Below are 71,691 nucleotides of genomic sequence, written 5' to 3' on the forward strand. Positions count from 1 at the left end.
CAAAATGCCGTCAATAAATGCACCTGTGTTCTTCGTCCAATCACAGATGCCTGCCCATACCATAACCCCCCACCACCCACGGGCCACTCCATCCACAACATGGACATCAGCAAAGCGCTGTCTGAGCGGCTGGTCTCAGACCATCCTGGAGGTGAACCTGCTGGATGTGGAGGTCCTGGGCTGGTGTGGTTACAGGAGGTCTGTGGTTGTGAGGGCCGGGTGGATGGACCTGCCATATTCTCTGAAACGCCTTTGGAGACGGCTTATGGTGGAGAAATGAACATTCAATGCACGAGCAACGGATCTGGGGCCTCACCTATAAAGCTCGCGGCGCACAAAACGAGCCCCAAACTTTGCGCAGCGGCTCCTCTGCGCCAAAGCAGGTACCTATACACATTTTGCGAAGGGAAAAAATGCGCGTGACTTTGCGGTCCTCACCGCCAACAAAATAGCTGCCGTACAGGACCGCACAATTCAGAAAAACTACGTGGAGACGACCAAAGCAGAAGGAAACGGAATTGAAAGTCTGTTATTTGTCCCGCATGGGGAAAATGCAGGTTGCAGCAGCAAGACATGTAGAAAGAAACGTAGAAAATACAAAGCCCAACCATACAAGGAAAAGTTAAATTAATTTGTATGTAAAATTATTGTAATTGCATAACAGGAATATACTGACCGACACAACTAATTATTCAAGTTAAATTAAATACAGTGGAAATCCAAATCGAAGACACATATAATTAAATAATAGATAGAAGCCGACAGATATAAATCAAACATAATTTACACCAAGATTCAAGACAGATATAATGAAATAAATAACAGACATAAGTTCGATATAATTTAAATATAAATTTAAGACAGACAGTGAGTGGTGATGAGCACATGAGGGGAGACACTTGAGGAAGTCATGTTCAGAGGCTTTGGAGTGTTTCCATCCTGAACCCTCACCTTTCTACGTCTTCTACAATAAACCAAATAAATAGTTCAAAGGGAGCAATCAGACACATCACGGAATAAAAACATGTACAATGTCTTTGTCTCTGCACTACAAATACCGACTGTCACTTGTAATGACATAATTTTTTTCATGATACACACTTCAAATTGTTCTCAATTAAATGGCAAATTGACACAAAAAAATGTTTGCTGAGTCACCATGGCCACATCTGACGTCCGAACCCCGAATCCTCCGGGTTTCTCAGCCTCTATGTGCTGCAGCGGGTTAAAACCTGTTGACTCAGAGGAAACAATTTTGATGATGCATGGACGCACAACCATATTGTGCAACCAATTTCCACTACATTTTTATAACTTTTTTCTTTTTTTGTTTTTGTTTGGTTTGTTTTTTAAGATGTTTCTGCCATGTTGAGACTCTATGAATTCTGACAGCTCTCCTTTAAGTCGGACACTTTCCTTCCCTCCAGCAGTAGAGTCCCGACGGCTCTGGTCCTGCTCCACTCAGTGTCTCCGTCTGTCCCTCCACTGCTGTGTCCTCCAGAGAGGACAGCAGAACCGCTCTCCTCCTCACCATGAGGGCCACGCATCACCTCAGACCTCCACAGCAGCTAGGAGGTGACAGACATAAAAAAGGACAGCACTTCCATGTATGTTTGATAATTAGGCAGTCCTGTGTAGCGCCTTACTTATCAGTGTCATTTTCAGAAAAAATAAAGGACAAGCGGAGACAGGAAAAAAAAAACACGGGAGGTATGCAGCCAGACTCTCTTGGGGGCTAGGCAGCTAAAGGCTAGCTCCCCAACATGGCGCCCGCTGTAACCGTGACGTCATGTGCAAGAGACCCATAGAACTGAATGTGGAGGAGAGTAAAAGAGTTGTTAAAACCAACACAGAAAGGATTAGAGCATAATGCAAATGAAAATATCCTCAAGAAGAGCTTTGTTGGGCCAGCTCACTGAGAGAGAGACAGCAAGACCCGATTTGTGGCACTGGCAACTAGCAGTGACACTTCCGGTGGCAACGCGGGAATGCCACGGCAATTGCCACGATTTATGCCACTATTTGGGGCCATGCCACAGTTTATGTCGCTGTTGGAAACATGCCACGACTAATGCCACGGTTTATGCCACTGTTTAAGAAAGATGTCACGGTTTTGTGCAGCTGTTTCTGAAAGATGCCACAGCTATTGCCACGGTTTAAGAAAGATTGCCACAGCTATTGCCAATACATATACCGCTGTTTGGGTGAGATGCCACGGTTTATGCCAAGGGCATCAGTTTGTAGCTGTGTGTATGTGTGTGTGTCTGTGTGTGTGTGTGTGTGTGTGTGTGTGTGCGCGCGCGCAAAATATACTTTCACTCACCATAGCTGAAGATTCACTTTCAAAGAAAGGCGCACAGAGGTTCTTATTTCGGTCAGACTTTTCATTGACTTTCATTCATCTTGATTTCCGATTGTTAGCTTGAGCTTTAGCGGTGTTGAACGGTCACGTCTCCCTCAACTTGTCAGTCAATAATCAGGACCCGCCTACATCAGCGGCAGCCAATCAGCTCTCAGCGGCAATCTGCGCCCACTTGGCAAAATAAATAGCCTACATAGATAGATTGCGCTCGGTCTTATTGAAGCAGCACAGATATTTCAGATAATCTTGAAGAATTTATGAGAGTGAGAGTTCTGAAGAATTCTCATCAGAACCTCGCTTTTGAAAAATACCAGAACAACCCTATCCACAGAAATAGAGTTCTGCAATTACAAACAGATGACAGATACAATTTCAAGTAAATATTAGTAACTATTAAATTTTAAATAAATTACAGAATGCCAAAAAGTAACATTTTGAATACAGTAATAAAAAACAAACTATATGTCAAAAGGTAAGGCATCACAATGTTCTTGAAAAACTCTCAACTATTTCAATACACAATAAATCAAACACAGAATACCAAAAAGTTACAAAGAAAATACAGTAATAAAATACTAAATACAAGTGTTATAACCTTATTTTTCTTGTAAAACTCACAACCATTTCAATGCTGTATAAATTAAATACAGAATACCAAAAAGTTACAAAGAAAATACAGTAGTAAAATACTAAATGCAAGTGTTTTAACCTTGTTTTTCTTGGAAAACTCACAACCATTTTAATACACTGTAAAATATATATAGCGTGAGTGTGTGTGTGTTTGTGTGGGTGGGGGGACGGGGGTGGTGGTGGGGGTGGTGCTGTTGGATTACTTTATTTACTCAGGTCCATAGCCTCCTCAAACCTGGCAAAAATTTTCTTTTTTTTTGTGTCCACAATTTCCTCCATGAACTTCTCATAGTCATTCTGTTTTTCAAAAACAAATGTCATCATTTCCACTGGAGAGAACTCATCAGGTTCATCCTGCCAGCTCAGCAGTTCATTGAGGAGGTCCATCTGCTCATTTTCGTCCATTGAAAGGACAGCTGGCAGCTTCAAGGCTCCCTCAAATTTTGACTTTTTGCCCGAGTCTGCTGCAGCTTCAGCATGTTTCAAAAACACTGTTCCCTGCAGTAAAGAGAAAAACCGCATCAAGGTATTTTGCATATACATCGTTCACAGTTCTTAAAGTTACAGAGTACCGTATTGGCGCAAATCAAAGACGATATTTTTTTATTCCAGAAATTGTATTCTCAAAGGTGTGGTTGTACTATAATCTTGGACTAGATTGTCGTTACACATCCGCGCCGCTAGATGGAGCCAAAGTACAGGTGACCAGAAACACAATGACGCGTCACAGTCAAATGGTCTGTGGTCACAGTGATTTGATGAAAAATTGAGGAATGTAAACATCTGGAACAAGGAGCTGGAACGCTAGACCAGTGAGCAAACAGAGGCGAAGTTTTGATGCCAATTTTAAACTGATGGTTTAACGCCGCAGAGTCAAACAACTGCCAAGCGGCCAAGATATATTAGACTGAATAATTAATGCTCATGAAGTTGAATAGTACTTGAATTTGATGGTTATGAAGTTATTTACATCATTAATGCAGTAAATGAACCTTTGAGGCTACTTAATTGTTGCTTATTCACTGAGTCATCGCCTCACTGCAGCAATATCTTCTTCAATCACATGAAATGTTATCTCTGTTGTGAGTTTCCCTGGAATAACTGTACAATAAAAGTTTTTCTTTTATGAGTAACCTTGTCGTCTTCAACATATATTTTTTTTTCACAAAATGATATTTGAGAAATCAGGGTCGTCTTATAATCAGAGTCGTCTTATATTTGGGCCAATACGGTATTCACTGTACACTCTTAAACAGATCACACCTATTACAACTGTCTAAGGGCCTCCACACACTACAGGATAATCGGGCCGAATTTTGCCCCGATCTTCTCCTCCCGATCGAGGCCGACAGGGTCCGATTGTCGGGAGTATGCAAATGAGTTCGGGTCCGATCTTCGTGTAGTGTGCGGTGTGTTCCGAGAGATTTTTTCCGGTCGGAGCCTCTCGGGAGGCGTCGGAAGGGGAGATCGGAGATAATGAACATGTTCAATATTTCCGATTGCAAATCCTGTAGTGTGTGGTGCGCTCCGAGAGGCGCCGATCAGCTCTGAGTAGAGCTGTCCACACCCTCGAAATAAAGCTCTCTGATTGGATGAACAGCTCCGTCTCACCAAGGTGCCGCTGATTAAAAACATCCACTCACAGCTGTCAGAGCTGGATGATGAATATATATCTGTGAAATATATTCACTATATGACAGTGAAACAGAAAAGCCAGAGCTCCTAAACTCAGCTGTGCAGAAAGTGATGGTTAATCCTGTCGCTCCTGGATGAACTGGATCCTCCATTCAGACCCAAACTCCGATCTAATATCTGCATCTCCGCCAGTCCTGCAATAATCCCAATGTTTTAATTAATCTCCGTTATTACCATCACGGAAGAATGGGGAAGAAAAAAATAATAATAAAAGAAAAAAAAAAACTTTCCACTGATTCCGTGCCCTCAGAGACAGAGCGGACTATAATGAAACTTTCCTAATCAACGTATTTTTACTCTGATTTAAACTATCAAATCTGTGGACATAAAGAATGATTTAAGATATTTGATGATTTAAAAAAGATTTAAAAAAAAGTAGCTTTTATTTGACACGGTCTGCTAATAACTTTATTCTACTGCTGCACTCGAGACTCAAAAGTAAAAAAGAAAAACAAAAAAAACATACAAACAGATTAGCTAATAAGCTGAATTATTATTAAATGTAAATTATAATAAAATGATCTGAAACTATGTTTCCCTCTTCTGTACTGGAACATTTAAATTTTCTAACAAGGTGCTGACAGTCCGTGCTCCGTGCGCACGGCGGGTGGGGGTCTGCACTGAAGGAGCGATACCAATGTGAATGAATGAACTGAGGGAACGAATGAGTTCTCCACTTATTATTGAAAGTGGAGATGAATGTAAAAACAGCAATGAAGGGAAACAGCACGAAGTCACGTCGGACGACGTGAGATTTGGAGGAGTGAGGAGCCGATTCTCGGCTGAAGAATCTGCTAGTGTGTGTTCTGCTCCGGAGTGACACCACACACTAGAAGATCAGGAGAGGAAGATCGGGTGCGATCTGTCCTCTGCTGTCTTGTAGTGTGTGGTGTCTGAATCGGGGAAGATTGAAAAAATCCTGTAGTGTGTGGCCGGCTTAAGCTATTTGTCACACACTTAATGCATACTGGCAGCATATGAAATCTGCGTCATGTCACGTATCAAAGTATTGTTATTAGGGACTGAGCCCTCCTGCCCGGAGGGCAAGTTCTCTATTGTTATTCGTCCGTTTATTAGGCCCGAGCCCCTGGCCTGCCAAGGGCGAAGGGCCTATTGTTTCTGTAATTAGGGACCGAACCCGGAGGGCAAGGTCTCTATTGTTTTTCGTCCGTTTCTTTTTTAGGGACCGAGCCCGGAGGGCATGGTGCCCGTAGGGCAAGGTCTCTATTGTTATTTGTCCGTTTGTTTCTTCTTATATATTATGATATATTATGATATTATTTTACGTCCCTCCGATTTGACCCCAAATGTGACCCCCTAAACATGCACGAAAACTCACCAAATTTGGCACGCACATCATGACCGGCGAAAAATTTTAAAAATGGAAAAATTAACCCCATCTGCTCTCTAGCGCCACCTAGAAACAGTAAAATTGCCGCGACGGTCCGTAGGAATGTCGTAGAGAGATCAAACCAACACTCACGTGTTTGTCTCATCAAGATCTACATTTCACGTGCTGACATCCTTGACCTAAATCCAACAGGAAGTCCGCAATTTCCCTTTCAAAGTAAAATTTTGCTCAAAATCACTCCTCACGAAAAAATGATCTCCTCCGAGACAGTTTGTCGTACAGACATCAGACTAACGTCACATGGTAGAAGACAAATTTCTCTACAAAAGTTGTTCAAATCTTTGTCAAAAGTCTAACAGTGTGGATTTTATTAACGTTCAAAGTTGGAAGTCTGAAATCCTGCCTTGCTCCTGCCCTCATCCGTTATAATGGGAAAAAAGAAAAAAAGTCGCCTTTTTTCAGCACCTCGAACAAACGGCGACTGTGGCTAAACCGTGACTCCTACTAACAAACCGAGCGCACGTAAACCCTCACCAGGTTCTCCCGAACAAGATGATGTAACATCAGTGGGGATAATTTCATGTTATATGTACGTTTTCACAGGTATGAAAAGGTGTGCGCTCTGCATTTTTTTTGCTCTCAGTTATAATGGAGCCGGATGGGGAAAAATCTCGCACTTCTCACAAACTGAGGCCTCTATGGTCGAAACTAAAAGTCTGACTGCTCTGAAAGCTAAACGGGACATCTGATGAGGAGAGCTGCAATGCTGGTTTGTTAACGGGATAGCATTCACACTTCGAGACATTAATTCTATACCCTGAGAGCAAACCAAATCTATGTAAGGTTGAAATCATATTGGGGACCACCGTTTTAGGATCTGTAACATATAACAACAAATCATCCGCATAAAACGAAAGCTTAAATTCTGTGTGCTTCCGGACAATGCCTGTGAGCCAAGGAGAAGACCTCAGAAGAATAGATAAGGGTTCTATTGCAAGGGCAAAAAAAAGAGGTGATAAGGGAAACTGTTCTGGAATTGATGAAGACTAAGAATCAGATTGTCCTGGTGACACAGCATCGTTATTTTATTACAATAAAAAGACGATCAGTGGAAGCAAATGAGTATTGATGTTTACATGAAGACATAGAGGATCTCAGTAAATCAGACAAATCGTCTGGATTACAATCACTTGATTCAGACTCCAAAATCAATCTGTTAAAAAAAGAAAAGCACCTGGCATGACTGTCTGAACGCTGTGCTGGAGTTGGATCTGTGACAGGAAGTGATGGAAGGCTCTGATAGGACAGACAACAGCTTAAACTGCAGCTGTGCTTTCATTTTCATTTACCTCACTGTGAAGACGCGTATTCAACAGGACACTTCATCAACAGACACCTCCAGCTCCAGGTAGACTCGACTCTGTGTGTGTGTGTGTGTGTGTGTGTGTGTGTGTGTGTGTGTGTGTGTGTGTGTTCAATTGCATGTCTTGAATTTACTTCTAATATAGCAATAAATAAATATATAATCTGGCCTTGAAATAATGAAATGGCAAAAAAAAAAAAAAAAAAAAACCTCAAACTGTGTAATTTTGCTTTTAGTGTAGTTTTCTAAGTGAAAATGTCTTAAACTTTCAGAAGAATAACTTATAAGCATTAAAAGTAAAAAACACAAAACATTGAACTGCACATGAGCTTCTTTTTTTAGACTTTTGCTTCTGTCTGAATTTAGTTTGATCTCGTTAAAAACAGTTTTAAAGTAACTGGAACAGATGATAAAGTCATAAAGTCCTTAGGTTAGAGAAAACTAAATCACACTGACTGGTAGTCACTGTGACTTAGCAGATTGCAGAAATGGCTGCCTTTCGACATGTGGAGCCTGTGGAATGTCAGTGTGACTGTCTGCCGGTAAGTCTTCATATTTGACGTGACATGTTGTTTTTCCAGACAACACCTGATACCACACGTGATGTGACATTCCAAAAACACACTTTGCCCGGAATTTTTTTTTATTTTTATTTATTTATTTCAGTCTTCTTTTGGCATGAAAACACAAGTAGCATAATTCTTACAACTTAAACAATACATTTGACTGAAAGGGTATAGGCAGAAGTTTATCACTTGTATCGCCTACCCCTAGCAACATAAACATTACCAAGACAGCAACAAAAAATATATCTCAAAAAGAAAAGAACTAAACCGACCTAGTTCATACAGGTATTACTTCTTCTACTCCTTTTTTTTTTAAATTTATTTATTTATTTTTTTAATCCACCTTTCGGCATCTCTTACCCTCATACATCTCGCACCCACACACTATGCTATTATTCATGACATACACCCAAAATTATACACTCACACACAAACACACACGCTCAGCCATAATTTTACTACAATCATTTCTATACTTTGCAAGTTTTCCAGAGTGACTTAATCAGTAACTTTATATTTATTTATAATACTGACCTTATACATTTTTTAAAAAGTGTGAACATTTTTGGAGCCATTTAATGTATCATCCAGATCATTCCATAAGTTGACGCCTCTAAACGAAACGCATAGACTTTTCAAGTTGGTCCTCACTGGTGCCGTTTTAAAAATCATGCCTCCTCTGAAATTATACTGTCTCTCTCTGGGTTTGAACAAGACTTGGATATTACGAGGGAGTATAGTATTATGAGCCTTATATATGACTAAAGCGGTGTTCAGATTGACAATATCCTGAAATTTAAGACACTTTAATTGTATGAAAAGATCATTGGTTGGAGCGTAGTAATCTGCCTGGGTTACAATTCTTATTGCCTTGATTCAAATGATTGAACTGGAAAAACCTGATATGTGTGATCAACCAACATATTTTGAAATTCTATTTGATCCTTCCTGACGGCCAGACAGCAGTGCTGAAAGCACTGAAAGTTCCCTTCATGCATGCGCAGTTCGAGTATGTATACCAACAATGTCAGTTTTGACCCCTGGGTGACCCTAGAAGAAGAAGAAGATTTTCACCAGCGCTGCAGATGGGCCTGCCGTCATTACACCCCCGAAGAGGTAGTTTGGACCGATTCTGCTTGGATGCCAAGTGGCACCGTCACCGGAAGCTCAGGGTGTCGCAGCAGCACCTCCTGGCCCTGGTCTGGAGGGACTGGACTTCCTGTTGAGGGCGTCCCACTGGGTGCGGCCCCAGACCACCAGGAGACTGTCATCACAGATGCCAGTCTCTCAAGGTGGGGTGCCCTCTGGCAGCACAGACCAGTTCAGGGACTGTGGTCTGTGGAGGGCAGCAGAGACCCTATCAGTGCGCTAGAGCTGTGGGCAGTACACCTGGTCCTTAAACATCTCTTGGCCATACCTGAAGGGAAGACACGTACTCGCATGAGAGTCAACACCTTGGCCGTCTTCCACATCGACCACCAGGTTGACCCCATCGTTGCAGGCCTCCCAGCGACTTCTCAGTTGGGCTGCAACCTGTCTGGCCAGCCTGCGGGGTTCTGTATCTACCAGGGGCCTGAATCTACGATCAGACTCCCTCTGCTGTCGGAGTCATCCACCAGGAGAGTGGTCCCTCCACCTGGGGGTGGTGCAGTACCAACCCACTGTCCACTTGGTTTTCTCTGAGGGGAACCACCAGCCTCTGGGTCAAGACATGCTGTGGATGCCACGTAAGACTACACTTTTGCTGGGGAAAGGCATGGGTGAGGTACCCACTTTGTCTATCAGCCCATTATGCCTGAAGTGGCCTCTGGATGTTCGGGATGCCACTCAAAGTTCGAACGTTGCCCTTTTCCCAAAGCTGCCGTCGAGTCTACAGCCTATTCAGAGGCTCTATGAGGCTCATACGTTATGGCTCTCCATTGGACATTCCTCAAGACAGGGCAGAGCTCTTGTACCCAGTAGGAGGATGCAGTATTGATGCTACTACGGCATACGTCTTTCCGAACAGCTTTGGTTTGTTATGGAGGCCCTGGCGGAGGCTCTGCTCTCTCCAAGCAGAGCTTCTCCCACTGGATTATGGATACCTTTCACCATTCTTAGCAGGTGGCGAACTGCTCTTTGCCGTCGGGTGTGTGCTGCCACTCCACCAGAGCAGTGTCTAGCGACATGCAGTCAGAGGAGGTGGGGGGGGGGGGGGGTCTCCCCTGGTCATGGAAAGAAAAAAGAAAAAAAGAAAGTAAATGGTTGTATTTTCCAGTGATTTTAGAAACTAATTATGAATTTAACTTCGCCGTTTTTATATTATCTTTTAATTTTCACGTTTACCATTAAAACACTGAGAAGAGATGAGGCAACAGACACAGTGCTGCCCCACCTCCATCTGGAGGCCAGGTCTGACCGGGCCTCAGGTGAGGGCGGTGCTCTGTTATTATGTCGATATTAAATGTTCATATGCGAATACTATATGAACTAAATTTCCATAGTTTAGCTGATTTATATAATGAGCCGTGTTTTTGTCAGCAACTTTATTTCTGTAATGTGTTTCTTGTGCCAGACGATCAGTGGCGTAGAAACATAAGGCAGGCCGACAGCTCTCCGGCTTCATGTTAGGGGGCGCTAATGATGCCAGGCAGTGGCAGTGGAATGAGACATTTACAGGTAGCTGTCAAGTGCTGAGTCAATTGTTTTCTTCTCACCTTGTCATACATTGGGAATGGAGGATTACAATCAGAAGATAAAACAATTCTCAACTTTGGATTTCCGCTGGAAGGAGGAAATAACAGCTAAAGGCAGACCAGAGCCAGAGCTGAGAGATTAGCTTCAGAGCACAGATTGGAAAACCTGCTCCTTTGAAACAGACTGGTACTCCCGAAAAGCCTGGCTGCGTGGACGTCCACTGAGAAAGACCAGTTTCTGCTTCTCCTGCCTGCTTTTCTCACCCAGTTCATTTCTAAGTAAAGGTAAGACCGTAATGACATTCTTTAAAGTTAAATGTGCTTTTTTGTGTGCTGGAACTAAAGCACTGAATAACTGTTTGGTAGGCAAGAGCCAAAGCATGAAGAACAGTTTTTTTGTGAAACTTTTTTGTTTGTTTTTTATTAAACATCTTTTTTGTGTGCTTCTTGTGAGCACGCTGCTCTGGAGGCTCATGTGACGATCTGACTGAAGACGTCAGTGCCTCCCCAGCCATGAAGCTCCCTGCACGTCACTGGCAGTGTCAATATCTTGGACCGTCCTGAGGGGGTACCCTGGACGACGATGCCGCTGCTTCCTGGGCGGCGCCGGCATGTTTTTCTAGGTGGTGCAGCATGAACGCCACCACTACCCGTCCACTGGGCGCGGTCCTTGGCACTGCAGAGGCTTCTCAGTGAGTTTGATATCTGGGATTCCCTTGACTAAGTTGGTTAAACATCATTCCAGAGCTTTCGGCACCGCCTTCTGGCAGTCAGGAGGGACAAAACAGAACAAAAGTTATAAATGCAACGATGTAGCCTGAGTTTATGGGTAATTTTCTCCATTGCCAGTATCTCTTCAACAGTGCTCGTCCACTGGTCCTCAGTCGGTGCGTCTAATTTGTACCACAATCTGGTGATGGATTTTTTACTTGCTGATAGCAGCACTTCCTCTTTTGGTGTTACATGAGATATTGCCCAAGAAGATTATTTTGTCTTTGGAGAATCAGAATATTATCCACAAATAATCCTATCTTACGTTCTTTCCTCCTACTTTACCCCCTTTCACTTCATCTTCCCACCTAATCATTCGGGCTAACGGTTCAGTAAATAATGCACATAGACTTGGAGAGAAGCTGCACCCCTGTCTGGTTCTGCTTTCCAACTTGAATCTTTTGATCAAACTGCCACTGATTTTAATCCTTGCCATAGATTACTGATATAACGACTTAAAGCTATTCACCAAGTCCTTATTGAATCCAATTTCTACCTGTACTTTGTACAGAAATACCCATTTAACACTGTCAAATGTTTTTTTTTTGGCATCTATGCTAACCAGGACTGCACTTTCCCTATTGTTCTGTATATTTTCTATAATATGGAGGCTCCTTCTTGTATTTTCTTGTTTGCCTCTCTTAATAAAAACAGTCTGATCTTCAATGTGAAATTTCTGGTGAATCAGAGCCAAAGATGACGAGTCAAGATGTTGGCGCTGCTCAAGGAGTTTTTGTTGAGGATTGCTGAGAATACACACAAATCAGCTGATCAAGAGCAAGGCTGCTGCTCCGAGGAGAACTCAACCCAACTCTGGCATGACTTCCGGCAACACCAAGTCAAACAGACAGAATAGCAGGTGTTGTTTCTCGGATGAACGCTCATGAGCATTCTGTTCATAACACATATGGATATTTCACTAAGAGTACCTGGTGGACTGGGTGTTCTGTGTTTGTTGCACAAGGTTTTGATAAACAGGGCAGCAGTGAGAATCAAAACTTTTACATCATGATATGAATAATATTTACAGCACAACACACAGGTTTTTCATCTTTTACATCAGAGGAATTTATGATGTCCTAATCATTCATCTCTCTTTTTTTTCCAGCTGACATGGACTTCCCAAATTCCACCAACCTTGACAAAATACTGGGCTTGTGCAAAATGGTCATCAATTTGGTATCTAAAGCGAAGGAAAGCAACAAACGATGCCGGCGCCTTTCAGAACAAGTCCAAGTGTTGCAGAAAATTGTTGAGGGCATCATGCAGATGGAGCCATCGCTGATCACTTCAAAAGTGACCACAGCTCTGAGCATGCTGAAGCGTACTCTGAACACGGCTCACAGGCTGGTCTCCAAATGCAGCAAATTCAACTTTATCAACGTGTGGCAGCACAAAAGTGACTTTGACGATGTGAACGAAAGCCTTCGAGACGACTTTCAGAATCTGACCGGAGCGCTGCGGGAGGTGCAGGGACAGATGACGCAGGGGATGCACCAGAGCTACAACCCCTTCCATGCTGGTCCATCAAGCCCCTGGTCCGCCGGTCCACCGGGCCCCTGGTCCACCGGTCCAACTCCCAACTTGTCCAGCCATCCACCAGTCCCCTTGTCCGCCGATCCACCTGTCCCCTGGTCTGCAAGTCCACGGGTCCCGGCTCCAACTGGGTCTATGGCTGGGATGTCTTACCAAGCCAGCACGCCTCAAGGTGCTGCTGCTTTTCAGGAATGGTTTGCTTTGGAGAACGATGCTGTTTTCATGAAATGGGAAAGATTTTTTTCCACGTATTAATGAGCTCAAGTTGTGATCAGATTGTTATTCACATCCTGCTGATTTACCTCAGTCCAAACTGAGGAAATGTTAATAGATTGTTCTGATGTTAAGTCTGTGACGATCGAACAATGCAGAGTCTGTTCTCCATACAGTTTAGTCATTTTCATATCAATACCTAAAGGTTGATTCTTCCAATAACATGTTTTTTGTTCGTTTAAGATTGATTCTCTTTTTAAAGTTATCTAAAGGGGCTGTATCATGCAAAATTCAGTTTTTGTATGTTTTAACCTTGTTATATAGTTATGTTCTCACCAAAAACACCCCCAAAGCGTTTTTTTTTTCCTTTGTGTCTGTGTGTTTGAGCTTTCCTGGTGTTTGTGCTGCTCAGAGAGGCAGCCCCTCCCGCACCCGTGAAAACGCTCCATTTCCCACGTTCACGTCACACAGTGAAGATGGCTCCCCTGAGTGTGTGTGTGTGTGTGTGTGTGTGTGTCGGGGGGTCTTTGTGCCCCCGCTGGCCAACGGTTATAAAGGCATCAAAATGGTAATATAATTTTTTGCTTGCCTTCAGGTACAGAATTTTACTGCACAGTTTGGTTACTGTGGAAGAATGTTAATGTTTCAGATCTATGGTAGGGGGCGCTATAGAGTTGAGTTGTATTAAACTTTATAATCCATTACATGAGGACCAGTTATGGCACATAACTGACTGTAATCTGAGTGTTCTAGGGACAATGCCTAAGCTCGCGAGGGGCTGTCCAAATAACAGGAAATGAAGGCGTTTTTCGACGGCGTGCTGTGACGGAGACCGAGCGACGTATCAAAACAAGCTGGCTGATTATTGAAAGTCAATGTGTCCAGATGCAGTGTGCTGAGTTTGGGCTCATTTGGAAGAAAGGAAGTAAGAGTTCAGTTCATTTGAAAAATGAAAAGTGAAATGGCAGCAAATTTTGTATCCAAGATGGCCGCCTTCCTGTTGGTCCCACAGATTTGAGCCAAGAGAGTTTTCTGTTTGTCCCCTCATGCTCTGTCACTGCTGTGAATGTCGTGTTCCTACGTCAAAATATGCCCACTCTGTGGGCCATAGGGGTCTGATTGTAGGTGGCGCTGTTGAGCCAGTGTTGATCTGTCACTGTGGAGGTATACATTTTATCGAATTTTTCGCTGGGCCGGTCGCATAGATACCAAAAAACCCCACATTCAGCTATGTTCAGGGGGTCAAAAATGCATTCTCGTGGGACAAAGAATAATAATAATACAGAAGAAACTGAGCAAGAACAATACCCTACGTGTTACGGCGAGTGCCTCGCTAACCCACAACAGTTGTCACAACTAACTATCTCAAAGAGGCACATGAGCATGGCAGATTGCAGCCAGCTGCAGTCTGTGTCCTGCCAGCTTCTTTTAACGCCTCAGGTGCGAGTGCAGGACTGGCTGAGGAGCTGCTCTCCGGCCAGGTTCCGCGGGTGCAGGCAATGAGGCGATGATTGGTTCCTGCAGCAGCAGCAACCTGGGAACCACACACTCGGACACTCACTCACTCCTGGGAGGGGGAGAACAGAGAGGATACGGCGACGGCCGCAACAGTTTGGAATCTCAATAAGTTTTATCTGAAATGAGATCTGGATGTTGTACAGCAAAATTAAAGATCTCTTATTATTTTCTATATGTTTTGCATGTGATTTTATGACATTGAACAGGCTTTTTGTACCTTTATGAATCTGCAGTTATGGCAAATTATAGCAGGAGTTGTGGAAAATTATGTTTTAATTTCCTTTCTTGGTTCTTTCTCAATCAATAAAATTGAAAAAACAGAAAACAAAAGTTGTTTTTTCTCTCTCTCTCTTTAAGAAGAAAATGGAAGAGATGATTCCACTGATATTACATTTTTCCATTCTTGCATCTGGAATGTTTAGTGTGACATCTCTCACTTGTACATTCTTGTGTGTAAGCTGCAATTGTAAATCTGTAAATCACTTCTCTTGTACGAGGTGGGACCCAAAAGTTCCCGGACTGTGGTTATAAAAAAAAAAAAACAAGAATGATTTCAGACTTTTGGCTGTTACATGTCGCTATAGCATAGCCTTAAGCATAACTTTGAAAAATTTCACCTCCCAAGACACACAGGCAGCGTTTATGTTACTACAATCCCGCCCCCTTCTTCGAAAAATGCGAAAATGGCGGAACCCACTAATAAGCGAGACCAGCGCGCTAGCATCAGATTCTGTTTTCTACTGGGGTAAACGGCAACAGAAACAGTCACCATGATCCAGACCACGTATAAAGATGAGGCTCTGGGAAGAACACAGGTCTTTGACTGGTATGGGCGCTGTCAGAGTGGTCAGATGTCCACTGAAGACTCGCCTCGCTCCAGCCAACCCTCCACCTCCCGCACAGAGGAAAATGTCCGCAAAATCGAAGCTGTGGTCATGGCAGATCGACGCAGGACCATCGATGAGATTGAACATTTGACAGGGATCTCCTGGAGTTCCAGCCAGAGGATCCTTCGTGAGGATTTGGGCTTGAGGCGGGTTGCTGACAAAATGGTCCCGCGCCTCTGAAACACTGAGCAGAAACAGGCTGGCGTGGACATGTGCCAGGAGCTGAAAAGGCAGCTGGAGGACGATGGAGGCTGTTTGGGAAGATCATCACCAGGGAAGAGACGTGGCGCTATGGCTATGATCCGGAGACCAAGCAGCAGTCCACCCAATGGCGCCATCAGGGATCACCACGGCCGAAGAAAGCGCGTCAGGTCAGATCAGCGATTAAGACCATGCTGATCGGCTTTTTCGACATCAAAGGGATGATCCACAGCGAGTTTGTGCCGCCGGGGCAAACCGTCAACCAGGACTTTTACCTGGAAGTGCTGCGGCGCTCCGGGAGGCGGTCAGGCTGAAGCGGCGGCGCTGTGGGGGAGGGGGACTGGTGGCTCCATCATGACAACGCGCCAGCGCACAGGGCTCTGCGGTAAAAGAGTTCCTGGTGAAAAACGGCATGGCCCTGCCGCCCCATCCGCCGTATTCCCCCGATTTAGCACCTTGCGACTTCTTTCTATTCCCAAGAATGAAAAAGGCACTGAAGGGGCGGAGATTTGATGATGTGGAAGAGGTGCAGAAAACATTGAAGGACGCTCTTAAAGCGATCATTACGCACGAGTTTGCCGACTGCTTCGAGCAATGGAAATCCTGGCTGCAGCGCTGTATTCAAGCCGAAGGAGAGGATTTTGAAGGTGACAGTGTTGATTGAATGTGAAAATAAAAAAATAAAAAGCCATAACCACAGTCCGGGGACTTTTGGGTCCCCCCTCGTATGTTCAAACTGACTGGACAATAATCTGTTTTCTGGTTCTGATTCTAACGTGAGTCCACCAAATATGTGAAAATGTCAGTGTGATTGTTGTGTTGAAACATCTTGGCCTCTTTTATAGCTTTTAATTTATTTTTGATGTCTTTATTGTATTTTTATATAAAGAAAAGACTCAGTTGAAGAACTGCACATAAATCAAAAGTTACAAATGTAGCTATGGTTCTATTTCATTACTACTGACTGACAGAAGGCAGTGTGAAAGCACTGAATGTTCTCTTTGTGCATGCACAGTTCTAGTATGTATTCCAACAATGTCACCTATGACCCCTGGGTGACCCTAGAAAGGTATTAATTCCGATGTAACTCCAAGTTCGGCTCCTACAGAATCTTCTTGCGTGATCATGCAGATTCTGAGAGATAGAGCTCTCTGGCGATCATTCATAGAACCATAGTTACGGTCGTAATTTTCGTTCTATTTCATCCATCCCAGACTAATACCGGCGTAGTCAAGAGGAAACCCAGAGACAAAGCCCACTGATACCCCTTTCCCACTGGCCAAAAACCCGTTTTAAACCCGCTAAGTCATGGCAGTGGGAAAAGGTTTGACCCGGGATTTCGACCCGGGTCGTTGACCCTGCAATCGACCCGGTAAATTCCCGGGTGAGTTTGTAGCGGCTTTTAGTGGGACGGACACATCCGGGAACTTACATGATGACGTTGAAGCAGCGCGGCTACGTTAGCGCGCTAGTTGTTGTTTCTGGACACAGCGTGAGATTTCCTTCAACATGACCCAGCAGTGGCAAGAGAGCGAGACCAGAGAGCTTCCCCTGATCCGTGGGGAAGAGGAGATTCGTCTACAGGTAACAGGGACTGTTTTCCGCTGCATTGTTTACTTTCGTTTTGCTCCATCGCGCTGATGATGTCATCAACGTGGGACACCATCATTGCAGGAAAACGCAGCGACGCGGCTCGCCAGCAGGAGGTGAGACGCGGGTCTGCAGGCGGTGGGAAAGGCGTCTAAAAAGACGATAGTTAGCGGGTCGCAGACACGGGTCGACCCGCTAGTTGCAGTGGGAAAGGGGTAAGAGAAACCTCTGCAGAGCTGATGACCACGCCCAGTAGATGGTGAGTGGTGGCGTTCACACTATACAACGTAGAAACGTGGCATCGTCCAGGAGGCAGCGGCACACGTCGTCCAGTTCATCAGTCCGGTATGTGTGTGTGGTTGGCCCGTCCTTTCTGCACTACAGTCCTGGTGACCTCCGTGCAGATGATAGCTGCCATGGGGATGTCCTCTGTAGAAGCAGTCCAGAGTGGGAGGGGTTGCGTGGGGGAGTCAGTAGAGGGAGATAGAGAGCGACCTCATGTCCTTTATCTTCTTCTGGGAGAATGTTTTGAGTTCCAAGGGGCGCCAGATGCAGTCAGAAGGTATCTTGGTGTGGAAGGAGCCGTTTGACATTCCAGGTTTCGCTGGTTCTCAACTGTTGTTCAGACATAAGCTGAGTTTAATCCTCTCGTGATCAAATCCATCTTGCGTCTCAGATCGTCCATAGTCCCAGTGAAATTGTCCATCTTTCGAAAGAGTTCGCACATGCAGTCAGCGTCAGCTTTTGCCCGTTGATTTGAAAAAAATCGTCCTCCCTTGGACGTCTTTTATGGTGCCGGCCCTCTTAATCCTCCAGAGGATCAGACCACAGCACAGGCCAATCAGCAGCAGGTGATCATCATAAATCCGAAATGTACACATCTTCTGCATCCTCGACGGAGAGTAATGCTAAACATATGACGCCCCTCCACTGACCACGGGACTCTATCACATACCCAGCATGCCGGGTTCCGTCCCGACAGGCAGGTTCCCCCGCTCCTGCACTCCTCTGTGAAAAAATCATATCAATTGCGTTGAGAGACCAGCTGATCAATTACATGGTTGATATATTTGGATTATTCAAAAAAAAACCAAGTCAAGTGATTGCTCCGGTCAAACAGACGAGACAAAAGTGCAGCAAGCAGAGACAGTAGGGAGGGGAAGAAGCAAGCAGGAGCGACAGGAAAAGCATCCGCCTCCTCCGAGAGCCAGCGCAGAAGACCATCCAGAGGATACTGCAAGAATCCAAGACCGTGAGGACTGTGCTATACTGCATACTATAGCCGGGTGGACGGCGCTCTGACATCCAGGAGGGTCCACCTGACAGGCTCCATACAGCTGCTCGGCAGGGGCGTCTCAGTTGCCAAACATATAAGTGGAGTCGGTGCAGACTGAAGTGCCTAACCTGACCTCCATGATGGAACAACAGATCTCCTCTGTTGGGGAGCGGGGGGTGGCGATCCACGTTTTGCTACGAGAATCTGCACAGCACAGGAACCCTGCCCGAGCTGGCCAGAAACGGGCCAGCAGCGATAGTATGTGGCCCTCCTGGAGCAGCAAAGAATCGTAATGGAGACCCTCTCGGCCAAGACGTGCTGGCACACCCTGGGCCAGGGCTGGCGGTTCCGCTCAGGAAAAACCAAGTGGACAGCAGGTTGGTTCCTCTGAAGTACCGAAAAGATCCCAAAGTGAAGGCACCCCTCTGCTGGTGGAGGACTCCCCTGGGAGAGGGAGTCTGCTAGTGAGTTGCAGTTACAGGACCCGCAGGCTGGCCAGTCAGATTGCAGACCGCTTGAGGCATCACTGGGAGGCCTGCAACAACTAGACAGGCCTGGTGCCGCCCTGGTGGGTGATGTGGATGACAGTCAAGGTGACGTCTGGCCGCACATGTCTGAGTACATTCCTCTCAGACCTGGCCAAGAAGCGTTCAGGAGCCAGGTGTACTGCTCACACCTCCAGCACGCCGATGTGATCTGTGCTTCCCCGCACAGACCACTGCCCCTAACTGCCCTGTGTCGCCAGAGCGCACCCCACCTCAAGAGACTGGCGTTCAGGATGACAGTCTCTTCGTGGGCCGGGGACACACCCAATGGGATGCCCTCGCCAGGAAGACCTGACCATTCACGGGCCGGGGCCAGGAGGCACTGCTGCGGCACCCTAAGCTTCTGCTGACAGTGCTACTGGCATCCAAGTAGAATCTGTCCAACCACTTTCTTCAGGACAGTATTAAGGCCCCAGAAGGGGGTTGACAGGACCCACAGCCTGGGTTTGCCTGAATGGTCAGCGGGCAGGGGTGTGAAGGACCACAGCTGGCCACTGCGGAGGTCATCGGGGACTCCAACGTATAGGGTGAAAAAGAAGGTGGACGGTAACATGGAATAACAAAATGTAGCTGCCTCAGAAAATCAGTCGTGTCACAAACACGTCATGCAGTCACATGTCACAGACATTATGTATGGAGTGGAAGATGAATCGATTCTGCAAACTGTGCAAATGTATAACGTCTGTTCAACTGAGAGGCGTTAACATGGAGGAAGGAGAAATTGGCACCAACACAGAACATGATCAAGGAGGCTAAAATTAGCTTCCGATTCACAGCTTCTGAGTCAGCATTTAAGGGTAAAGTTAAGGAAAAAATATTTTCACATTTGGAGCGGCTTTTAATCCATTCTCTGTATTACGTGTTCACGTAAAACCACGTTTAACATTTTAATTGAGGCAAAAACTTTGCCAGTCAATTCAAACTGAATATCTACAGCCTTTGTTATATTTGTGAAAATGAAAAAAAGAAGAAAAAAAACCACAAAATCCACAATAAACATTTTCTGTGGGATTTTACAAGGACGAGAATTTACAAATTTGTATCTATACACAACTTCAGATGAATATGCTCGGGATATGTTTCTATGCACACAAATCCTAATTGACAGCTGTCTGTCACCATAACCGGGCTGGTGGTAGCTGAAGCTGCATCCAGGAGAGGGAAGGGCTGCTCCCTCTGCCTCCCGCCCGCCTCAGCGGGCATAATATAATTTATTATATTATATTATATTATATTATATTATATTATATTATATTATATTATATTATATTATATTATAAATGATTATAAAAATCAGGGAAGCAGATTGTGAAGTTATTACAGTGCAGAAGTTGAAGATGAAACCTCACTGAGACAGAGCATCATTTATTGTTTCCTTTATTTGCTTGTTTTAACAAAGAATAATGAAAGAGATACAGAATGACCAGTGGGACACGTGTTTGTTATTTGGCACCAAACAAGACAATTTCCTCTTCAGCAGAAATTCAAATTATTGCAACAAAACACTTTTAGCTGCTCTCTTCCAGTCAGTAGATGTGTGCGCAGAGTTCAGTGTTTTGCTCCTTTCCCACACAGAGCCACACAGAAGGATAAAGCTCTGATTTGATAGTTTATCGTCACAGTGTGCACAAAGCGTGGCACTGGGTTGAAAAGGTTTGGACTTGGAACCATCTTCTCTCAAAAACATTGCTGGTTTGAGTGTTTCTCCAAAAGCAGTAGTGGAAGTGACAGCTGGCGCTCAGGACGGCTGTTTCTGTGTGACGGCTCAGCTGACTGGACTCAATAAAAGCCCAGTCAGCTGTCAGATCCCGGCTCTTGACAGCTCAGGAAATAAGTTTCATCTTTTTAAAACTCTGAGAAAATATGATTTCAAACAGCTGCTAGCAAATCAAATGTAGCTTCAGTTCTGTTTTTCTTAAATGACAGGCTAATAGAGACTATCAGAATAATATTGAATTATGATTAAAGTTTCTTTCTGTTTGAATAGTGTGCAGTAATTACCTCTCAGTTTACAACCAAAGAAGGAAATTCCTAATGTACTGAAAGTCATTTGACATCTTTAACACTGATTTAATGTTGAACTCACTGAGAAGTCCGTTACACAGAACCAAGAGTCAGTGTGAGGATCTCTGCCTCTTATAGACCCATATTTTCATTACCAATCGACCATGAACCGTATGCCAGACATCAGAACAATGCAGAGGAAATAGCTTGTTTTTCACTTCATGGCAGCAGCAGCTTTGAGAATCGACAGCAGAATGTAAAATATCTAAAACAGAAAGGGAAAAAGTGTTTTTTGGAAATGACATGCAGCCATTTCTGTCAATTCCTGGTGGCTTGTCTTCTGTCTGAGTCCATACAGCAGGTCGTCACATGAAGTGGACCAATGATGAGCCGCTTGAACCAGCTTTAAATGACATTTCCTTTCCCTGCATCGTCTAAAGTCGTTTGGGATGCAGGTTGGTGACACTGACACATCGCTGCACTGAACAGTGTTGCAGTGGTTTTGGATTCGGGGTTGATTACTGAGCATTTAGAGATTTTTGTATATATTCATGTACTATTGCAAAGCTTTGCAAAAAAAAAAAAAAAAAAAGATATTTATGTACAAAGTCTGAAATCTCTCAGTGCATGCGAAGCTGAATACACATTTACAGATTCATGCACACTTCGACGATCGGGACGACGCCTTCACAGATCAGCGTTCGCCCCGCGAGCGTCCGCCGACTCAGTCTCAGCGAGCAGCAGGTGGCCAGCTGCTCTCCCAGCTGCTGGAATGTTCTGAACAGGAAGCGACCGGCTCCGCCTGCTGCCGTCAGAAGCTCTTGGTGCTGTTGGCGTTGGGCCGGCTGCGCGGCTGGGCCGCCGTGCTGTTGTTGGCCCGGCCGCCGCTCTCCTTCTCCCCCGCCGGGGCGGCGCTCTCGTACACGAAGATCTTGCCGTGCTCCTCTTTCATGAAGAGGTCCACCAGGAGGATCTTCTCCTTGTGGATCTGCAGGCTGATGTCTTTGGGGATGTCCGGGATGAGCCAGTCCACCACGTCGTTCATCAGCAGCACAACGTTCTGGAGGAGAAACGAGGAGGGAGGCTCCGTGAAGTCCCTCCACTCACCTCATCAACTTCCTGAAGCTGTCTCACCCCTCAAAAAGCTATCAGTCTGACTGTTTCATTCAGCTTTAGAAAGTTAAAGAACAGCAAATAAGACAATAAGTTCTCCAGAAAGCAGTCTAAACCCGAGGTCCGGGGTGTTCCGAGCCAGCTGAAGCCGTTAGCTTTTCCAATCAGTGTGATTATTGGTGCTGTCAGAGGCTGAGACGTGTTCAGTCATGATCGGACCTTCAGCTTAGGCTGGTGTAACAGAGATTTCATGGAGTTACTTCCTCTCACCTGGAAAACAATGACGAAGGCCAGTCGAACAGCCAACACCGTCCAGAACTCCTTGGAGATCTCATACGGAGTGGCAGACCAAGGAGGCTCTCGGTAGTCTTTATATCTGTGGAGAAAACACACAGTGGAAATAAGAGATTATCATCTGAGGTCTCTTTAGTCTTTTGTTCCGGATATTCTCATGCTGGCCAGTCAAGTAGCTCTTTACCACTTGGAACTGAACAGCAGTGAAGTTTCAGCATTAAATGTGGGTTAAAAGTTGAGTCCACTGCCACAAAGCAGATGTAGCTACTTCAATCAGAGGTTTTGAAAAAGCAAGCATCAAGTGAGACTATTTTCAAATGTATTTGGAAGAAATCTATTTAATACTTCTCATCGTGAGGTGAGGGAAATAATCAGCATTTGTCTGTATTTTTACGGTAGCTTGCTATCTCTTCACTGCTGTGTGACCCTGTGAGAAGGGTCTGTTGGTGATACCGGAACCAAACAGAGTGTGTAGCACTAACTTTCAATCGTGGACTCTTACATTTCTGCAACAAACAAAAGAGTCTGAAGCTGAGCACAGTGGAATGAGGCGTATTCCCACCTGCATATCTCCACGGGGAAGCCAGCTGCATTGGACTCATGGTTTCTTTGCCCTCCTGGAAGTGGCTGACATTAAAATAGGACAGCGTATGGTTGACAAATCCATGCATGGAGCCATCGGGGCTGTACATATACTGGTAGACCATCCGAGGAATGAAGTCAGAAGTGAAGGAGATGACAAATGCCTGGGAAGAGTGGCAGGGGTGCAGGTTCACACATTGCAGGACACGTAATGAGAGGGGGGTGCTGGAATGTCAGGGATCCACAGGGCTGCCACAAGACTTGTCAGGATGGTTAAGTCACTGAAAGGCACCCTAATAAATACAGATGACGACTGGTGGACAACAAACAAACCTGTTCACATCAAAACAGCAACAATTAGCACCCGTGCGTTGTGCACCATACTGATGATATGGACTGTTTAAAGAAGTTTATAATATGATTCAACACTGATCTGATGAATGCTGATTTCTTTAGTGGGACTGAAACTTGTTGGATGAATGAGACCTCCAGCAGATTTTTAAACATCCAGTCTGCCTTGAGACAACATTTCAGGCAGCTTCTGATCAGATCCGGAGGTAATCTTGTAGAAAGTGTAAACCGCATTGATATCTGTGTTTATGGCACACTGTATGTAGAGTGAAAGCTCTGGCAGCCTTTTCACTTCATGTCTACTTACATTAATGATCACGGCCACTTTCGCCACTCCTCTCAGGATGTTGTACATATACCTGCAGGCATCAGAGCATGAATCAGCTTTGGGTTCTGCTGTGCTTCTATTTATAACTCAAATACTGTCAAGTGTTTGGACCAGCGGACCTACTGAAAGCTGGTGTTCAGACTCATGGAGAAACTGATCTACTAATGAAACACTGAGGAATGACATTTTGCTTCATCAATACAAAATAACCAACACCTATGAAAACACATGCATTCCTCATTATTGCATCTGTTTTTCCCAAGATTAAAATAAGGAGTAAATCAGCTCAGTGTTCAGAGGTGATGCTGCTTTTATTGTGGTGAGAGACATTTCCTCAGCTGGCCCACCATTACGTCCATTTACAGACTTTATTATAACATATTCTCTGTTCTGCACCTCAGATTTCGACTTTCTGATAGAACATCTTAAATGTGTTTGATTTATTCCAAACTCGGATTGATTTCCACATTTCTTCCACATTACATGGGATCAACATGGAAATTGTAAGTCCTAAGAGAGCACAGAACATATAGCAAGACAGTCCAAAGAATAAAAATCGCGGTGGGCCAGATGATTAAATGCCCTTCTAAACTTTTCTGGAGTAAACTGGGCTGGTGCTCTCTCATGAGTCAGGAACATCCATGGATTTTCCCGAGAGCTGTGAAACTGAATGAAACGAGGACGAGTATGATGAAGATGACCCACCGATGTCTTGGCTCTCGCTGCCACTGGTCTCCGCAACTCAGTCACAAACTTCTTGGCATCAAGTCGTATCTCAATGATGTTGTTGAGCAGAGCGAAGAGTGGAGCCAGCGGGAAGGAGGCCACGAACAGAGTCACAAAGCCAAACTGGATGACTGGACAGGAGGAAGAGAAGACCAGCTCAGTCCACATCCAACCTCCTCACGGCAGGACAGGACACGGACAACAGTACGGAACGACGCCACCGTGTGCGACTGACTCATCTCCATGTACTCAGGAGTTAATCCACCGAAGGGCTCCAGGAAGTGATCGATTTCATATCTCTGCAACTTCTTCTGCCTCTCCTCCTCTGAAAGGCTCCAGGTTTTGAGCGAATGTACCGAATTAGTTTTTTCAGCTTGCTGAGGAACACACACACACACACACACACACACACACACACACCACACACACACACACACCACACACACACACACACAGTAATGTTAATGAGCTTATGAACCATGATGGCCATAAAATGTCTGTCCGTCTTTTTCACCTCGGTGTTTTCCTCCAGTTGATTAGTGGAGCATTTCAAGACTTTATTGGATATTTTACACAGAGTTCCGCCATTTGAGAATTTGTTAGTTTTGTTTTATTTGGTAACATGCGGCGCAATTTGAAGTGTCGGAGGATTGAAGGCTCAAAAGTCTCATGACAAGTAATCATCAATAAATGCCACGTTCCTGAATGTTTTTCACATTCTATTGTTTTTTTTTAATAGCTGATAAATTCATGAAAAAAAAAAAAAAAACATTTCTCCTGTTACTTAGAGGCTGTTAACAAAAAAAATCTGCTTATATCCAGAGGTGATGGATTGATCTGATACAATATTGGTCTTGGTCAATTGTGGCCTTAACTAATGGATCAGACATCTCAGTGACTGATCCAAATCCATCCTGCAGTTTGCATTAGACCAGGAAGACACCAATATATTGCCCGAAAACAGCAATTCAGACATCCTCAGAGGAGAACCATTAAAGGTAGAGATGCTTCTGTTGTTTTCTGGGCTATTTAAGTAATTGGAAACTTAAAATGGCCAATGATTTGCCTGAACTACATGCACCAGCGATAAGAGGTTTCCTGAAAGGATAAAGCAGCAAATACACCAAAGCCTCCTTTTGACTGTGTGAATGATTCACTAGCTTACTTGGCATTAGCATCCTTTGAGTTGTGAACGTGGATGGCCGTCCGGCTGAGTCGGTACTCCACGGCACTCCGATTCAAACAGGTTGTTCTGAATCAGCTGCTTGCCAGCATGTGATGCTCAGCTGGATGCAGAGTTTCCATCAGACAGCCGCCGTGAGCGCACTGAAACACACACCACCACAACCTTAGCACTAGCTAGCATTAGCCTGGTGTCTGTCAAGTCTGTGTAAATTCTGTGTCACTTCTCTGTCGGTCCTTTCCAGTTTGATGGTACTCGCCTCATCTTGTCTGTCCCGTTCGTTTGTCCTCATATTAATGTGCTTCACCTGTCTTTTCCCTCATCCCCCAGCGTTTAAACCCGCCCCTCATTGTGCCAGGCTCCAGACATCCCACCACTTCCTCCAGTTCTCTTCCTGTTCCCACCTCTGCTCATGTTTACTGCTCTCTCTGGATTCACCTGCCTTGGGATACGTCTGGCCCCTGAGTTATGTGAATAAACTTCTGAAATTGAACTCTCAATCCTGTTTCTTTTTTGGGACAGTTATCCCATGACTCTGAGGAAGCCACAATACTCTGTGTCCTAGAGGTGAAACCAGCAGTGGCATACCACTTCTAAAAGATGCATTTCACGACAAACTCTGGTCAAATATTCTTGAGTTACGTTTTTAATAGAGAATGATTGAATATTTTGTCCATTACGACAGAAGGTGAGATCAGCTTATTTCTGTGTTTCTTTGTGCTTTGGCATATTTCTGATGAAGAGTTATGATGCATGTAAATCCAAAAACTGTCGGTCCTGTTCCTTGGAAGTGCGATATTCAGCTCTTAGTGCAGGGGTCATTTTCCCAGCTCTCAAAGCTGTTTTTTCTGCTCTTTTCTTGCAGATTATAGAAAAGGAGGCACATACATTGTTAGTTTATTATAAAATTAATAAATAAATAAATTATAAAATAAATATAAAAAAAATCTATCTATCTATGAAGGAAAATATAGTTGCTAATCCGAGAGCTCCTGATTCCACAGCCAGTCAGAGGAGAGGAGCTTATGTCTCACAGCCAATCAGAGGGGTTTTTGTGGGAAGAAGAGTTCCCACTGATAGAATGAATGTTTCCTGAATCATCTACATCTGTCTCTGCTGCTGTTGCTTTAATATTATATGAGCTGAATCGAACTCTTCTTCCTACACTCACAACGTTAAACAGTGGATGCACAAATGAACTTTGCCTTTGCTTTGGGAGTGTGATCATCAGCGTTGGGGTCCGTTACTCAAGAAAGTAAAGAGTTACCGTTACTCGTTACTTTTGAAAAAAGTAGTGCCTTACACTACTTGATTACTCCATGGAAATAGTAAAGAAGTTACACTACTCGTTACTGCATAGTGCTCCGCGGAGCTGGTCACCAGTATATCCTTTCGCGGAGCGCGGCCATGTGCAGGTCTGTGTATCAACACGTTATTTTAACTTATGAAAAGACAACACGTCTTTAAAACTGTTTTATACATTCGGATTGACTTCACGTGCTGATACGCCATCCCCTGGACCACTGGAAGGAGGATTTTGTCCAATTTCGTAGTCCGGCTCTGATTGACTTCCAGCTAAGCTTCGAGTTAAGCTACTGCGATGCTAACAGCTGGAACCAGCCGGACCAGAGACACAAGTATGAGCTTGTCTAACTTTGTCAATGATAGGGAAAGGGTGTGGGTCCCTATCTTCAGAGTGTTCCTTAAAAGCGGCATTTACCGTCGGAGGGAGTGCAGTGTGTCAGTGGGGCACAATTGATATAAGGCAACCAATTTCACTGTGACGGTTCCATCAGCCCTGACCCGGAAGAGAGAGCCAGTAGCTGCTCGTGTGGTCACTGTTCATCTACTGGTGGTAAGAAAAAAACTCAGCTTAAATAATATTTTGGTTGCTCTATTGCTGCAGTCATTGTAAAAGTAACGATCGTAGCGTTTCATTTGTAACGCTAGTTTAACTACCAATCTAGAAGGAGTAGTGCCGTTACGCCACTCGTTCCCATCAAAAGTAATTTAACTACTTGTAACGTTCGTTACTTGTCGTTACATACCCAACTCTGGTGATCATAAGTCATTTCTTTGTGAGAACAGTGAGAACTTACTTCCTCCATTCTGTAAGACTCGAACACATACAGGTAGCTTCCCGGCCTGCCAACCAGTCTGGAGAGAGAAACACATTCTGGATCCAACAACGCGTCAGTCACATGACTTAAACTGGATGTGAAAGAACAAACCTCCCCCTGAAGAAGGCGATGTAGATGATGGGGGTGAAGGCATTGACGAACTTCAGGATGAAGGTCTTAAAGATGAGACGCTCCTCAAAACTCTTGTCAGTCTTCGGAGCCTCTAAAAGTGAACACAAGTCTCTCTGAGACGGTTTCAGTCTTATTGAAAACCTGCTCTTCTCTATGGAAAGTTCCCATCCTTTCATTCATTTACCAGGAGCACTGGACAGCAGACTGTTGAGACAGTCTTCAGGCTGACTGAGGTTGTTGAGAATGATTTAAAGAAGTTAAGGAGGCAGTAGCAGCAGCTCCGGCCTTCGGTCCGTCAAGCAGACGAATCAGACATGAACTTATTAAGCAGTCTAAAAAAGAAAAGCATCTCAAAGTTGAAACTATATTCAGCTGGATTCTCCTGTCATGGAAAACTGTTGTGGTGGGAAGAAAAACGCTTCAGGGTGTGTTTGTGGGAATTTTTCCTCCACCGGACTGAAAAGCCCATTTAGTGGAAGAAACTAGAGGAAAATGCCTTTTAAGACTATTTATTAAGTTTATTGGAACTGGAAGTGGTTCTCCTGATCGGTGGAGCCTCGCTTTCATCGAGCCGGAGTGGTGATGACAGACTGAGGCTTTTATTATCTTAAGGTTTATTACCAATGAAAGAGTGTTGAGAGATCCATTGATCTGTATTCTAATATTAATATATAACTGCCTGAGACTGAGCAACACTTGACAGCCTAATTAGTAAATATTTGTTGGTATTGGTTGTTTTCCAATGAATGCCAGAAGAAAACAAAAGACCCTTTAAAAGCTCAGTTTTATTTCTATCAATTTGACGTCATTGGGAGGATCTAGATCTATTGTGTTTCGCTCGGTTTCTGGTGCGATGATGATGATGATATGACACCTCATCAGCTTTACAGCCTATTAATTCAGTTCATCAACCATCTCAACAACAGACCATAAACCCTGGATTCCAGAGCTCTGGAAAATACTGATGATTTAATGCCAGTGCTGATAACGGAGGGGATTCTCTACACAACTTAAACAGCTTATTGTACAAACACAGTTTAGAAGGACCTGGAAGCACATTTTGATCACACAGAGCTGTTGGCTGCTACAGCACTGCCCCCTTGTGGCAGAAGCTATCACTGCCCCTCTCTCACCTGTTCACTTGTCTTGGGGAGAAAGTTTTGGCGCCCTTAACACCTCAGAACGGACGATAGAGGATTGGGTAAAGTCTCTTTTCCACATGTGGATTTCTTGGTTGGCTGGCCTCGAGCAGCTCTGCAGAGCTTTTTCTTCCATTTGATTTATATTTTTTGTACACTAATTTTCTCAAAATAAGATTTGTTAGTTTTCTTTTCTTTTAAAAAAATCAGACAAACTGAACGGAGCAGCTCTCCATCGCCCCTCTAACGGCCGGCTGTTCTGCAATCGTCCTGAACTCCTGTACTTCTACTGTCTTCCCACAGCTTGACCTGGTGACTCATGATCTCCCAGATTGTTTCTCATTTTCAAATCCAATGCAAACATATGTTTTAAACCTTCTGAAATGATGTGATGTCCACTGGGCCAGCCAGTCACAGATCTGTGCTCTCCTTCAGACACGTTTGATGGTCTTTTCATGCAGAAAGAGAGACCACTGACCGAGCACAGTGAGCCATCGCGCCACCAGCGCCGTACACCTCGTCCAGTATGAGGATGACCACCAGGTTGATGATGGCCGCCGTGGTTTTGACCGTCAGCTGCACGTGGTTCCTGGTGATCGGCTGGAACTCATGTGAAGAGCAGCTTTGGTGGAGATCCGGGTAGAGAATTACTCCAAACACGATGGCGAACGTAACACCGATCTGGAGATTACGAGGGGAAGACGTGGATGCTGAGCAGGCAGAAGGATTTCAGGGGATTTCCATAAATCAGATCTGATCCCACATCAGTCTGGATCAGGAAAACAACAGCTCAAGACCTTTAAATAATCTCAACTCCAAATGTTTCCCTGTGTCTGGATGCAAAGAAGAACAAGGTTAAAAGCCTGATGAGGTAACAATAATATATATAAGATATAAGAATATAAGATAAATAATGAGTGCAATTATTTTAACTCATTTTGAATATAGTCTGATAAATTTCTGAGAGCTAAATTAATCAAAGCTAATAGAAAGTGTGTTCTCCTGGGAGTAGTTTTCAAGCTAGCTAGAATAGAAGAATTGAAGAATAGAATACGATGTTTGCAGTTCAGAGATCTTCTTCTTCTTCTTCTTCTTTGGAGCGGGTGGCGACCAACAGCTTTGGTGCACAGCGCCACCTACTGTGTCTCTGGTGATGTACTTCAGCTTACTTCCTGTTCACTGTATTCACTTCAGAGATCTGAAAAACCAACAGCATGTATTTTGCGACACCGGGCTGTGGAGGAGGAGTGGCGTGACGGACCAGGAGGAAATATTGATGAAACTAATGGGTTTTTGGACGATTAAAGCCGTTTTGGGAGCCGGCGCCACACATGCCCCATTGGCTAACAGTATACGGAGGTCTGCAGCTCGACTATAGATCTAAATTTCTCCCGGACCACTTTTCGAATCAGAAAAGCCTTCTGGGTGAGGATATTGTTCTACTTCGTTCCATAAACAACGTGAAAACTGTTAAAACCAAACTTATCCTTTAAAGTTGGCTTTGGTTTCTGCAGCCTGGCTGCTGCATGTTTTCAACCCCCTCAACTTAAATAACTCCCTGTGTGCTCAGTGCTGCCCCCTGCAGTGAAGCTGGGACTCTCACTTCCTGCCTTTTCACTTCAACCTCCTATTGAATATCATATGGGCACACAGGGAAAGCCGAATCTGCACTGTGAGGGAAGTGTGGATATTTAATATAAGTGTCTACAAACATGAAATTGATGAAGTGAGGAAACAAAAATACAAAGCAAAATGTTGAACGTTACACGAGATGGTGCTGCTTGAATGACATTAAGAGTGAGTTAATGTGATGAAGTTACAGGGTTCTCACCATCAGCAGCATCATGACCAGATTAGTCATGTATGCAGGGAGGCGGTCTCGACAGGTGAGCTTTTCCACCTGCAGGAAATGAGTCCGCATGAGGACATGAAGAGGACAGCGTCAAACAAATGGGAAGAGCTGGAAAGTCCAGCTGAATTCAACAGTTTCTTTCAGAAGAAACTTGACGGTGCAGGAAAAAACTGAAATCTCTTCAAAGAAATCAGAACAAGCTTTCAAATGCTCCTCTATTGATCTGAGCACATTTAGTCAGGATATTCAGAAGTAAAATCACATGTTCGTCTATTCATTTCTACTGCTCATCATGTGGTTTTTCTTTGAACTGAAGCAGAAGATCAGATACACAAACATTAATCTACAAACTCTAAGGATATTTTACTGTGTTGTGAGGGATGGATGGATGGATGGATGGATGGATGGATGGATGATGGATTATCGGTTGGATGGTTGGACAGAAGGATTGGTGGGTGGATGGTAGGCAATGGATAGATGGTTGATGGATGGACAGATGGATGGATGAATGATGGATGGTTGGTTGGATGGATGGATGGATGGATGGATGGATGGATGATGGATGGTTGGTTGGATAGACAGATGTTGGATGTATAGATAGATGAGTGGATGAGTGGGTGGATGGTTGGTTGTATGTATGATGGACAGATGGATGATGGATGATGGATTGTCGGTTGGATGGTTGGACAGAAGGATGGGTGGGGGATGGTAGACAATGGATAGATGGTTAATGGATGGATAGATGGATGATGGATGGTTGGTTGTATGGATGATGGAAGGGCAGATGGATGGATGGACAAATGGACAGATGGATGGATGGATGACAGATGGATGATGGATGGATGATGGATGGATGGTTGGACGGATGGACGATGGATGGACGTACCTTGTGCTGTGCCCTCCGGTCTTTCCTCATGGACTTCTGCATGACTCTGAACTCATACTCTGCTCTGGGATGGTCCTGTGAGGGCGACACCGACACAAACACCATGACCGAGAACCATCAGGCGTCTCCGTCACTGAGCAATGAGAAGCAGAGGCTGGAAAATACCCAGAAGCTCCAGACTGCTGGCGGAAGACACGGACAGTACGAACGTCTCGAGTACAGAGAAAAAGTCTGAGACCTTTCAGTTCAGCAAGACAGAAGCAGCTGAGAACGAGGTTAAAATACAGGAAATTGTGCAGAAACAAACCCAGTGTGTGATTTTTTTAAGATGGGAGACTTGAAACAGAATCAGAAAGCCTGGAAAGTTTAAAGAAAGAGAACATTCTGAGAATTTTTCCAAACCTTGAGAGCCTCCTGTGAAAAAAGACCAAAACAGAAGAAGGTCAATCAAGTGACAGTAACTGATCGTCTTTCAATGATGTCGCTGCATTTAGAGAGTAAACTGGATATACATTCAACCAATAATTATAGGGAAAACACAATTATTATACAGGCAACAAAACTGGAATGTTTGAATGCAGATCTCTGTGACACATCAGGTCAAGACATTTTTATTGTCAGCAAACTATTAATAGAAAAGCTTCATTCACACTGCATAATCACACTGTTGACGCTTTTCTGCTGTTGTTACGAAGACACTGCTTTCCACAGTCAATAAATTGCAATTTTTTACTTTGTTAAAAGATCAAATTGGTTTTCTTGTGGCTTTTTTTTCACTTTGCAAAGTCATAACTGGGAAACAGGTAGGACATTCTGACGGGCTGCTTTTCACCCGCTGCTCTCATGTTTGGTAACACACTTTCTACAGCAATTCAAAAGAGGCTTGAAATCGTTAATTGTTTTGTGAAATCATGACATTAGAGCAAAAATGCAGAGTATCAGAGGTCAGAGAGCCACTTTATCGGCGTGTGGCTTACACTATGTGGATGAGGTGGTCATAATGTTCTGGCCTGTGAGTGTCTGTGTGCTGTGTGCTGGTGTTGTGAGTCCACTGACCTCCTCGTCCTCAAAGCCGGTCAGGTCCCACTCGTAGTTCAGCCTCATCTGCCTCCTCTTCCAGTGCTCCATGAACATGGCGGCTGGAAGCCCGACAGGAAGGAAACACATGAGAGCCGGCGGGAAACAATCCGCCTCCAGCAGGGAGGCACCGCGACCAGCCGCCACGTCACCGCAGCTCCCAGTTCACCACCGCACACACCCAGACTCTGAAACTGAACGACTCAGCGGCTCTCTCTGAATGACACAACGGCTCGCTGAAAACACTCAGTGAAGGAATCAGTCTGAACCTGTTCACCCCTTCATCGGACACAAAAGTACCCGTTCATCCGGCCGATAGTAACTTGTGAAGCCCTTCAAGATCTCCGTAGAGAAGAACTTCAGCCTGGTTACAGTCTGGAGGTTGAGATGAGCTCCTGTAAATACCACAGGCTGGGCTGACTGAAACTCCTTTTGATGGCAGCTTTACTGTTGGATTGTTTAATACAGTTAATTGTAAATAGTTTCAATTTAATGTTGTTGTGGCACTATCTTGAGAGTTCAAAACTTGAAATAACACACATAAAATATGAAATTTAAATTTAAAAGAATGCATCTTCTCTGCTTCATTTGAGGATCTGGCTCTGATCGCGCTCTCTCTTGCTGTATCTCTGACAGAAGAAGAGGGGCTGCTGCTTGTTACGCCCTCTCTCATTTTTCAGGTGATTAATAAACCATGAGAGACAACATGTGCAACGAGGAGTATTCAAATGATGTTTTACATTACGAACGACAGTGAGGACAGTCCTCTGGAAAGAGTATTTTTCCATGTTCATTTTCTTGGGATCGTCATGGAACGACTGAATGGAGCACAAAGTCCTCACAAGTACAGTATTAATGTGATAGCATGGATTCAAACCTGTTCATGAAGACAGAATTCAGAAACATAAATCTGAAATTGGCCAAAAACAAAACTGTAACATGTGAGATGACCTGTCAAAGAATGAAGTCCACAAATAGAAGTCATGGTGGGCCAGCTGAGAAAAGTCACAATAAAACCAACTTCAGGGCTGAAGGCTGAGCAGGTTTGCAACATGTGAAACACATTAAAAAAGGACTAAAGCATCCTCAGATGTGCTCAATGTCTTTTTAAATCTATCAATTAGCATGAATAGAAACCATCCCGACCTCTGAGGTCCTCAGGAAGAGGTTCACTTACTTCCATATTCACACAACAATGTCAGACACAACCTGCCTTGTTCGTAGATATCCTTCATTTCATTGTAATTACGTGATGTATATCAGCTTCCTCCCATTTTTCTCCACACAAAGCTTCAGTGAATCAGGCCCCATGTATCTGTCAAGAAGTCTAAAGAATCGCCTGCAGTTCAGCGAGTGGCAGAACGTCTTCCCAGTGTCACACACTGAAAGGCTGAAGGAACCACTGAGCGCTGTGGAGTTCACTCACCCCACAGAGCCATGAATATGGAGAAGAACACCGTGGCCGGGTTGTCGAACAGGTGGCTGGCCCGAGCCGTCCCACAGGCCGTGCTGAGCCTCCAGTAGCTGCACCCCGGTCACACAGAGGACACATGGTGATGTTGTTCCTGGGGTGGCAGATCTCCATGCTGGGAATCACACACACACACACACACACACACACACCACCACACACACGGTCAGCACTGTGTGGCAGTCAGTAAGTTCAGCTGAAGATGGAGGAAATGAAGTATGAACTGATGGCAAAAGGACAAACCAGGACAGAGGTGCAGGCAGCTCGTAGGGAGGGAAGCTAACGGCTATCTGAGGCTGTCATTAAGTCACAGCTAATGAGGAAACAGACCAAGAGTGGCTCTGATCTGAGTTCCATGAGAGAGAGATGCACTTTTCTTCCAGCAAACAGGAGTTTAGTGAAACAGATGCTAGTGCTAATGCTAACAGTGAGCAGGATTTCGAGGGACAGCAGCTTCAGATATAAGTATTTTAGACTGCCTGTCTCTCTGTGGGTTATTCAGCAGGAACTAGATCAACTGGTACAGAAGGAAGATGACTGACAGTCACTTACAAAGCAGCCAAACGCAGTGGGCTCTGATGACTTCAATTAACTTGTCTAAAACTCTGGGCCTGACGCTCACTGAGTGCTTTATTGTGGTCTTATAGAGCGTGAAATGAGAAACAGAGATTGTGAAACAGAGGTAGAGGTTTGATGGATGAGGTGAGAACCCAGGGCCTGCTGTTCTTCGTCTGCCTGCTTCCCGTCAGCAGCAGGATATTATGACATGCTGCCGGGACACATTTTCATCCCGTACAAACGCACAGGGCAGGAGCGCTGATGTCTCTGGCACGAGGCCACGAGCGAAGACAAACCAGATCCCCTGTGTGACTGTCCCACAGCGTCCCAGGATCCAGCGCCGACAGCAGGAGAGCTGCTTCTCTCACACACTCTGACGGAAACGCCGAATCCACAACATCCAACGGCCTTCATATCCACACTTTACCACTGAAAATGACTTGTCTTTTCTCTTTGAACTCAACGGTGAGATCCTGAAATCCTTAAAAAATTCCTACCAAAAAGAAATACTTTTTAATTCGTTTGAAAAAATATGTTTTTATTACGTTTAAACCTTAAACAAAATCCTCTATTTGCACATACTATCATACTATCATGGACATTACAAGTGAGGAGGTCGTTCGGTCAGTCATTCATTCAGATGTTCATTTGGATGGTCAGTCGTTCGTTTGTTCGGCTCGGTCATTCAGTCAGATGTTCATTCGGTCGGTCAGTCATTTATTTGTTCGGCCGGTCGGCCATTCGGTTGTTCGTTCGTTCGGCCAGTCAGTCGCTCCTTTGTTCAGTCAGTCGGTCATTTGTTCGGTCATTCGGTCGGTCGTTGGTAGGCACGCAGGCTGGTAGGCAGCTAGCTGACGGCAGAATCGGACATCCTGTTAGGCTTCAGAACCACTTCCATGCTGGGAAGATATTTAGAAATCTGGTTGGTCTCGTTAAACAGTCACAACTGTTGTTACACTCATGGCTCATTTTAAGTTTAATTTGTCTCCATTAAACCTACAATCCATTCAGTGATGATAATGAGGGGTTCAACAGACTAATTAATAGGTTTTATTTCCCATTCAGCTGTTCTTTTACATAATTTTATGTTGAGTGTGGTTGTGTACTGTGTGTACCTCGGTATGTTGTCGTCGACCGTTGCACAGCCATACAGGAAGACAATGACGCCCACCAGAGAGGCTGGAATCAACATCTGGGTACAGACCCAACCAGGCAAAGTACAGACCGATCTTCTCTCCAAAATACTTCCTGAGCAAGAGAACAAAACCACAAATGTCTCTGATGAAACACTTCGCTGAGGGAGAGGTGAAGCAACCAGAAGAACTCTGATCTTCATTAAAACAAATCATGTTAATAAACTGTATGTTGTGCGACATGAATGTGAAAAGGCAGTGAGCTATAGGGTGAACATGTCCTTACCGCACCAGTCCAATAGGCTGGTATTGTAGAAGACGCTGTAGTTTGCCCATCCTCATAGAGAAGCTACACAACACAAACACAAATCGTGACTTCACAGACTGACCGTGTTTCAATGTGTTTAAGTTTCTAAGGAAAATCATTTCATTTTGTTTTCTGTATCAGACACACCAGAAAACCCACAGTGAGATGACGTGAACTGACTGCTTGGGAAACTGACTTTTCCATTTATTTACCTGAAGAGTCTGACTTTCAGCCGTTCCTTCTACCAGAATAAATAAGCGTCTGAGAGTCACTTGGTGTCACCGACAAGCAAAAAGTGCATATTTTTAGAACTCACATTATTGTCAAAGGAAGAAACAGTGACTTAAAAAACCTGGAGAATCGTACTGAGGAACCAGAAGAGAGATGAACGCTCTGATTTCACCTAGCCGCTGTTTGAGGATCCAGAGTGGTTTTCCCAGCTGTAAAACCTAAAATTAACCCAGCTGTTTGTCAGGAGCGAGGGTTTCTGTAACACACAGGGTTTCACTTCAAATAAAATCTCAGTTTGAGTAAAAGGGAACGTGTTGGTATGCTAGCACTGGCCAGCACTTTAGGAAGGTCTTGTCTGTGGCCGGTTGGTTTTCCATTCAGAGATTAATCTGTTCCTGACAGAGGTGCTGCAGACATTCCTGAGAGGCTGACACTTTAACATCACAGTTTCTGAACATCCCAATCCACCATGTGGTAACTGTGCTCTGTCACAGTGAGAGAACTCCAGGTACCCAGCAGAATCTCCCACAGAGTGGTATAAGATGGACAGATGGACAGATGGACACCACAGAGTCTGTGAAGCCCGTCTACAAAGACATCCAGAGAGCGAAAGAGTGGAGGACGGACAGAGCAGACTCTGTCGGCAGGGAGGAGGAGGTCTGCTGGCAGAAGTGAAAGTATCTCCGTGACAGCCCGGGCAAAATAAACTAATACTTAATGATAATACTGACAATGTATGAGCTTGGTTTTCTATAAATAATCTGCAGTAACAGAGCAGATAAACAGCCTGGAGCGCTGGAAACGCTCCCAGAGGATGCGTGGAACGTGCACGGCCTGAGCCCAAAATGCGCATGAGGGGAAGCTCGTGTGCATCGGTGGTGCTGGATCCTGCTTTCCCCGTCTGCTTTAGAGCAAGGTCCAGGGTTGACAGTCAGAGATCTGAGGCTGTAACAGTCAGAGGGGTTACTGTTATTCCACATGTCTGACTGAAACATCGCATTCTTCAGCCTGGCCTTCAGTGGACGAAGAGCCCAACACCAGCATCAAACGACTCAGCAAGCCTTCTTCTTGTCTGCTGACTCCCTCTATGAACAGTTGATTACTTCTAAGCTGAACACTTCTTAATAAAAGAAGTTTACATGATGGTTTTAAAGAAGTATGTTTTATTTAAAGCAGACTGAGTCTGGACGCAGAAATGACACAAAGGACAGAGAATTCCAGTGAAACAGAATTCTGCTGCTCTGTGTCGTCACGTTGGACTGAAAGTGAAAAGTGAGGCTGTGGTAAAACTAAACATTTCAGGACTGCTGTGTCTTCCTTACCTTCCGGTCGTTGGGCTCCGCCCCCTCCTCATTGATGTCTCCCTGTCAAGCACAGAGAATGGTGTTACTGAGGAGGACTTCCACAGCAGGCCGGAAACAGCCACGCTCTCCAACTCTAAGCCATTTCCTACACCTCAGGCCTCAGATTGAGAGACAGACAGAGGAAGACGAGAAGCAGAGAGATCTCCTCTGGAACAGCAGGATGCAGATCAGCTTCTTCAGTTATTATTTGGCTGCAAACTGCACACTATTAACGTTACACTAAATGAACATACGAGGGGGTACCCAAAAGGAACTGGAATTTGGTCAGAAAACAATAATAATAATGAGTTCCGACTTCTGGCCGTCAGATGTGCTGCAGGTAGCCTCGTGCACATCTGTGAGAAATCTGAGCTCCGAGAGTGACACTGACGCCTGTCAGGCGCTATTTATAGCAACAGAGTGCAGTGGCGGTCTGCGATTTTTTCCAAAATGGCGACATTGACTGTGAAGCCAGCAGCGCAAACATTAAATTCGCTTTTTGCTGGGAAAAACAGCAGCAGAAACACTCAGCTTGTTGCAGCAAGCCTACAAGGATGCTGCTCTGGGGAAGACTCAGGTCCATGAGTGGTTCCGGGGTTTGAGAAGGGCCAGATGTCGGCGCGTCAGTCCGCTCAGCCGTGAAAACAATGCTGAGCTGCTTCTTGGCTGTCCAGGGTCTCGTCCACAGCGAGTCTGTCCCTCCAGGTCAGACTGTAAATCAGGACTACTACAGGAAGTCCTCAGACGCTCCGTGAGGATGTGAGGAGGAAGCAGAGCGTCGTGGCGGAGTGGAGCCGGTTGATCCACCACCACAGAGCGCCAGCGGACACGGCGCTGCGCCTCACGCAGTTCTGGAGAAGAATGAATATCCCTCTCCCATCCGCCTGATTCGCCAGATGAAGCCTCCAGTGACTTTTTCTTGTTCCCCAGGTTGAAGAAGCAGCTGAAGGGACAGCGGTTTGCAGTGTGGAGGAGGTGACAGAAAAATCGCAGCCGGCAAAAATGGCACAATTACGCACGGGTCTGACGACGCATTGGTGAAGTGGGAGACACGGCTGGAGCGCTGCAATAGCGGATGGAGATTATTTTGAAGGCGACAGTGATGTTTTTATTTTGAAATGTCAGAATAAAAAGTTAGTCAAATTCCGGATTCTTTTGGGTCCCCCTCGTATAGTCACATTTAATGGTTTCTTCGACCTTCAGAACCACAAAAAACTACTTTTTTATTTACCAGGACACTAATCAAATGAGTCTGTAACACAGAACAAGCTGAGACATCACCAGCATTTCTTCTATCCAGACAGTTCCTTAGTATCATTGATCAGCTCCCAATCAGTCACGAGGAATCATCTCCAATATTCATTCAACAGACTCAAAGCGTCTCTGGTTGGACATCGGTTCAGTCCACCCTGCACTACCTTCAAGCCAGCTGACAGAAACGAGAGTCAGTTCATCAACGAAGCCCTGAAGAGTTTAAAGTGGTTACACTGATTCATAACATGACAACCGTCTCATTACTGCAGAGCCTGATTTAAGGCCGAGAGCTCAGGAGTTCTTTTAGCCACCATTTAAACATCTTTAGGAGCCAAAATCCACATAGTAGCCAAAAATATAAAGTCTGCTGTATGCGTCCAGTATGTGTTAAATGTGTGATTATTTGTCTGTGTGTGTCGACGGATTGTACATAGACTGTGTGTGATGAAGGATTTTATTTGCGGATTTTGGCACTGTATTGACGCCGTCCCAGGAGCCCGACACTGAACATCTGGACCCCTGACCGGCCTGTTTTCTGTGATTTTTGGTAGCCAAAATTGGTTTTATGCTGCAAATGTCAATCTGGCCATGACTTACTAAATGGGGATTATATCTAGCAAAGCTTTACTGAATAACACACCTGTGACTATGCATCAGTTTTTTTTACAGTATTGTATTGTACAGTATTGCACTGAAGAGGAACGATACTAAAAACCCTGCTAGACTTCCTCTGGGGACATTTCTCCTGCAGCTTTGACACAAACCAGAACCTTTGGCAAAATCCCAGAAGAAAGAGAGAAAAACAGCTTTTCCTGTGAAGACTCAGCACACCAGAGGGAGACTCAGACAGCGCTCAGCCATGTGTGGCACAGCGGGGCTCCGGAGCGAGCCGGCAGGAGGAAATGTCACGGCTGTGGAAGCGTTCGGAAACGTTGTCCTGTTGGACGCCGGGGACACGGTGTGCGGACAGCGGAGCACTCACGTCGTGAAGCGGGTACGCCGCTGTGTAAACCCCGCCGCGAGCAGGCTGGTGATACCTGCAGACGGAGCACAGGTCAACAGAGCTCACTCCCATCAGGACTTCCTCTCAGCGCTGCGAGCCGCTGCCGGGAGGCAGCAGAGCGTTCCACTGGACGTCTCCTGGTCTGCGTCAGGACTTACCCATGCTGTACTTGGCCTTGCACTTTGTTCGTTTCAGGATCTCATACACCTGAAGGGACAGGAAAGGCAGAGTTTACACCAGACGGCGGACACTGTTCTGTCCCTCTGAGGGTCTCTGGGTGCTGATAGGACAGGACTGGCATCAGGACCAGGACCGGGACCGCACCCCCGGTCTGGAGGACCAGCCTGCAGAACCCGTTCACTCACTGTCGGTTAAAATCAGGCGATTTTACACACTCACACACACACTCATGTGAACGCTGACGCTGATGGACACACACTTTAGCCCTAGTTAGCTTCAGGAACTTGTAATGTTAGCATGAGGGCTCTACCACATCTGAAAGCTTTGGTTGCTTTTGATTGTGTGTTTTTAAACTCCTTTTCCCTGAACACGTGTTTCTGTACAGGCTCTCGGTGAATCGGGCTGAAAGCGTATCGATATCAGACTTACTATTGAACTCCTGGTTTTACTGTCAAAGAAATAGTCTTTGTCTGAGAGATCAAACCTGTGGAAACACAGAGAGACATCGCAGCAGATGCATTTAGTGTGTTACACTCCTGTTGTAGCTTTAAGCTCATGTTTGAAAAAAAAAAATAAAACTTTCAGCCATTTTGAAAACCTGGCAGCAGACTGCAGGAAGCTGTGACGGCTGGCCCAGACTCCGGCCCAGTCTTCCCTCACGTGTGAAGAAGGTACTTACAGGTGCTGCTTCTCCCTGGAGAAGGTGTGTGACAGGTGTTTGATGTTCTTGGGCTGATTTTCCTCAACGTGAGGGTGAAGAGGCTCCAGGATCTTACTGATCAGAGAGCTGATCTTCTCCACAACCCCGCTCGACTTCTTCACCTCATACACCTTCAAATCCGGGAGAAGACACAGGTGAGGGCAGGACAGGGTGACACACAGTGCCAGTCATGTTTCAGGTTCCATCTTGTTTGATCTGCCAGAGACTCGGGGTCACCCTGGAGAGCCTGGAGAGCCTGGTGATCCAGGATGTCAGGCTCCAGTGTGGCTACAGGAGGACTGACGGTCTGTGAGCCGATTCCACTCTGAGAATCCCTCCTTCATTCTCTCACACTGTTTCTCTTTTCATAACACAGAAAACAAAACCGAGGAAACACCAAATATGTTTTTCTCACCATCGTTCAGTCCCACAAAAACAAAATTCTTTCTTGCTTTTGGATTAAAATGTTTTTCATGAACCTTTTCCTCCTGGAACGCCGGATTCATGAAGAACTGAAGCCTCCTTTGGGATCAATAACCTGACAAACGCTTTTTCAGTAGCTGCTGATCACAGCTGTGCAGCGTTCCAGAGGTCATCCCGAGGTCATCCCGAGGTCATCCAGAGGTCATCCAGAGGTCAGCCACACCTCACAGAACAGCTTCAGCTCTGCCAGATTCCAGCATCTTTCTCATTAACCATGAACTCATTCCACAGCGGACAGGCTGGACTCTGGTCTGGACTCCGGTCTGGACTCTGGTCTGGACTCCGGCTGGACTCTGGTCTGGACTCCGGTCTGGACTCCGGTCTGGACTCCGGTCTGGACTCTGGTCTGGACTCCGGTCTGGACTCTGGTCTGGACTCTGGTCTGGACTCCGGTCTGGACTCTGGTCTGGACTCCGGTCTGGACTCTGGTCTGGACTCCGGTCTGGACTCCGGTCTGGACTCTGGTCTGGACTCCGGTCTGGACTCTGGTCTGGACTCCGGTCTGGACTCCGGTCTGGACTCTGGTCTGGACTCCGGTCTGGACTCTCTGGACTCTGGTCTGGACTCGGTCTGGACTCCGATCTGGAGTCCGGTGGACTCCGGTCTGGACTCTGGTCTGGACTCCGGTCTGGACTCCGGTCTGGACTCTGGTCTCATAATGTGGGAGAACCAGGGCCTGCGGGGGCAGTGTGGGTCTGCTGGAGCGCTGTTGTCCGGCGGGCTGAGCGACTCTCCGTGTTACTCCCCCAGTGTCTGGACATGAGGCTCCTTATGTCAACCATGTGGAGTGTTTCCTGCTGACAGAACCGCCAGAACATTACAGCCCGTCCATCTCCATCTGAAAGGGTTGAAACTCCAGATTTAACCAGCTTACAGAGCAGGAGACAGCCTGACACCGTGAGGGACCAGGACAGTCTGGACATTCCCGGGACATCATAACGCAGGACTTTAGCACAATTAGCACAGTCATCTGAAAGCACTCAATATGTAAATAGTGAGTCAGAGAAATCCCAGAAGCAACTCCCAGAGCTGAGGACAAACAGGAAGAGCGCTCCTGCCGGACCAGACACAGAGGTTGAGAACATCTGGCTGAGTTAGATAAGAGAGAGGAGACGAGTCCACATGTGAGAGGCTGCTGGGACAGGAAGCACAGAGCAGCACAACATCTGCATGTAAGCTGGGTCACATGATCTCCTGAAGGTAAAAACAGGAGTAAACACTGATAGTCGACTCGGTGGGGTCCAGCAACACGGAGTCATCTGCAGTGACGTGCTGAGAACTCGGATGAGAAACATCGAGTTTCTTTCATAAACATCATGTTACTGGACAAACGACGGGCTGGAACTGAAACCAAGGTCATGAGAAATGCCGTCACATGACGGGATCAAGTGCTTCTACAGTCCGTCACAGTGGGTTTGTGGATTCTTACAGATGTTTTTCATTCTCAGAAGTTGCTCTTTCTCCAGCATGTGGGCCGCTGCGGCCTGGAGGGTCCTGCGTGACCCTGGACTGGCAGCCCACTGCTCCCTCTTCCAGTTAGTCAGCTGAGAAACCATGTCCTGGGGGCGGGGCTGGTACGATTTGCTTCCTCTCTTTCACTGTGGTCCAGCAGTGCCGGTGATTCCAGAAGTGACTGAATGTTGCCGTCAATGTAACGGCGTGCAGAGGCCCTGGCAGCGCCGCACGCTCATGCTTCCTGTCGCTGATCTGAGAGCTGCCGACCGGCTCTGACTGCAGGTTGACCTACTGTTTGACCGACAAAACGCATCAGGAGAGACGTTCCACCCTGCTGATATGCTTCTGCATTCGTCCGCAGAGCCTTTTCCTGTTTCAAACACCCAAAACATGGAAACGACAAAAGTAAATATAATCCAGCCAATATGTACGAGGAGGTTTGGAAATGACTGATGAATATTCCACCGTTTGGAGAAACTGGGGAAAGGAAAACAGAGCACAGTACAAGAACTTCCTCGAGAGACGAGGATCGAACAGCAGAAAACCTCAGAAACCCAAAAAGAACACAGAGAGCAAACTCAACAGAGCAAAGGAAGAGCCGATCAGAGAGAAACAAACTCGCCTGGAGGAGTCAACACACAAACCAGAGAACACTTCCTGGTTCTGGAACCAGACCGGCAAGAACAGACGAGCTCACACTGAGAACGCTCACACCAAGAACCACATCCAAGAACTAAACAGGCCCATGGAAAGAAAATGATTCTACAGGCCGATAAAGGAAGGAGAGGAGTCATTATGAACACATGAACAGAAACTAGAAGACAGGAACACAGGAAATACTGAACGACGAGCCCACAGAGCGAGAGGAAAGCACATTAGAACCGCTTCCTGGACACCAGTCAGACAGCAGCAGACTCATATAATACAATTCAGACAATAGAACTTCTGGAGCAGACGCTCCGGTCTGGATCATGCTGATCAACAAGACAAGGAGAGGATCTCTCCTGGTGACAAAGGGTTCTTATGAGGAGATGTTGTGTGTTCTGTGTGAAAAGTTTCATGTGAAGTTAAAACGAGCACGAACAGAAAGCAAGAAGTAACTCTCCGAGTCAGTCGAGGCTGATGAACTGCTGGACGTCAGAGGACGTTTTCCTGGAAATTCCGATATAATAAGAATTTGTTGGTTTACAACAGTCACATTTTGTAAGCTCTGTGTTATCCAGGTTTGTTTGTTGTAAGTTTCAGTCTTCGGTCAGAGTTGACCCTACAGAGCAGTGGAGCACCAGAGCTCGGGTCGGACTCACCTTCTTGGTGGGCATCTTCAGCTTCATGAACTCCGCCTCTCGGCACAGAACGCTCCAGGGAGCGTGAATCTTCAGGAAGCCCACCCCTGGGATCTTGGCCTAGGAGATACACAACATGTTGTCATTTCATACAGTTAACAAACCGAACGATCTAAAAACCGACAGATGTTGTGACACTGTTCCTGGCAGTCTTTAGGCCAGATTGCGCGCCGACCGGCCTTGTGAGGAGGCCTGTGGAGCCAAGCTGAAAGTCTGTTACTACTCTCTCTTCAAATGCAACACTTTGGACTGTGGGAGGAAAGCCCGGGCAGAAAGTCCTCGCCGGGATTCGAACCGCAGCCTTCTCAATATGGCTGGAGCCTGAAAGCAGACATGTCTGCGGCAGCAGCTTCTCATTTCTCCTTGTTTCCAGGCTGAGGAACATCAGGAAGATGGATTTTTAGGCGTGGCAGCCGTGGCCTCAGCTCAGTCATTTCGAGCCACTGCAGCAGAGAAGCATATTTTCTATTTATATTCTGGCATTAGGACATCTCACACATACACAGACTATCAGTTTCCACTTTTACACGACTGACGTACCGATGCATCCAAACTGCAACGCTGCACATAGTCCTCGGCAGACTGGCAGCCTCCTGAATAGCTGGAAACATTCACGTCTCCCGACTTCCTTTAGTTAAATATAAACAAAGCCCAGGCCATGTCCAAACCTGTCTGGGAGGCAGGTTAGACTGAAGAAAAGCCACCTGAGGTGGTCCTGCTGGAGGGACGGCGGGACCGTCCACAGCCTCCCAGCTGGATCCTGCTCTGCTGAAGGGCGCCGGGCCAGGAGCTCTTTAACGATCGATCTGCATAAAGTGACAGCAGGTACAGAGGCTCTCTCACCGAGTGGTGGCTCTCACTCCGTCAGGCTGGTGGAGGCAGATGAGGTGGAGTAGGGACACCCTCACCTTCAGCTCTGTACTAGACTGGCCAACTGGGTCGACATGCACCCACTGAAGAGGTTACAGCTTTCATCTCTCCTCCCTTTGCTGCCCCATCAATTCATGCTGACTGATCAGCAGAGAAGAACAAAGCATGCTTCATAGCGGCTGTGGTCATGAGCTTTCCTGATCAGTCTCAGCTGCTTTAACCCGATCAGGCAGAGCGAGGACGGCCTTGATGGTGGTCCAGACACGACACTGTCTCTGTATCAGATGTCCGGGGAAGATGGCCGACTGGCTCCGTACGTCTCAGTCTCACTTCAGAGTCACACTGGTGTTATCAGTGCTGTACCAGCACGATAGCTTATCTGAGAGATCGGAGGTTTGCATGTTCTCTCCAGGTATGTGTGAGTTACCTCCTGATACTCTGGTTTCTGGTGTGTGTGTGTGTGTGTGTGTGTGTGTGTGTGTGTATTCCAGTATTTCAGGAATGCATCGCTACTCTAGAAGAATCAGGTTTAAAGCGTGAACTCACGTCTTCGTCCTTCTCCAGCTCCAGCCCATGTCTCTGAGTTTGCCCTCGAACTCCTCCCTCCTGAAGGCCTTGTGGTCTTCCTGTCCGTTGAAGGTGTCCGTCGCACAGCCCAGCTCCACGTCGCCCGCCGCCGCCGGGCGCGGCGTCGACGAGTCGTTGGGTCTTGCGTCTGGTTGTGGTGTTTGACGTGCTGGTTACGGCTGTACGGGCCTCGACGGAGGCTGCGGGCCACGGCTTTCTCCGTCAGCTGGTACACCGACTGGCGGCCGGAGCGGCCGGCGCCGGGCTTCTTCACGTGGTAGGTGAGGACGTAGTCGACCCGCCGCTGACCGTCCTGGAAGAAGAGGCCATGCTGGCAGCGAGTGGTTTCCTCCGGGGTTAAAGCCTTCAGCAGCTGCACAGCAGAGGAGACAGCGAGCGGGGACGGTCAGGACACAGGAAGTCCCCATCGATGACGTCTGCATCAACTGAAGCATGTAGCTTTAGCTTTTAGCATGTAGCTTTAGCTTTCAGCATGAACCCTGTAACTTGTTCAAACACTTTCCCAACAGCCTCATCAGCTCGCTCTGCAGGAAGCTCCAACCTGTACTGAAGTTTCTGTTCTAACTGGATGCAGGAAGCGTGATGCAGTAGTCGCTGCTCCGTCTGGAGGCAAAAAAACCATTTGTTTTAAAAGTCGGTTGTTCCAGAAGCCAGTCGAGTTCTGTTCACACCATGATGGATATTTCTATTAAAGATGTAACGAGAGACAGTTAAAAAATCGATACAAACGTGAAAATGAAGCTGAGGCACACTCTTGTTTTTGAACGCTTCCCTTCCTTTATAAACATCTGTGTTTGACGTCCAGCGTCGCACACAGAGTGGAGAGCGGCAAGACGAAGGCTGCAGACGACAGCAGAGTTCTGTCTCTGGCCTCAGCTCTGCAGCATTTGGCTCGGAGGTCAGAAAATGAAAGTGGTGAGAAAATAACAGACAAGACTGAAGCCATGTGCAAAGGCTGCAGTTAGTTCAATAATGTTATTTCATTAGATTTTGTTTAGACAAAATCAAAACAAAACAATCCAGATTTCAGTCACAATTTGTCTGGAAAACTGTGATGATTATCATGAAGCATATTGTTTCAGGTGTAATGCTCATACAGCTAAACAGACTCGAGAACAAGTGAAGAACCAGAAGAAGAACCTCCTTCGGAGCTCAGTGACCAGGCTGTAATTTATCATGACAGGATTGAATCTCTCCTAAAAACTCTGCCTCTCCTCCTCTCACCACGGTCTGCGATCCAGAACACAACCTGCTCCAGAGCTGGTTAACTGCTCAGAGGAAGTCACTGCGGTCATTTACCTGGTAAAAAGCTAACCAGTGCTGTAGGACAGAAATCCAGGATTAACCCTCAAGTTTTCTTCATAAGCATAGATCCAGTTTCATAGTGCAGGCGCTGGCGAAGGCAGATGGTGAACCTGCCTTCACTCAATTCAGAGAACGGTGGATGGGTGAGTTTAGTATTTGTACAGTGACTTACATGATTTGACAGCTGATTAGATTCATAAAACAGGAGTTGCTGCTCTGCAGCGTGAAAGCAGCTCTGTTCAGGTGTGCAAGCAGCGACTGTGTGATTCAGGCATGAACAGTGAAGAGGAGGAGGGAAGATAAAGAGCTCTGCAATACTTGACAGATCCACACGCAGCCCACAAATCGTGTTTCATCAAGAACAAACAGGGCTGCTGCATTCCTTCCAGTCCTCGAGTAACACACCTGAAGTCCACCTGCATCTGAACACCTTTGATGGAAGTAGTGAAGCAGCTCCTAAAGAACAATAAAATCTGACAGTTCCAATAATTACAGACCAGCATCCAACTCACCATTTCCCAGCTAAATCTTAGAGGAACCCAGTTTATTCCGTTGGAAGAGCCGACAGTCTGGTTTCAGAGTGAACTACAGCACACGACCTTCATAAATATGAAATGAAATGCGGTGTGCACCAAGGGTCAGTCTCGAGGCCACATGCTCTTTGACTTGACATGCTGCCGCTCGGGAATGTCGTCAGGAGACGTGGCATCAACTTTCACCGATATGCAGATGATTGACCGCTGTCTGCTGATGGCCGGGGCCAAACCATGCCTCTCTTACTGTATTCTATATGTTAAATCCTGGATGTCTTTAGAGCTGGACCAGGTCAAGACCGAGCTTCTGGTCATCAGCTCCAAGCTGAGAGAGAGAACTGTCTGTTAAAACTACCCACAATGCATCGAACAAGTCTGAAACCTGAGCTCACGTTGTAAAAAAGCTCTCATCCCTCACCTGTAACGAACACAGAGATGCTGATGCATGCTGTTATTTCCCAGAAAACAGTATCTCACACCTCCTGTTCTTCCAAATCAATCAGCAGGTGTGAATGAGGACGAGCAGGAGGGTTCAAATTGCACTGATTGGAAAGGCACCGCACTGGCTTTCCCTCTGCTCGGGGTTGAGTTTAAGGTTAGGAGGAGCACAAAATAAAACAGGAAGTGACTTTAAGACCCAAGAGGAGCCCTGCCATCGGGTCTGATGCCGCCCACAGCATACTCATACTGAAGAAAGCTCCCAGATCCAACCTGCTGAGAATCACCTGACCTGATCCATCATCACCGTCAGCAGCAGGTAGGCGAGAGAGAACGGCTGACAGCGGCGGTTTGGAGATTCTTCAATATTTGACAATGACAAACGTAAGAACGGCTAAATCATGTTCTGACGGAATATCAAGAGGAGGAACGAATAAGAAAGATCCTGCAGCACACGGTGAAGACAGGCTGGAAAACAAGATATTTTATTCACACTTACTACATTTAGCTTATTATTCAAGCTGTATTTTGATATCTTGTGTGTTTGCTGCAACAAAGTGAGAGAATTAGTTTGTCAATTCCTCTTTGAATCCTAGACATACAGAAATTTGTCCAATTAAAAATCTATTCTGATTCGGGGTTTTTTTTTTTCCGATTGAAGGTCTGGCTGCTGTCAGGTACCAAACACACCTGCTCTTCCAGGAGGAGCTTATAGGAATAAGGCTCCTGTAATATAACTTCTTGCTTTATTTTATTTAGTTTGAATATTTGTTTATTACTAAATGTTGCCCCCACCCCCTCTTCCCCTCATCCCCAGTCACACATTCCTGTGCCGCCCCCCATCGTCTCCCCTCCAGAACAGAACAATCGGCTGGAAGCTGTTCGTCTGTTCTGTCAGTCGGTGGAGCGACTGGATGAAGTCCTGGACCTATTCTGATGCAGGCGTTCTGTGTTTATTGAGAAAATGAGGACTTCAGGAGGGAGACTGCGTGTCAGAGCAGCAGCAGCTGCGATGTCTACTGTGGCGCTTCCCAGTAGGTTGTATATGAGACATAAATAGTGGGTGAATTATGAGCCGTGACGCGACCTCGCCTCCTCCCCGTCAAGTCTACTTATAACATCTGGCTGCAGATCTGAGGGAAGGTGCATGAAGATCCCACTGCAGGGATCCGGCCTGCTATTGATCCCTCTGTCACACCTGGGGGCGACGGTCCTTCAGGTTCACAGCGGAGTGATGAACGTCACACCAGATTCCACTGAAATGATGTGAAGTATTATGTGGAAAGAGGGGCAGGACAGGACTGAGGAGCCAGACTCACATGGTCGCCTGAAGCACTCGGGCAGAACTGTGGTTCCCCAGGACAGCCTGGAGCACCATGACCCAGGAGTCCCTGTTCCTCAAATAAAACATTGAGGGGTCACGACCCCAGGTTTGGAGCTTGATGGACTGCAGACCCACACAAATACACTGACCTCTTTCTATGTAAGGGCAATTTTCTGAAGATCTGCGATCCAGAAGCAAAGGAGGGCTTTGAGTGATCTCTAAATAACACTCTGGGAGCTGAGATCAATTGAAATGAGAAACTAAAACATCGATCTCTGCCGTTTGCTGAGTCAGCTCGGCTCTCTCGTTTTCTGGTCAAGTGCTTGTTGTCGTGAAGCCAAGAGCTAAAGAGAGCTCCAAGGTCTTCAGAGGAAAGGTGGCCGAAGCCTCTCCGGGCCTCAAACAGGATCCCTGAAGCACTTTGAGCCAAATCGATAAAGTGTCAGGAGGGAGCAGCCAGCCTCCTGCTCTAACCCAGAGGAAAGGCTGACGGATGACAAACTCCTCCAGGAGGAAGGCCTCAAAGCTGTCCCCGGTGAAGGCTACCCAGGTATCGCACCGAGAGCCCAGGACACAAAAACAACACACTGCAAAAAGGATGGAGGAGAAAACACAGAACAGCACTGCCCAGTGTGTCCAGTGAGCTGGAGATTTTTATTCTGATTCTCATTATTCTAATATCATGATGCCAAAAGAAACAACCGATAACGAACATGTACTTAAAGTGCGGCGCTGTGAATCCTCCGGCTGTACTGCAGCTCTTCATTAGGCTGTTATTGAATTAAGATAAAAAAGGAATCAGTCAGCTAAAAACAGCTCGCTCATAAAACCAGGAGCAAAATATACACACAGAAACCAGCAGCCTCAACCGAGAGTCTCAGAAGACCGACTCCACTTCCTGACAGAACAACCCGGAACGGCACAGGGCGGAGAACAGAACAGCAAACAGCAGAACAGCAGAACAGCAGAACAGCAGAACAGCAGAACAGCAGAACAGCAGAACAGCAGAACAGCAGAACAGCAGAACAGACAGGGTTCCCATGTGGAACCTCGCCCTCCACAGCTTCCCTGAACTTTCTGATCATATAGATGTATATGTGTGTGTATATGTATATATATAATATATATATATATAATATTATATATATATTATATATATATATATATATATTATATATATAATATATAAATATGTGTGTGTACTGTCACATCTGTAATTGTGAATGAATGATAGTGTTAATGGCTGTCAGCGTCATCTGTAGGCTTGATAAGTGATCAGATCTTTCAAAAACATGTAAGAAAAACTAATTTCCGATAGATTTAGGCAGGTGTATCAAATCTCAGGCTCACAGATCAATCTGGGCCACCAGGGTTTATTCGGGCCGCAGGACAACTGCAGCCTGTAGAAATGAAAAACTAAAGAGAAATCTGGAGGTTTTCATCGACACTCCTGCAGTGGTTCCACCGGGGATCAGCTCAGGAAGACATAAAACATCACTGGAATCACAGCGAGCTGCAGCATTGCAACCAAAACCAAACCAAAAACAACAACCTGCAAAGTCCTGCAGCCAGAGGAAAATGTTTTGGATCAGAGAAAAAAATGCTGTAAAAGGTTTTGTGAAAATGTTCTGCTCCTTCTCATTAACACTAAAAAACCTAGACAATGTAGCTTTAACAATTTCAGTCAGTTTAATGATCGAACCCACTCAAGATCGAACCGCAAACGATGTTGACCCTTCAGAACACAGAAAGGAAAAACACAAACACGGGAAAGCAAGCGGCCGCTTTTAGCTTTGATATCAGCCTTTCCTCAAACGTAATCTCCTTCTTTCAATGAGGTATTCCACTGAAAACAGAGCTGCAGAACAGAAAACAAACCCCAACCCAGAGGACGGCTGGTGGTGTGGGTTCTCTTCCAATCCCAGGGTCCACGGTTCGATTCCAGCCCCACCATGACTCTCAGTGTGTGAATGAAAATCACAGCATGAATGAACAATGGGAAGAAAGCTCCATTTCTCATTATGAACTGAGTGAATGATGGCTCAGGGTGAATTAAATGCTCAGTCCTCAGCTTCTGTCATGACTGCGATCTTTTTAAAATAGAAAAGTTGCTGTTTTACATCATCATTATATAAAGTCAGTTTGAAAAGTCTAGAAAGGATGTAAAATATGTTTGCTCCTTGAAATTGATAGAAAAAAAATACCCTGAAACAACCATTTAACATCTAAAACGACCCTATGATGACTCTTTGTGAGATATTTATATTTTAAAGAAAAATTCAATTCAATTCAATTCAGCTTTATGTATGAAATGCCAGTTACAACACAGAGCAGCAAATAGCCAAAATCCCCAAAACCATGAGGTTACTGTCAAGCAGAATATTTTGTGATCTAATGAGGTCAGTGTGGAAGAAATGAGGAGAAATGAGGAGGAAGCTTGTTTCCTGAAGGGTGACGAACAGCGATGAGCTGAGATTTACAGGATGAGTTTCTCTCACCACTTCATTTCGTTTTATGAATATTGAGGAGGGCAGAAACACACTTAATGTGTGTGTCCATACGCAAGCTGTCATGGTGTCATGTGTGTTTAGGGACCCTCGGGGAGTTACGGCCCTTCGTCCGTCTGTGAGCCGCTCTTCCTTTATGAGCCGCCTGCTGCCGGGACCACCGGAGCAGACGGCGTGAAGCGCTGTGTGGCCACTTCCTGTTCACACAGCGCCTCAGCCGTTCATCACCCCCAACAGAGACGGTCCAACACCACCGGTCCAGGACCAACACCACCGGTCCAGGACCAGAACCACCAGTGCAGGACCAAAAGATCCCCTTCAGTCCCAATCAGGACAACAGAGCTCCTTGAACCTTCCCACCAAGAGACCAGCTCTCAAAAGGTTTAGGATGCTGAAACTCTCTCAGGGTTTTCCAGAGATCGAGCATTTTAATTTTAGTTTCGCATTTGAAGTCACTTTACAAGTTTGATCACTTTTTAATTCAATCAGTCGCACTTTATTCACCAGACACTTCAAGAAGAAAAGCAGCGGAAAGCATTCCGATCAGAAAACAAGACGACAAACATTCCTCTGTCTCTCTCACTGAACGAAAAAGATAATTCTATAACATAATGAAGATAAAGCAGCTCAGAAAGTTAATATAATGTTTTGCTGTACATGTATTTTAGATTACCTTAATGAACCTTCAGATCCATGATCTACAGCTTTATAGTTTTAAATCACTACTCAAAGAAACAGGAGAAATATCAACACTTTTCAGTCATTTTAACTGCAAAAACAAGGTTTATTCAAATATCTCTATTGGTTCAGTTGACTAATGTGATAAAGTAATGAGATGCTGACGGTACTTGCTCTGTACTGCCACTGTTACTTCATGCAGCTCTTAAAACCCACCTGGCTTCTGAGCTGCTGTCTGTACTCAGACACCCAGCTTTAAAAGTTTATTCAGCAGTTTACATTTCTTCACCAACTTCATTAAATGGCATTTTATGCTGAGGATGTGCCATAAATGATATATCGCTACATTCCACCAAATGTCTGTATTAACAAACGTCAATCACAGTTACAAAAAAAAAAAGCTATCACTTTAAATTTTATAATTTACTTGTGCATGTCATAAAAACCAGTACAATCAATTCATTACTTAAAAGTTACTGATCTTTGAACTTTTACTTGTTTATCTAATTGAATCCAGACAGTTTCACACACACAGTATATTTACCCCAGTTTAGAGTCACTAATCAGCCTCTGATGTTCGTTTTAGCATTGTGGTAAAAAGCCAGCATGCGCAGGAGGAACATGCAAACTCGCCGGACTGCAGCTACTTTGCGTGCGGTCCGTTAAAACGTGGTGAAGTGAGAGCGGCGGTCTGAGCGGCGGCCGGGCCTCCGGCGCCTCGTGTCCACTGCTCTGGACAGGGGCGGACACGCTGTCCCCTCTCGCCCCGGCGCCGTCCCCCTGTGAGACCCCTGAGACACACTCACCCGGAACTTGCCGGGAAGACCACGTCTCGTAGGAAGTGTGGCGCCTGCCGCTCGGACCCGGAGCTCGGAGCCTCTGCCTCCTCCTCCGTCATCGTCCGGGTGGGAAAGAGAAAAGAGGCGAAAGCCCAGAGGTTATAGGTCCAGCGTGGTGTGGGAGTGTGTGAGTGTGTGAGTGTGTGTGGGTGTGTGTGTGGGAGTGTGTGTGTGTCGCTGCCGGCCCTCTGTGGTGAGAGTGTGTGGTGTGTGTGAGCAGCCTGTCCTGTATTTTCCCTGTGATTCGTCACTTTTCTGAGCGGAGGGGCCGAACGCAGCCTGCAGCCTTGTTACTTGAGAAGCCGCCTGCGAGCCAAGATCTAAACTAGACAACGATAAACTCTGATGAACACACGGTGCCCGTCCCCTCACTTTCTCTCTGTTTTCACAACTGCAATCGCTGAAGATCAACCGGCTCGGGACACAGAAGCCTCCCTCTCTCAACTGCCGACGCTGTGAATGAGCTCCAGCTCAGCGGGGCCTGGAAGCGATCCAGTCCCGACCCAGGATGGCGTCAGCTGCTTCTTATGTTGAAGCTTACTGCAGAAGTGATCATAAAATTTGATCTGATGTGCAGAAATCAGACCAATCCTGCGTATCAGTGTGCTATTTTCATATGGTCTGCATGCATTGAGCATGCAGTGAAGACTGAGTGGCATCACGCTCAAACAGGAGCGCTGAAAGGAGTGTTTGATGCATTCCGCCTGTTTGCATGAAAAAACAGCGATGTGGATGAGTGCTGTGGAGTGATGAATCCCAGACTGTTCACCTGACACAGGGAGGACCAGAGGAGCTGTCCCAGAGTGATTGAAAACGCCCAGACAATGAGGAGGGACTGTGTCTCCACTGTTCAGGGGTTCAGCGTCTTCCTGAAGGACACTTTGACATCAAGAGTCGAACCAACAACCTCTCAATTATGAGACGACCTGAGCCGAAGCCGATTCCTATTTAGATTTCTAGATAAGGTCTGATATGTCAGCAACAGCAGGGAGGGGGACTTCGTACGCCGGGTGGAGGGGAGCAGGAAACAGGAAGGAGAACTAGAAAGGGTGGGAGGGGGATTTGCTGGTGGATCCAGTTTACTGGAGGTTCCAATATTTGGTGGATCCACGTGCAAGCTGATTCATTGCCGATGGTTCCAGCTACTGGTTGATACAGTTGCTGATGGATCCAGCTTCAAGTTGATCCCGTCACTGGTGGACTCAGTTGCTGGCTGATCCAGTCGCCGACAGAACAGGTTGCGGATGGATCCAGTTGTCAGTAGATTGAGTTTTGTGTGGATCCAGTTGCCGGTTGATCCAGTTCTGGTAGATCCAGTTTTGGGTTAATCCAGTTGCCAATGGATCCAGGTGCTGGTTGATCCTGTTGCCAGTAGATCCAGTTTCTGGTGGATCCAGTTTTGAGTGAGCTTTATAAAGGCGAAGCGAGTTATATTTCAAATGTTTCTGAACAGTGGAGACCAGTTTCTTCTGTCTTTCAATCGACGTCCTTCAGCTGGAACTGTGACGTCCCAGGAAGGGAATTAGTATCTATCTGTCAAATGAGCCATCTCTATCTATCTATCTATCCTCTATCCATCTATCATCTATCCATCTATCTATCTATCCATCCTGCTTTAAGCCTTCTTAGTTTTCTTTCTGTCAGAAAAGCAGGTTTGTTCTGTGGTGCTGCAGCGGCTTCCTGTCGTCACACAGAGACTCTAGTGGTCACAGATGGTAGGTGCCACAGGGTTTTGACGAATAGATCATTTCTTAATAAAAGTGCAGCTGGAATAAACACTTGCAATTCTTGAACCTGAACATTGGTCATCACTGACAGAAACGCCAACGATCAACATTCAACAACCACAAATCCAGACAGACTCAAACAACATAATGAGACTTTTTTTTGGAAATTCCACACAAGTGAACTGTGTTTTCCACTTATTTGTAATTATCTGAAGAACATACAATCAGTCATGATTCGTTTGTTACTTCTTATCAGTCTTGGTTAAGAACAGCAACTCTCAGATAAATGTAGTGGTAACGGAGGTTTTCCTGTGGTACGGCAGCAGCTTCCTGTCTTCATACAGTCACGTCTAGTGGTCACATATGGTTTCTATCATATACTTGATAAATAAGTTACTTCTTAATATTAGTCACATGTCTCAGTGTCTCCAGGCATCTTTGAGAATGACTTTGTGCAGGAAGCCTACAGTTAGCACAGTTAGCTAACATTTAGCACATTTCAAAAGTGACCTTGTGATCTAAACCGGCTGACTCTCTTTAAAACACGTCGGCGTCATTTCATTGAATCTCATGATCAACAGTCTGTTCAGTCAGTCAAGAACATTCTGCACCATGAACTCCAGACATGAACCCACTGGAACGCCGGAGGAACCGACAGCCAGGCGGAACGAGGACTAGGAGGAGTTCACACATCCCAGATCAGTCAAACAGTGGGTTTAGTTACCCGACGGGCATCAGTAACCTGACGGGTGTGTTCAGTTACCTGACGGGTGTTTAGTTACCTGACGGGTTGTTTAGTTACCTGACGGGTGTGTTTAGTTACCTGCCGGGTGTGTTTAGTTACCTGACGGGTGTGTTCAGTTGCTGACCCGCTCTACAGTCTACTCCATCATCCAAACAGGTGTGAACTCCGTCAGTGATGAAGTACAGAAAGACGTGTCTTCATGTATTCACTCAGAGCCGGGCTGGACTCAGACGGACAGGAGGACATGAGGACATGAGAAATGCTTCAGTTTGACAAAACATCTGAATATTTGGAGCGGCAGTGTTCAGTGTTCACTCTACACGTCTTTATACTGACCATATGTTTGAAAGCAGTTTTCTGAGTCTTCATTCTGACTTCAGTCGAATCAGTTCCAGCATTTATTGGTTAATCGGACCAGTTTTGTGAACTGATCCCAGTTATTCAGATTTTTCTTTCATATTTAAACTTCTGATGAAAACACAGGGCTTGGAACCAGAATTTATTGGACTTCAGGCAGATTTTTACAACATGTGGACAGATTAGCTATGTGTGGTGGAGAAACTTTAATTTGAAGAAATGTGCAGTAAATCATTGCTTTAAATTCTAACTCTGTCTCTGAAAACTCAGTCTTTCTTACAGCTGATTTTCTTTCATTTTATAATCTCACTGAGATACACCAGTTTGATATTGTGAGTGTAATTATTGTTTTTTTTCTATCAGTTGAAGAGAAAATGAGACGTGATGCTGTCCAGAGGACCGGGACGTCTTCAGGATGTTGAGGAACTCAGGAATGGCGTCCCTGAGCTGGACTTTATGGCTGTTAGTGTTATCTGTTCGAGCGGAGCCCAGGAAACCTGACATTCTTCCTCTGTGAAGCGCTTCCAGGAAGCTGTCCGTCCCTCACCACTGTTTACTCTGTGAGAACCTCAGTCCAGAGACTTTCTGTACAACCTCTCATTCCTGACACTTCAGTCCCACAGGCTTATGTAACGCCGCAGCAACATCCGCACTCCGGCTATTTTTAGCCTTTAAGGGTTAAAAAATACACAGAGAACGGAGCAAAAGGGAAGCGGCGCCCCCGCAGAGCCCCCGCGGAGCCCCGGCCCCCCCGCGGAGCGCCGGCCCCCGGGGGACGCCATGTGTCTGCGGCGCACTGGGAGCAGAATGTGGGGCCGGCGCTCGGTTCTCACAGGAAGCAGCAGGACAGCTGTTTGTGTTCACATGGCAGAGCCCAGCCTCTGCAGCAGCCAGCGGCCCGGCGCCGCTTTCATGTCCTCACCTCGACACCCCCCCCCCCCCGACCCCCCCGGACCCCCCCGGACCCCCCCGACCCCCCGACCCCCCCGGACCCCCCCGGGCCCTGACCCCCTGCTGGGGGGAGATCATGAAGAGACACTTAAAGTTTTTCTACATTGTACAGCTGCTTTGTGTTTGTGGCGCCTTCTCGTGGGCTTTTCCGAATTAACTTCAGTGTCTTCAGGTTGAGTTTCGGTTGCTTCAGTAGTTTTCCTGTTTGAGGTGTTATTATTCGTTTTCCAGGCTGCTTTAACTTTTATTGCACCCAAACTTCCCTACATTGTCTTTTTCAACGTCTTTAACATCTTTAACTGTGACTGATTATTTTACTTTCCTTTGTTTATTTATTTTTCTCGTTCAGTTAATTCAGCTGTTTTTCCATCTTTGATTTTCCTCCTGCTAACAGTGTTTCTTGTTCCACTGTTTGAAACATTTAGTTATATTTTTAGTTTTAAGTTAGTCTATTTTCTGAACCTGTTTTTGCTGTTTTATCCTTTTTAAGTAATTTAAATAATTGTTTTTTCAGCTGTTCTGAACACACGGATGAAACGATCTGCAACAGTAAAATACCTTCAGATTGTGTTTAGCAATGATTTACAGAGAACCAGAAGCTAGGCTGTTTCACCAACAAATCTGGATTTTTCTTTTACAATTTTGTTCTTTTCAATTTTTCAATTCTGATCAGTTTATTTGATCAGCTGGAAGAAGAATGAAGCCATTCTGGTCCTTCCAGGCCTCCTGCTCCCTTCAGAGCGCCTGGCTGGACGGGTCTGAGACGGGCAGCTGGACTGTTGGTCCTCTGGCTCTCTGAAGTCCACTCAGGCGCCAAGTAGCTCGATAAACACACGCCTGAAGTATCTCCATGAATCCTGCAGCATTTGTCAACATGAAGAAAATAAACCGAACAGAGACTCAGAGCTCAGCCTCAGCAGGGTAAAGACGGACCACAGGGGGTCACCTGAAATGTCTCATAATTTAAAATTACTGACAAAACATTTTCCTAACTAATTATTTTGGATTTTTAAATTCAAACACTGCTCAGAATCGCATTGTATTCTATCCAGTCCTGATACTTCACCTGTTTAAACACAAACCTGCAGCCAGGAGGGAAACAGGAGGACCTGCAGGTCCACGAGGAGCAGCAGTCGTTGCACGGTGATTTCATCAGGCCACACCCACTCCTCATCAGCTGATCAGTAGATCCACCTGAAGCGCCGGCCGACCATTCGTGTTTGTGATTGGTTAGTATAATACTGATAATATTCAGTTCCCCGGCTCAGATCTGACAGAACCTGCGGACACAGACCAGTCCCTGTCCTGCTGATCAGAACGTCTCCAGCTGTCCAGCTGTTTCAGCAGGACAGACGTCCACCCAGCCACCGATGGAGCGGTGAGCAACACTGGAAACGGTGCGGGATCTCCGTCCCTCAGCGAGACGCCGGCGCTGAAGTCTTCCCTGACTCGGTGTGTGTGCTGGACTCCATGCGTGGTGTGTGTAGAACGGACCGTTGTCCCGGAGCTGCTTCCACTCGCCACATCCTGAGACTCCTGCCAAACGGAGGTTCTCATCCCCAGACGGAGCGTCTCGGCGGCTCAGCGCCACTTTTAATGTTGACCAACCACTGCAGGGCCTCTCCGACCAACTGAAGACAAACCGTCCAGCCGGCAGCTCAGAGGAGCTTCTGTCCAGATGAACATGCCTCAGATCAACCGCTCCGACTCTACGGCTGCCATCGTGACGGTGGCTCCAGCAGACCGGAGGCCTTTACAGTCATCAAAATCAAAAACTGCAAGAATCTTTTTCGTTGTTTGTTTCATATCAAACTGACAAGACCTGGATTAAATCTGACATATCTGGTTAAAATCTGCCCCTCGGTTCTTTCAGAGATCTGCTCAGAGCAGCTGCTCTGACGAGCTGTGAGGTTCTCTGAAGGGTTTCTGGATCTCCAGCTGCTGCACACTTCACCTCATGACTACAGGGAGCTTCCACAGCTGTCCAGGAGCGTCTCTCTGGACAGACTGTCCAGCAGTCTCAGTCTGAAGCCTCCACGTGACTTTTCTTCATGGCTGTTCCCAAACTGTTCCCAGAAGAAGGAGGAATGTCTTCTGAACGCCTCTGAGCACGACGCTTCAGCACCGCGTGAGAAACTTCATAGAGCCGCCTGCTCTCTGCCGCCCTCGCGTGTCCAAACTGCGTCATTACATCTGTCAGCATATAGTAAACAACCCTACGTCACTTCCGGTTTCAGCTTGACAGCATAACAACAGAAGCAGGAGCGATTTTATTATACCTCATCCCGTTTGTATATGTAAAAAAAAAATCCTGTCTCCAGGAGAAAAGCTCTGATCGATCAGCCGCTCCGACATGAGGATGAAGGTAAGACCGATCCGGAACAGCCGAGCCGCGCGAGGACGACCAGACAGCACACAACAGCTCAAATCTGCTCTAACACACAAACAAACACAACATCCTGCGGTCTGTGTGTGTGTGTGTGTGTGTGTGTGTGTGTGTGTTCAGAGGACAACAGCTCCGTTATCCGGTGTTTCCCATCTTTGATCAGCAGCATCATCCCATTACCAGCAGCAGTTCAGAGGGTTCAGAGGGTTCTGATGGTTCTGAGGGTTCCGGGGGTTCTGAGGGTCCAGCAGGTGCTCTGCTGCTCCACATGCTGCTGTCTTTTTCCTGAAAGCAGGTCTTCCTCCTCCTGCATGCAGGCTTCAGTTCTCTGCTGTCACTCTGTCGTTCTGGGGCTTGATGCTTGATGGTGGAGCTTCTGCTGACTGGTCCTGATGTGAAGATGAACTAGTACAGCAGGACTGATCTGCTCCGGGCTGACCTGCGGAGCAGCATGCAAATACTGCAGCGCGGTTTAAAGTACAAAGAGCACAGTTTGGAATTTTATCATGTTTATCCTGTTAACATGATAATCATTATTATTATATTAGTAGTAGTAGAAGTAATAATAATAATAATAATAATAATAATAATAATAATAATCGTCATCATCATCATCATCATAATAATAATAAAGCATTTAATCTGTTGTGCACTTTACATTCATGAAAATCTCAAAGTGATAGAAACAACAGAATAAAGCTAAAAACAGACAAAAGTTCAGTATTTCAGCCTCTGATTTTATTATTCTACAGGGTTTAAGATGTAACATTTGTTTAGTCCCATGTTTTCTCTCTGTCTTTTAGTTTTTTTTAATTTTCTCAACTGTTGGTGTGGAAAGAGCCAGAAGCGCTTTAAGTCCAGTGTCCAGGAAGGTTCGATTCCCGGCTGTGAGCAGATGTGATGATGTCTGAGCGTCTCCGCTGAACGCTGCTCGTGTCTCTCAGGTGTCGCAGCCGGACGCCGACGGGGACTTCAGCTCGTCTCCGGCCGAGACCGACAGCCACCAGAGCTGCGAGGACACCGAGGACGAGGAGGCTCCGTCCCCTGTCCAGCAGGAGGAGGACGCCCCTGGTGAGGAGCAGTCCTAGAACCAGCTGCCCGAGAACCAGTGGTCCTAGACCAGCCGAGGGTAGAGCAGTAGTCCTAGAACTAGCAGCCCTCGAACCAGCAGTACAAAAACCAGCCTCACGTAGAGCAACAGTCCTAGAACCAGCTTCCTGTAGAGCAGCAATCCTAGAACCAGCAGTCCCAGAGCAGCCGAGGGTAGAGCCCCAGTCCCAGAAACAGGTTTCCTGAGAACCAGCTTCCTGTACAGCAGCAAGCCTCGAGCCAGGCTCACACAGAGCAGCAGTCCGAGAGCATTCTGAAACTGAACATTCTGAGGAGGCTTGACGGACAGTCCTTAAGGTTCTTGTCTTCCGCAGACTCGGATAAGGACCACCCCCGGCCAGGAGGCGGAGTCATGTGGAGAGTGGGCGGCGCCTGTTCAGCATGACGAGAAACGTGGTGGGCGCCACCATCGGGGGCGTGGCCTGGGTGGGAACCAAAAGCTTGGAGCTCACCAAGACGGCCGTGACCGGCGTCCCCACGGCCGGCGCCGGACTGGTCAAAGGAAGCATCTCCATGGTGACGGGTGGCGTCGGCGCCGTGGGCTCCGCCGTGGCCTCAAAGGTCACCAGCAAAAAGAAAGACAAAGCCGACTGAGACCCCCGGGAGAGACCCCCGGGGGGGCGGACTCCCCGGAGGACAGAGCAGAACGTCCCGGAACTCAGACCTGAAGCCCTTCATTCACTCACGCAGCTACAATCTGGAAACCGTTTAACCAGCGTCCAATCAGTGACGAGCACCGGGCGGAGAGCCCCGCCCCCCCGTGACCCAGCTGTGGTGGACTCCACCACCCATCCAGACCCGGTTCAGACCACCACTTGTCCAGACCATGTTCAGACCAGAACCCAACCAGACCCCGTTCAGACCCGTTCTCACCTGCTGGCTGAACTCAGACTGAAACTCCTGAGAACTTTTCTGAAATGTTCAGTTCTTCTCGCTCAGACTACGGGATCCTGGACGTTTCCGTCAAACTGTCCTGATGGTCCACTCGCCGTGGAGACCGTCCTCTGGTTCTCTTCTCATCTTTCTGTCACAATTCAAAATGAACAAAAAGCATTAAGAAGCCAGCTGGTCCTGAGGAGGGTTCCCTGGCAGCTCCAGGACCCTGGACAGTTCTCTCTGCGTTCAGCAGGGTTCTGCTGCGTTTCAGTGTTTTTCCAGTGGATTCAGGGGATCCGTGTAAATAATCTATATGTTTCTTACTTCTTTCTGTCTGTTGATCAAAGTTGTAGTTTAGAACTTGTCTTGTAGAACCGAGACAGGAAGTGGAAGGATGGAGCGTGTTTACCAGCAGTTTACCGTGTTTCACACAGGATGAGCCTCATGACAGCAGAAGAGTGTCGGCCTTTACGTTTTTAAACCCAGACAGCATTGATTTGTGCGTTTTGTGCATCGGAGGAGGAGGAAGCTGCGATTTTGCTGAATTTTGTTGAAATTTAAAAAAAGAAGTGCATGTTTTTGTTCTCGGATGTTTCTGATTACCGTGTTTTCTGGATTGTAAGTCAGAAAAATGTCACGAAGACAAAAGACACATTAAAGGTTTGAACCGACTGTGCTGGTGGATGCAGATCTGAGATCAGTTCTGGGTTCCACCGCGTGGGACTGGAGGCCTGCTCACATCCTGGTCCGCGGTTTGAGTCCAACTCACAGGATGTCCAGGTCAGAGCAGCCTCCATCAGTCTCTGATCGTTCAGCTGTTTATTTTGACCCACAAGCAATAACAATCATCATCTTCATCATCGTCATCGTCACTACGGTTCAGAGACAGGAAGTGAAACTGTAATCCTGTCAGTTTCTGCTTTCCAGTCGCTTCAGATTAAACCTGAATGTTCGATGCTTCCTGCTGTGGTTTCATTCTTCAACGACCTGTTCCAGATGTTCTGCTTCCGCTGGGAGGCTTCATGTTCTTCCTGAATTCCCGTCCGCTCACAGGACAGGACGAGGTTTAAAGACAGCCGACATGGAGGAGGCGGTGCGAATCGAGGGGTTTATTGAGTTAACAGTGAATTAAATAGGCACATTCACATCGTCTGGAAACATTCAAACCAGTGGTACAAAAATCATTCAGATTAAAACAGCACAAATAAAGTGTGTGTGTGTGTGTGAGAGAGAGAGAGAGAGAGTGTGTGTGTTCTACCTTCCTATCAAACATCTGAAGAAAGCTCAAACTTTCTCCGATTAGAAGGAAAACTGAGGAATCATCTGTTCAAGTGAAAAAACAAACTTCGAGGTGACTCCTAGAGTTCTGCTTCGAGTTCTGCTTCGGGCCTCTGCAACCTTCACAATAAAAGACCTGCCGTTTTCATCAAGTCTGACACTGAAAACCAGGAGTGTTTAGGAAATGCTGCTTTAACACAGTTTACTGAACGTCTGAGCTGTTTAAGGATGTTTTTAGGGTATTTTAGCCATTTCAGAGTTTTTATCTTATTAACCTCACATTAACAGTTTGGATATTTTAAACATTTTATCCTAATTTTTTAGTGGTTTTATGTATTTTAGCAGTTTCAGCTGTTTTAGCGACATTAAGTCTTTCAGCTGTTTCATTTGTGGATTTTAACCTGTTTGAACTGTTTTTCGTCTGTTGAACGTCTAACAACAGCTACAATAGTTTAAAAGACCGAAGATCTGAAAGAACTAAACTGGCTGAAGCCACAAAATCAGCTTCAGTGTGAAAAAGAGCTAAAATGGTTGGAACAGCTGGAAACATAAAGTTGCTTAAAAACCACAAAAACCAACACTGCTAAGAATGAAAACTACTGAAATAGCAAACGGCATTTTAGTTTTAAGCCTTTTATCTTAAATTAGTGGTTGTGTGAAGTCAGTAGTGATTTTTTAAGGTATTTCAGCAGTTTTTGCTCTTAGTCTTTGAAGCTCTCACTTTTTTTTTTTTTTTTTGAGATTTCTGTCAGATGAGCTATTTGAGCTGTTTAAACAATTTTTTTTAGTAGTTTGAGCCATTTCAGATTTTTGAAGCTCTTTCAGCTCTCTGATATTGGCAGCTGTTCCACTCATTACAGCTCAAACGTTTCACCGTTTCAGCTTTCAGGTGTTTTTCAGCTTGCTGCTCTCTCAAACTGTTGAGTGTTTCTTCTTCCCTGGCAGTTTAAAGCGTTTTTCTCTGGCAGTTCTTGGCAGTTGACACACTGTAAATCTACGGGGTTCGGACCACCGTCGGCTTCGTGAACTCAGGCCGAGCCGTGAGCCGAGTGGAGGCAAAAACGGGGTTTTCTGGAGGCTTCCTTGGCGCCGCGGGGTTGCAGAGGCCCGTTCTGTAGCTAAGCAGCAGTGAAAGTGACAGCTGGAGTTCATCACTGACGAAGACGATGCGAGCCACCCGCTGATGTTTGCATAGCCTTTACTTAAAAAAAAAAGAAAAGAAAGAGTCAAATCCGCGACATTCAGAAGCTCAAACCTTCTGAATGCACAAATTGAAATCACAATAAAAGCATCAACACAGGAAATTAAAGACGAAAACAGAATCACTCATCCATTCTTAATACTAGAACAAAAGCTAGCTAGCAGGTAGTCCTCGAGTAGAAGACACAGACACTCAACAGTCTGCATCCCGTTCCACGGCAACAACAAAGTGCTTTAAACTCCGCTGGGAAACACATCGGGGGTGTCCAACATGAGGCCCGCGGGTCAACACGGGCCCGCACAGCCAACCAATCAGGAACAGCAAACAGCTGTTTTCACTGACCGAGTTTCCCAACTTGTCCACTAGTGGCCGCACTGTACAGTACTTTATATGATACCGACTGACAGATGTTCCTCAACACCTGGAAAGACGCCGCCGTGAAGGCTAGCTGCCTGCGGCTAAAGGGTTTCAGGCAGGCTCGCAAAGTAGCATTAGCATCAAAGCTAACCGTGTGAAAATGTGCTAAAGGCTTCAAAACCCTGGAACCAGAGGAGAACAGGTTGAACTTGATGACGAGTCAGAGCGGAGCACGGTTCGAACCCCGGAGCCAAACGCTGCGAGCGCTAGCGCTAGCACATCTGACCGCGCCACCAGGCAGAGTGTGAGTGTTGTGTGTGTGTGTGGTGTGTGTGTGTGTGTGTGTGTGTGTGTGAGAGAGGAGGACGGCCATCAGGTGGAGTGTGTGTTGTCTTCTGGTCGGTGTAAAGGCTGGAGTGTGTCGTCACCTTGGCTTTCAGAGTGTGTGTGTGTGTGTGTGTGTTGGTGTCCGGCGGCCGCGCCATTAACGTCGTCCTGGTCGTCTCCGGCTGTGGCCTCAGTCTGCGGGAGTGTGTGTTGGTCGTGTGTGTGTGAGGGGGGGGGGGGGGGAGGGGGGAGGGGGAGGCGTCGCTGCTGCAGGCGGAGCCGTCGCTGCCGTCGGTGTGTGTGTGAGTGAGGTGTGGACGGGTGTGTGTGGACGGCGGGGGGTCCAGGGTGTGGCAGCTGGTCAGCGGGCGCTCTCTGAGCCGAGGCCCCGCCCCCGTCCCCGCCCCCCCCTCCACCGTCTCCCCCCTCCTCAGCCGCCGCCTGTCGGCCTCCACCTGCAGGGAGACGACGGCGTCACACCAGAACCCGAATCAGAAATCCACACAACATGACAACAAGCACAGAAACACACTAAACCAAGAGAATGAATATGAAAAAAAAGATTAAATACAATAAGATTGAAGAGAAGGTGACAGAGGTGAAAGGTCAGAGGTCATACCTGAGCGAGCGGAGGAGGAGGAGCACCGGAGGAACCCCTCTTCATCTGCTGCACCCTGAACACACACACAGCTGCACTTCAGCACGTGTGTGTGTGTGTGTGTGTGTGTGTGTGTGTGTGTGTGTGTGTGTGTGTGTGTACCTGCTGGCGGACTGAGCCAGCTTGTGCTTCCTGCCGTTGGACTGATCCTGTAACTTGAGACGCTGGACGAAGGAATGAGCTGCAGCAGAAACACAGTAATCAGATTACAAAGTGAGGAGAGGCGTGCCGCTTCACAGCGCGTCCAGGTAGAGTCCTGCGTCTGTCCTCGGGGCGGGGCGGGACGGGACGGGACGGGGCGGGGCGACTCACCCAGAGCCCCTTTGGGCACGGACAGCAGCCGGATGGGCTGGTCCTCGGGAGACAGGCCGGACGCCTTCTGCAGCGCTCTCAGGATCTCCGTGTTCTGGAAACATCCACACGCTGAAACACCGTCACACCGGGGGGAGTGTGAGACAGAGTGTGTGTGCCGGTGAGCACCTTGCCTCCCAGCTCGTAGGCGCAGTCCAGCGGAGTCCGCTGCCTCTTGTTGCGCACGCCGGCCGAGGCCCCGCCCCTCAGCAGCAGCTCCACCAGCGGCTGGTGGCCGCGCCGCACGGCCTCGTGCAGCGCCGTGTTGCCCTGCAGGTTGGCCACGTTGAGCAGCGCGTCGCTCTGAGGGCGAGGAGGAGGAGGAGGAGGAGGCTGAGGAGGCGGCGGGGGCAGGCGAAGCCTCGCCCCCTGGCCGTCTCTGCTCACCTGCAGCAGGATGCTGGCGGCCTCCAGGTTGCCACGGAGACAGGCGTGCATCAGCGGCGTGTTCCCGTACTGGTCCTTCTTGTTCAGCTTGGCGTTACACTCCAGAAGAAACCTCAGCACCTGAGAGAGGAGAGGTCCAGACTGTAGACACACGCACACGCACACACGCACACACACACACACGCACACACGCACACACACACACACACACTCACCTGCACGTGGCTGTTCTGGCTGGCCAGGTGGAGCGGCGTGGCGCTCTGGCTGGTGCGGGCGTTGACGTTGGCCCCGTGCCGCACCAGCAGGGCGCTGAGCGCGGCGTGTCCGTGCAGCGCCGCCACGTGCAGCGGCGTGAAGCCGTCCACGTTGGAGCTGTTGACCCCGAGGGCGCCGGCCTGCAGCACCGACAGCTGGGAGGGACGGAGCGCCAGGTTCAATGCCGCAGGGTCACGACACAACAACACCAGCGACCCCAGAACCTGCAGCTCTGAGCGAAGCGAGGTGACCTCTGACCTTCTGAGCCGGGGCGCAGTGAGCACACTGACACAGAGGATGGCAGAGGGACGCCTCGGCCCGCACCGACCCTTCATCCTCCTCCTCCTCCTCGTCCATCCACTCCAGCAGGTAGCGCACCTGAGGCACACACACACACACACACACACACACACACACACACACACACACACACACACCACACACACACACACACACACACACACACACACACACACACACACACACACACACACACACACACACACACACACACACACACACACCACACCACGTTCTGTGTGAAACACTGATAACGATTCCAGGAGCCAGGAAATGCTCGACACACGAAACATGGAACTTTACACACACACACACACACACAGGTGTGAGCAGGTGCACCGTCTCACTCACCATCTCCACGTCACCGTCAGCCACCGCCCGCAGCAGCTTCTCCACCTGTCTCACACACACACACACACACACTTCTGTGTCAGCGCTCCCCCGTTCATCCCCGGTGTTTGTCGCTGGATTAAAGGAGCAGGAGGACTGAAGCTCCTGGTCTGAGCCCACCTCCCGGTGCCGGACCCGCTCCTCCGGTCTGGCCTCGGAGCCCAGCGAAGACGTGCTGGAGACGGACGAGCGGCGGCTGCTGCAGTCCGACGCCAGCGGAGAGTGGCCCGGGGACTGGGGGGGAGGGGGGACGGCGGCGTTAGCAGTCTGCCCTGACCTGGCGCCGGTGCTGCTGCTGCAGCTGGGACTCACCTCCCGCCTGCTGCTGCTGCGCTGCCGGCCGTTCTGATTGGACTGCAGCAGCGCCAGGATCTGCCGGGAGAGGAGCGGGTCACATGACTGCTCACCTCAGCAGCCACCGGGATTTTATAAAAGCAGATTCATTTCCGGCACTTCCAGAGAAACCTTTGGAGCGGCGCGTTTCTGAAGTGTGTGTGTGTGTGTGTGTGTGTGTGTGTGTGTGTACCTTGGAGTTGAGCGCACACTGCAGCGGCGACTCCTTGCTCTTGTTGAGGAAGTGCGTCCCCGCCCCGTTCTCCAGCAGCACCTGGATGATGCCCTCGTAGCCCCAGCGGGCCGCCATGTGCAGCGCCGTGTCGCCCTTATCGTTCTGCAGGTCCAGACGGCACGTCTGCAGGTCGTAGTACACCAGCGCCTTCACACACTGACACACACACACACACACAAACACACACAGCCTTCACAGACTGGTTCTTCTTCCTGGATGTTCCTGGTCGCCGGAGCGGCAGCGAGGAGGGAACTCACGTCTTCGTGTCCGTACATGCAGGCCAGGTGCAGCGCCGTGTTCCCGTTGTTGTCCTGAGCGTCGGTGTTGGCTTTGTAATGCAGCAGCAGCAGCTGGAACACACACCCACACAAACACACAAACACACACACACACACACACACACACACACCCCCAGCAGGACGTCAGCCCAAGTCCCAGCCGCTCAGCCCTGCTGACAGCCGGCTGCTCCAGACCTCAGCGTCACACCCGCCCACATGCATGGTACAGCTGTGTGTGTGTGTGTGTGTGTGTGTACCGTGACTCCCTGGTACCCTCGCTGGCAGGCCAGGTGCAGCGGTGTGAGGGCGTGGTAGTCTGTGGCGTTCACAGAGGCTCCCTTCTGTATGAGCAGGTCGATGAGCTGAGCCTGACCTGACACACGCACACGCGCACGCACACGCGCACGCACACGCACACGCACACGCACACGCACGCACACACACACACACACACGCACACACACGCGCGCGCTGTGTGAAGGGTGTGCTCTCTGCACTGACACATGTCCGTGCGACCCTGCTGCTGCTCACCACAGACGGCCGCCACGTGCAGCGGCGTGTAGCCGCGGTCGTCTCGGGACAGCGGCGTGACGACGGACGGGTCGTTCAGACGCCTGCGGCACAAACACAAGCAGGACGGTGGGAAAGTGGGAGGAGCTTCAGAGTTCCCGGAGCTGAAGCTCCCGGCGAGCGCACGGACTGAAGCGGAAGGCATTGTGGGAAATAGAGGAAGTGAGCGTGTCGCCGTGTGACAGTCAGACGAGAAGAGAAGCAGAGCGACGGGAATCTTCACATCTATCTGACAACCCACACAGATCCTCCCTCTGCAGCTGGACAGATGTGTGCAGCTGCTTTAGGAGACTTCTAATTAATGTGTGAGTGTGTGTGTGTGTGAGTGTGTGTGTGTGTGTGTGTACACGTTTGTCCATCTTTGTGGGGACATTTGGGCCCCACAAGGATAGGAAATTCCAGCACGATGTGCCTTGTGGGGACATTTTTTGGGTCCTAATGAGGGGAAACAGTGTTTTCTTGACCATGTTGTTACTGAAAAAAGTAAAAGTTCAAAAACATTTCTTTAGGGCTACACATCGTTTAGGTGTGGGTCAGGGTTAGGAGTTAGATATGAATGGGAGTCAATGGAAGGTCCCCACGAGGATAGAAAGAGAAAAGTGTGTGTGTGTGTGTGTGTGTGTGTGTGTGTGTGTGTGTGTGTGTGTGTGTGCTAACCCTGACAGCTGCAGGTCACAGAGGTCACAGGAGCAGAGGGGGTGACACATCCTGACGTCTTCATCAGCTTCTCCTTCACTCAGCAGGCGCTGAACCTCCGCTTCGTTTCCATTTGCTATGTGCTAACACACACACACACACACACACACACACACACACACACACACACACACACACACACACACACACACACACTCATTACAGGCCCTCGGGGTGCGGAGCAGCAGCAGGGCAGCCTGCGAGCGTCTCACCTCAAACAGACAGTGGATGGGCGTGGCGGCGCTCTGGGCCAGCAGGCTCAGCCTCTCCTTGAACAGAGCCTTGTCGCTCAGCTCTCCAGAGTCCTGCAGGACCGACAGGTCAACACGCCCGGCCCGGCCTGCTCCGTGTGTGCGTGAGTGTGTGGGTGTGTGTCTCACAGAGTGTGCGTCCCGCAGCTTCCCCAGGTTGATGTACTCCACGGCGGCTTCAAACGTGCTGAGACAGTAGCTGAGCTCGTCTTTACTGGAGCGGCTGAAGCAGAAGTTCCTGATGTAGCTCAGGTTCGCCATCCTGCACAAAACAACAGCACCTTCGACCTGAGCCCAGGAAAACAGACCTAATGTGGTGTGGTGTTGACTGAAAACAGCTGTGAAACATGGAGGAGCTGCTCAGTGTGTCAGTGCTGCTGGAAACGGGACGTGAACTTCAACCCACTTCACCGCTCCAAATGAAACTGGTTTTACTGAGCAGCCCTCAGTGCTGCTGCTCATCCTCAGCTGTCCTGAAGGCTGGCCTCCTCTTCACAGCAGCACTGTCACTGGTTCACCAACTGTCCAATAAAGACGGGAGATAATCTCGTCATCGGCGTGGATTCAGAGCCCGGTCACGCTGCTGATGCAGACCAAGGTCCACCAGGCTGAGGCGAGCCACATGTTGGATGTGTTCACCTGTCCTACAGGTCCGCTTTCTGTCTGTGTCTAGTTCTACATGTCTGTGTCTCTGGTCCATAACGAACGTTGCTGCTCCATCAGGCTGAGGCCTCAGAGTAAAACATGGGGGAAGTCTGTGACTTCTGACCACATGAGGAAGTTTGTCTGTCCAGACGGACGTCAAAGATCTGAGTCTCATGTCGGGCAGACCTCATGACGAAGGAACCAAAGATAAACTCTCTCATGTCTTCTTCGGTCTTCCTATTTTCAACTTTTATAACTCAATTCATTAAAATGTTTTCATGAGATTCTGCTGACAAAAATCGAAATGAGAAACACGACCTCCTCCATTGAAGCACTGAATTCCAGACGCTGACGACGGAGGGAAAATGAGAAACTCCCAGAAACCGGAGGCTCTGCTGGTCTGAGTCGCTGAGTGAGGGTGGAGCTCACCAGTTGGGGATTTCAGTCTTCACCAGCAGGTAGAGGACGACGGAGAGGAGGTCGTCTGCACTCACAGCTTCGATCCCCACTGTGGAGAACACACACACACACACACACACACACACACACACACACACACACACACACACACACACACACACACACACACACTGATGAGCGAACGGCCTCTGAACAAACATGAATTAGGAGCTGTGCAGGCGGACAGTGGGGCCTGTTGTCGGCTCATTATGGGGAATCCAGAGCACACTGGACGGAGCTGATCTGGTTACACAGTGTGAGGCTGGAGGTGGGGATCAGCCAGAGGTTACTCTGTTCATCCCAGCAGACTCAGAAACACAACATCTTCTGTCCGTCTGCGTCTCACAACACACGGTACCTTCAGAGTTCGTTCTGTCGCTGGGTTTTCTTTAGCCTGATTAATCAAAGAATTCTTATAGTCAATCACGAATAATTAAGTTTAAAATCCGGTTGTGTGGCAGCTCAGATCAAAGTTAAACATGGAGTTCCACAGGGTTCTGTTCTAGGACCTATACTCTTCACATTATACATGCTTCCTGTAGGAACATCATCAGGAAACACTCCATTAACTTCCACTGTTATGCAGATGATCCACAGATCTACCTATCCCTGAAACCACATGACACCGATCAGCTGGTCAAACTAGAAGCTTGTCTTAATGACTTAAAAACCTGGACGAGTCTGAATTTTCTCCTCCTAAATTCAGATAAAACAGAAGTTATTTTATTCAGCCCAAAACACCTGAGAGAGAAATGATGTAAACAAATAGTGACCCTAGGTGGTGTTGCTTTAACCCCTAGTCAACCTGAGGAGCCTGGGAGTGACCTTTGACCTTTAACTCCCACATTAAACAGTCTGCAGGACCTCCTTCTTTCACCTGTTAATATTTCTAAAATCAGGAACATGCTGACTCAAAGCCAGGCTGAGAAATGAATCCATCATCTGTTCCTCCAGAGTAGACTACTGGAACTCCTGTTATCAGGAACCAATAACTGCCTAAAAAGTCTCCAACTGGTTCAAAATGCTGCAGCAAGAGTTCTCACAAGAACCAGTAGGAGA

The 71,691-nt window shown here is 47.1% G+C and overlaps 2 protein-coding genes and 1 pseudogene across 2 annotated transcripts in view; 1 reads left to right on the forward strand and 2 right to left on the reverse strand.

The window, feature by feature from the left end:
• Positions 1–21,773: 21,773 nt before the first annotated feature.
• Positions 21,774–45,860, reverse strand: LOC115391788 (anoctamin-1-like; annotated as a pseudogene).
• Positions 45,861–59,524: 13,664 nt separating this feature from the next.
• On the forward strand, positions 59,525–62,355 carry LOC115391796 (transmembrane protein 263-A-like). The gene is given in 4 exon segments (XM_030096151.1): positions 59,525–59,654; positions 60,620–60,746; positions 61,100–61,153; positions 61,156–62,355. Coding segments are annotated over 4 exon segments (417 nt in total). The 5' UTR covers positions 59,525–59,642; the 3' UTR covers positions 61,380–62,355.
• Positions 62,356–63,811: 1,456 nt separating this feature from the next.
• LOC115391783 (ankyrin repeat domain-containing protein 27-like) overlaps positions 63,812–71,691 on the reverse strand; it is a 14,001-nt gene continuing 6,121 nt past the window's right edge. Inside the window, exons 10-28 of the mRNA XM_030096132.1 lie at positions 70,603–70,681; positions 69,658–69,790; positions 69,490–69,582; positions 69,239–69,360; positions 68,543–68,625; positions 68,269–68,384; positions 67,991–68,083; positions 67,692–67,889; positions 67,478–67,537; positions 67,286–67,399; positions 67,127–67,171; positions 66,734–66,853; positions 66,436–66,630; positions 66,221–66,340; positions 65,963–66,136; positions 65,795–65,888; positions 65,585–65,663; positions 65,444–65,498; positions 63,812–65,279 (exon numbers count right to left, since the gene is read on the reverse strand). Of these exons, the coding sequence (XP_029951992.1) occupies positions 64,770–65,279; positions 65,444–65,498; positions 65,585–65,663; positions 65,795–65,888; positions 65,963–66,136; positions 66,221–66,340; positions 66,436–66,630; positions 66,734–66,853; positions 67,127–67,171; positions 67,286–67,399; positions 67,478–67,537; positions 67,692–67,889; positions 67,991–68,083; positions 68,269–68,384; positions 68,543–68,625; positions 69,239–69,360; positions 69,490–69,582; positions 69,658–69,790; positions 70,603–70,681 (2,483 nt within the window). The 3' untranslated portion in view covers positions 63,812–64,769. The remainder of the gene's footprint in view (positions 65,280–65,443; positions 65,499–65,584; positions 65,664–65,794; positions 65,889–65,962; positions 66,137–66,220; positions 66,341–66,435; positions 66,631–66,733; positions 66,854–67,126; positions 67,172–67,285; positions 67,400–67,477; positions 67,538–67,691; positions 67,890–67,990; positions 68,084–68,268; positions 68,385–68,542; positions 68,626–69,238; positions 69,361–69,489; positions 69,583–69,657; positions 69,791–70,602; positions 70,682–71,691) is intronic.

Source organism: Salarias fasciatus, chromosome 7 (assembly GCF_902148845.1).
Source record: "Salarias fasciatus chromosome 7, fSalaFa1.1, whole genome shotgun sequence".
In the NCBI taxonomy this organism is placed as follows: domain Eukaryota; kingdom Metazoa; phylum Chordata; class Actinopteri; order Blenniiformes; family Blenniidae; genus Salarias; species Salarias fasciatus.